The sequence below is a fragment of the Mytilus californianus genome, unplaced genomic scaffold, assembly GCF_021869535.1.
Source record: "Mytilus californianus isolate M0D057914Y unplaced genomic scaffold, xbMytCali1.0.p SCAF_10, whole genome shotgun sequence".
Classification (NCBI taxonomy): Eukaryota; Metazoa; Mollusca; class Bivalvia; order Mytilida; family Mytilidae; genus Mytilus; species Mytilus californianus.
The window spans coordinates 64,441,313-64,513,401 of NW_026262582.1; the positions used below are offsets into that span (position 1 = coordinate 64,441,313).

A 72,089-nucleotide genomic window follows, 5' to 3' on the forward strand; every position below is an offset into this window, starting at 1 on the left:
AAACCTGAAAAATAACAGTTATGCGCGATATTAGTTCTTTTTTTATTTTGTTTTAGGAATTGAAGTCATATGGTGGAATATGATCACCTTCCAAGAAAGCTTGTTTAAGGTATCCATAACAACCGTCATTTTTTTTTATCAAATTAAGGAAAATTTGGAAGCCTTTTCGAATAATTCTCAAGAAAATATTTCCATGTTTTTCAAAATTTATATTGTTTATATAAACACTGCTGCTTTTACTGAGTAATGAATAAATGAAAAAAAAAATATTATATCCTTACATCCAATTACAACTCTCCAAAGATGACTTCTCTTTGCTGCCATTGGCCAACCTAATGCCGGGAAAATTAAATACTGTTTTTTTTTCGTAGCAGACTAATACCAACCAATAAAGTGTGGAGTAAAAAAAACACGTGGTTTGATTTCCGTGCAACCAACATGAATTTTTGAAATAACCTTAAAAAGTTGACAAGATCAAAGTTTGAAATATCGAAACAATTAAACGTTTGTGTGAGAGCGTAAAAGTAACAAAAAAAATGTACGCAATGATAAAATGTAGCTTATTTCAAGTCAATTTTGTTATTTTTCAAAAAACAAAATATTACAACAAAAATTAATTGAGTAAAGTAAACCCTTTTGTCTAGTGTGAGGGTGTAGATGGGGGTTTACATAATAGAGAATAATAGGCAAAAACTATAACAAAATAGAGAAAATGGACCAAAAAAATAAAGAATAGAGAATAATGAGGTGCTAAAATATAAAGAATAGAGAATAATGGACAAAAAGTATAAAGAATAGAGAAAAATGGCAGGAAAATTAAAGAATACAAAAATAGAGGACCCCCATCCAAACCCTCTAGTGTGTTTAATTATTTCCTCTTTACTTTTTAACATCTAAGTATTGGATGCGTTTGTGTTCTTGTCACACCGTATTTGCCTTAAACCGGGGGAGGTAGTGTGTTCGACCCCTGCTCTTGTCAAATGATAGACATTAAAATCACTATTGCTGCTCCTACGATGACTGCGGCAAGGGTTGCATTTAGCAGTAATATTAAAGAGTGACACCATGGTCGACCAAGTCCACGTCGAGTGATAAGTATTCCTGCAACCTATTCCCTCGTGAGCTAACTCATTAAATTTGTTTGTATAAAACAATTCAGGGTTCGTATATTAATTTCACAAATAAAATGTTTTTATTCTGATAATGGTTGAGAGATTCCCCGCTGGACATCGATAAACAATCAGCCTGATAAAGGATACATTGCTATTGAATATTATATTATAGAATGTGATTATTTTGTTTTTTATCTTTCATATCAAGTAGTCATCCAAACAATCAATTCGAAATAACGAACTTCATATCATCCCTGACTAAATAAGCAGTGACAATTTGTCATGTTTTGCTATTAATTTATATTATCACGTTATATATTGTTATCGTTAGAAGATGATTAGAACAAAACTCTCCGGTTTTTGTATCGGTTCAAGCTAGGGAAATTGTATATATATATAGTTATATATATTTTGTTGAAGTAGAGTTATTCTAATTTGAAAAATGAATGTTTCGTCGTGACTTAGCCGAAGTGGTATGACGCGGCAAATAACTACAATTAAGTTCAAGTTCGAAAGCTTTAGTTATAGGTGAATAAACTTATCTTAGATACCAGGTTTGCTATTTTGTACGTCAGACGCGCGTTTCGTCTACATAAGACTCATCACTGACGCTCGATTAAAAAAAACTGTTAAAAAGCCAAATAAAGTAAGAAGTTGAAGAGGATTGCGGACCCAAAATTCCGAAAGGTTTTGCCAAATACAGCTAGGTAATCTAATCCTGAGGATAGAAAATCCTTAGTCTTTCGAAGAATTTAACAGTTAATTTATGATTATGACCATATACCAATGATACATCATGTTATCACAGAAGTGCTGACTACTGGGCTGGTGATCCCCTCCGGGAGGAAACCTCTAATGAATATTAGTATGCAGAAAACATAAGCTCTATTGAGCCTCTATGTTATCTTACCGTACCTAGTCGAGCAAGTAATTTGCTTCCTGTCTTTACATTGAAGGGGTTACAGAACACCGAAGGGAGATAACTCTTTAAAAATCAGCTGAACGTTTTGATCACAAACTTTAAGTGGGGAGAAATCAAGCTTCTCTGTCAATGATCAAAGTTAGTGTTTGTCAAATTTGCTATATATCCAATAAAATTTTTCCTGCAAATTGCGTGGTTCAAATTTCTTGAAATTTTCATATTATTGTCAACAGGTCCAAGTATATATTTTGTCAACATTTTATGAAAATTAAACAAGCCAAATCTTTTTTTAGTCAAAGTGTTGGGTACCCCCTTAATAAATACAAACACAAGATGATTTTACCATAGAACTACATACAAGTAAGTGCACATTCAAAATAGAAATAACACTTCATAGATTTGACCGGTCCGAAGCGGTATTCTGAATTAACATTCGATCATCAGGAACGTTCATTAAACATTTGAAAGTATAAATGATGTATAATTACTTGAATACTTGAAAAGCTATATAACCAAAAGGGACTAAAAGAAATAGCCAAATCTGCCTTAAGGTCGCCATTGTCTGAGGGAGTTGGAACCTTAAGGATGTAGGTAGGTGAAATAAAGAAATCTGGAATTTAAAATCGATAAAAATATTGATAGGTTATGGAACTCATTTTTGCGATATTTAAAAAATGGCAGGAAAAGGCTGAATCGGACTTTTACCTTATATTTAGCATTAGCATTATTTGGGTCTCAAATCGTTAGAAAAAAACTAGAATCTGCTAAAATTTGGTAATGATCTTTTGATGAGCTATTGAAGTCTTCTGTGAAAAGAAAAGTGGGTGTTATGGGGCAAAATATTTTATGCTGTATCGTAGGAAAAAACCCAAGAAGTCCGAACATCTGACAAAAATTCATAGACCTGACCTAAGTACATCCTTAAGTGCTAAATAATTTCTAAAGATGATTTTCTATTACAACAATAAATATCAACAGAATATAGATATAGGAAGATGTGGTATGAGTGCCAATGAGACAACTCTCCATCCAAGTAACAATTTATAAAAGTAAACCATTATAGATCAAGGTACGGCCTTCAACACGGAGCATTGGCTCACACCGAACAGCAAGCTATAGAAGTCCATTACTTTTACTAGAGTAATGGACTTCTGATATCACACATACTGTGGATACATTATAATTTGTGGGATACCAATATTTGTGGATTTCGTGGGTATAGGTGAATAGCATATTTAATTATTCAGCATGAAACACATTTCCTAAGGGCTTGTTTGCAGCGTTTAATCCCGCTGCAAATGTTTGCACCTGTCCTAAGTCAGGAATCTGATGTACAGTAGTTGTCGTCTGTTTATGTAGTTCATACGTGTTTCTTGTTTCTCGTTTTTTATATAGATTAGACCGTTGGTTTTCCCGTTTGAATGGATTTACACTAGTAATTTTTGGGGCCCTTTATAGCTTGCTGTTCGGTGTGAGCCAATGCTCCGTGTTGAAGGCCGTACCTAGACCTATAATGGTTTACTTTTATAAATTGCTACTTGGATGGAGAGTTGTCTCATTGGCAGTCATACCACATCTTCCTATATCTATTTGGTAAAACCACGAAATCAAATATCCACAAAAACAAAATTTTCAGTCAACCTTCAAACATATGTACCAACAAATGAATATAAATGAATCTACAGTATTTCTAGAGGAATTTAAGACTGTTTAGGTTCTCCTTTTCTTTACAACACTGACATTTTACTTAAACAAACAAAAAAGGCAATTGATTGTAGTAACTAAGCAGGGCTGTTTGCTCCTGCATAATATGGTATATTGTGTATATGCGGGAAATAATATTAAAACAAAAAGTACACAAAAGAACGATTAGTTGATATTTACCATAACATTACAAAAAAGAGGCGAAATATATCAAAACTTACGTTTAAAACAAACTGACAGTGCCATGGCTAAAAACTATAAACAGCCAAAAGACAAACAACAGTCCACAAAACACAACATTGATAACAAAAGACTGCAGCAGTGTAGGATTCTTTTTCTCATCAAGAAATTGAGTCGCCTCGGTAGGTCGGACATAGCAAGCCACCTAAAATTATACCGGAAGTTTAACCATTGGTAATTTGCAGATTCAAATTAATTCATTTTAAATCCGAGTGCCTTTCATGGTTTATCTTATCATTCATTCAGGATATTTGATCAAATATTAAAATATCTAAGTATGTCACCTTGACAATTCTAACATTTAACACGACGGGTGCCACATGTGGAGCAGGATCTGCTCACCATTCTGGAGCATTTGAGATCACCCCCTGTTTATGGCGGGGTTCGTGTTGTTCAGTCTTTAGTTTTCGATTGTGTTTTGTACACTGTATAGTTTATTTTTTTGGTCTTTTTTCGCTTTTTGCCTTGGCGTTGTCAGTTTATTTTCGACTTATGAATTTGCATGTCCTTTTGGTAACTTTTGCCTCATTTTTATCGACTATGCGAGTGAATCAAATAACCAAACAGAACACGGTTATTATTTTGTTCTTTATCATATTGCTTGTTTAATTTCTGGACTTAGTATCTCGAAAATGCATATAATACTAGTATGAGGAATGACACCAGGACCGCTGGACTGACCTGATTGATTACATGACAATGATACCTTCAATGGCCACTCAGAAGCGTCCTCAACACGAAGAATTGAAGGACATACCCCCAAATCTAGACATTCTTTTATTGGAGTAGGTGGACAAAGTTTAATTTCTGGACTTAGTATCTCCAAAATGCACATAATACTAGTATAAGAAATGACACCAGGACCAGCTGGTCTGACCTGATTGATTACACGACATTGATACATTTGATGGCCAATCAACAGCGTCCTCAACACGAAGAATCGAAGGACTACCCCGCCCATCCTCCCTTCCCCCCAAATCCAGACCCTCTATTATTGGAGTAGGTAGACAAAGTTTACTCATTATATAATTTTTAACCCAAACTAGCTATATATGAGAGGATTGAATATGTTAATGAGTAAGTCGTGGCTATATATGATTTGTAATATTAATGGTCGATGATTAAATGCTGACCAATGAAACTTTGCTGTGCTTTTTATGAATTTAATATGCCAATCAAATCATGTAAAATAGTGGCGTGCTTAATATCTTATTTTCCGAAAATTAACAAATGCAGCAGATGTCAGTAAGATTTGTATTTCAGATACATGTACACGTAGATTAATTATTGTCGTGGGATTTACATTGAGGTTTACAGATCCAAGAGCGATTTGTGTGTTTTTGAATAGTATATTCCCTCCCCGAAAATTCTCGAGAGGAGATACAAAATTTGATTCGATGGTTATCTGCCTTCAATCCCTCAATAGGACGTGTAGTTTCAGAGGAGTTAAACCTTGTGATAAGAAGGAAACATTTATAAACCAATTGTAAAGGTATTCCTCCATTCCCAACAACAGGGAAAAGATCGGTTTCTTGACTTGTTGTTCATTATATAGCCGGGTATAATGGCGTTCCGGCTAAATGGAAATCAAGAAGGAATATTTCGCTCCTTAAACTTTTATTTTAGCAGTCCGGCAAGACCGAACAACAAACTCCAAACCAAATGTAAAGTAACATACAAACAATAACAATATATATAAGCACAAGCAATTAAAGGATTAAGATGATTAACATATGCCAAATAGAAATAACAATGGTTTAGAAGAGTAATTGATGTCCGACACGTATAAGTAAATTATTGTCTAAACTGTTACAGAGAATAAGTAATTAAATGAATAGAGTAAATGAATTTAAGTCCTTTGTCCAAGATTATGACACATAATCCGTGTAAAACACTTATGCCTAAATTTACGACAAAGTTCAGAATAATAAAATAAATGCAAAACAAGAATATACATTAAAACAACTAAATTCATAAAATGTTGTTTTAAAACTAATTTCATTGCACAGTCCAAATTGTCCGGTCATATATTCCCGCGGCCTCTGAAGACACGACCCGGGTCTTAATGTTCATCTAAAATCATGGTTCCGAAATTTTCTTCTGTGATTGTGGCGTCCTCTGTAACGATAATTTTGGTTTGGATGATTATCTTCTCTTGTATTATTTCGAAAATTGTCCAATTCGTCTTCTAGTTTAGTGATTCGATCCCGCATATGTTCTTTGTCGCGTTGTAATTGGTATTGCTGGTCGATTGCTTCGCATCTTTGATCGTAAATCCGAAAATTAGCTTCTTCAAGATCAGTAATGCGTTCCCGTAATTTTTCCATATCTTTTTTATCATCTGCACCTTGTTTTTTAAGTTTTTCTAGATTGCTAACAACACTGGTATGCTTTTGATTTAACTCTTTAAACTTCTTCTCGTAGTGTACACTTTTGATTTTAAATTTTACTCTCTCTGAATTCACTCGGTCGTGCCTGAGTCTAACGTTATCTATAAATTCCCTATTATAATCTAAGGTTGGAAAGAAGTCCATCAGTTCAATAGTATTGAGTTCCGCACAAGGAAAAATTGACATAGCTTTCTGTTCTTTGAATTTTCTCATTCTTTCTGCGTCACGACGTAACTTGGATTTCGATTTAACCTTAACAACTTTCACGTCCGGTTGTCTGTGAAAATTGCACATTCTGGCGTAATGTCCAAAATTTCTGCACTTATAGCAAAATGACGTTTTTGCTATACATTGTCTAAAATGAAATTGATTGTTCACAGTCTTTCCACAAAACTTACATAGGTAGTTGTCCATATGTTGAAAATTTCTTGTCTGAAAGGTAATTCCATGATCAGACATCTGGTATCTCCAGTCTCGGCCAAAATTTCTGGTTCTCCGCGTATCCATTTTTCTGTTTGCTGGGGGGTCAGCTTCACAGGTAGAGTAAGGTATCCGAAAGATGTGTTGCCCAGAGGTTCTTGCACCAGATATAGCCGGGTAAAATGGCGTTCCGGCTAAATGGAAATCAAGAAGGAATATTTCGCTCCTTAAACTTTTATTTTAGCAGTCCGGCAAGACCGAACAACAAACTCCAAACCAAATGTAAAGTAACATACAAACAATAACAATATATATAAGCACAAGCAATTAAAGGATTAAGATGATTAACATATGCCAAATAGAAATAACAATGGTTTAGAAGAGTAATTGATGTCCGACACGTATAAGTAAATTATTGTCTAAACTGTTACAGAGAATAAGTAATTAAATGAATAGAGTAAATGAATTTAAGTCCTTTGTCCAAGATTATGACACATAATCCGTGTAAAACACTTATGCCTAAATTTACGACAAAGTTCAGAATAATAAAATAAATGCAAAACAAGAATATACATTAAAACAACTAAATTCATAAAATGTTGTTTTAAAACTAATTTCATTGCACAGTCCAAATTGTCCGGTCATAATTACGTAAGGTCTAGCGACGAATATTTGAAGACTGTCCAATTCACGGAGAAAAACCTTTATTGAATGGAGGAAATGACTGAACATCAAGTGATATATTTTTGGAATTACAGGTATCCAATCAAAATAACAGTTTCTTTTTTATATAAGCTTGAAGGGTCGCTAAATAAGGGAGTAAAACGAGGACATGGTCTGAGACTCCCTTAAACAAGATTTTAAGGTTTTTATGCGACCTATTTATCTGCATTAAGGTTTTGGTTTTTCTTCAAAAATGAAATTATTTGATAAAGAAATGTATCTCTATCACCTCTTCGTTTAAACCACGTTGTTTCTTTTTGTATTTCCCCTCGGACATTCGTTTTCTTCTAGTTTAGGGAATTAAGTTATAATTTAGGGTTAGGTTTAGGAGTTTGACTAGTGTTAGGGTAAGGTATGGGTTAGCGTTAGTTTGAAGACCCCCACCCGAATGTTTGTTTTGATAATTTGTTGTGTATGTATTTTATATAAACGTATAAGGAAATTTCATGGTCAAGTTACATTTTGTTTTATTCTTTCGTTATTTACCAGTCCAAGGAGAAGTAGCCATGCAGACAGTCCTCTAACAACTTCTGAGAATGAAGTTAATGCACTGGTTTAAGCTCCTCTCATTCTTTGATTTTCCTATGAGAAGCGGTTAACGACGGGATTAGATAGTGCAATAACTTAAAATATAACCAGTTAATGCACTCCTCTAAAAAATAACAAAATTAACTCACTCAAAGAACAAGGGAAAAATTACCATTCATGTTACAACTTTTTTTTTTAGATTCGGTAGTCAGTTGTTGTTGTGCGTCATATCTTAATGTTTTGATTTTGTTATTTAAAGAATTAGGTATTAATGGCAAATCTCTTATTGTTTCTTCTTTATCTGATATACCTTCATATACATGTTGTTTTAGTTGTTATCGTCTCTCATAAATCTGTACAGATTGGCTTATGTTATGTATAAAAATGTATCTTTTATAATTGTATTGTTAATTGTAAGCATTATATAGGTGAGACGTAAATAAAATATTGAATCGAATTGAACTTTTAAATTTGTTCACCACTTTTATTGATTTAATAAAGACGAGTTAGATTGATTGATTGATTGATTGATTGATTGTTTGGTGTTTAACGCCACTTTCGACACTATTGTGCTATTTCTTGGCGGTCAGTTTTTATTGGTGGAGGAACCAGAGTGCCTTCGGTAGGAAAACTGACAACCCTAGTCAATTAAGATTGGAGTAGAGTACACCTGCCCCGTGCGGGATTCGAACTCACAACCTCAGTGTTGACTGGCTAGTGATACAGTAGTTGGACTACTTAGACCACTTGGCCACCGAGGCCCCGAGACGAGTTACAGCTTAATTATATACACCGGTCTATTTATTATTCATAAATGTATGTTGACCTCTTATACTAGATCTCTTTCAAAGGTTTAAGCTTCAATTAAAAACAAGCGACTTAAAGCGGCACTAGCTACGAGATATATAAAAAATCTGAAATGTGATTGTTTTTTGTTTAATCATTAATGAAAGTCAAAAAGTGAAATAATAATTCGCTTTTAGCAGCCAGCATGGTTCAATTTTGTCAAAATAAGATAAGAAACATTGATGATGAATTATTCACTTGCAAGTGAATAATTCGACCTCATTGAATACGTATATATGTGAACTTCAATTTAACCCCTTAGCTAGAGACGGATTACGCATGATTTGTGCATGTCAAGTTATTTAAAGGATAAGAATGTCAACATTGACAGTGAAACAAAGGTAAATCATTTGATTGACTGATTCGATCCACAAAAAATCATTCTCATACAGGTAAAAACGACGATTAACATATAGTTTTAATCTATAATACGAAATTAAACAGACCTAGAAAAATCCAACTGCACGATTTCGCTTTCCTATTTATATCTATATTTATGTTTATATCCCTTATATGGCCATCGGAGGTCAACTCGATAGTTAATTAGATGGCGTCTAGACTAAAATACACACGAAACGAAGTTACATATTATCGAGTCATGCTCTGTAAATTGTTTATTTTAGACTTTTTATGATTTGGATTAATGTTTAACATAGTCATAAATCAAATATGAGAATTTGAGTCAAATCGGTGAACATGAATTTGACAGCTAGTGACCCTTTAAATTAAATACGATGTGTGAGTGTTTATCTTGGTTGCAGAGTTTTTTTTCATAATTTTACTAAAGATAAAATAATTATCAGTACTACATTTGCCATTGAAGGATGATTAATGTGTATTACTAGTATTAATAATGCACTGTTCATAACCGATATAACATCAGAAAACGAATAACATGATATTAGATAGAATCTTCAATCGCTTATATCATTCCAATCGTTGCATTTACTTTTCCCTATACACTGCACTAATAAATTTTTCTGCTCACAGTCAATACCAGGAGATTGATAAAACCAAGAGTAATTTGATATTAAACTGTTGGTTTTTTAAATAATATATTTGAATGTGTATAATTACCTATATAATCGAAATGTTAAAATGTAGTTTAACAAGACAATATTGATACCTTTTTGATTATTATAGAAAAGCACATACAGAATATTGTAGGGGTGTAATATTACAACATAAGAATCATTGTAAATATCAGTCGAAGAAAAGGGTTCAGGTAGGTTCTAAGCACAAAAAAAATTAACAAAATAACAAAATGACAAAAGACACTGGTGAAGTTGAAATCATCCCTTCGAAAATTGTACAGATGACATCACGAGTTGGTTTATCGTTGTGGAATATCTGTTTCACAGATGACGACGGATATGTTCCAATTGTCGTAACCACAATCCCATCTTTTTTCCGCGAATGTGACCTACCGAATTAGACTTATCACCAGGTTTGTACTTACAAGACCAACACGACGGGTGTCACATGTGGAGCAGGATCTGCTTACCCTTCCGGAGCACCTAAGATCACCCCCGTATTTTGGTAGAGTTCGTGCCGCTTAGTCTTAAGTTTTCTATGTTGTGTTTCGTATACTGTTCTTTGTCTTTTTGTCCTGTTTCGCTTTTTGCCATGGCATTGTCAGTTTGTTTTCGACTTATGAGTTTGAATGTCCCTTTGGTATCTACCGTCTCACAGTACCCGCCGTAACTGAAACCTCAAAGCCGGCCCAATTTCAACTAGCAAATAAACCATGTTCTGTTCAAATGTCTTCATAAAAGTGCAGCTACACATGACGTTCTATTGGTAGTAGTTTTCCATTCATATTTGTTGGTCCTTACAAATGAGTTTGGACAGACTTGACTAAATATTGTTAGTTTTACTAGTATATACTACATGACTGATAATTTTCTTTTAAAAATATAGATTTTTTTTTTCTTGAAAGGAATACCCTTTTCACATTGATTCCATCCGGTGAAAAGATATCCTGAATTTTAATACTTATAAGGTTATATGAAGTTCAAGATTATAAGACTCATACATGTATTACTTCAAAATCCTTCCTTTTTTTACAATCACGGCTAATTAACAAATGACTTTTGTCAGGTTTAATTTTTTTTATAAATTTGTAAGAATTGCAAAATAAAAAATGTACTAAACTTTAACGTGTTATGAAAAAAACCATTACCCATTCATACTTTTGCAGACAAACAGAAATTCACAAGAATTGAATTTTGTTAAACATTCAGCAAGACAGCCTCGAAAAATACCAGGTCAGAAAGACAATCTGCCAGAATAATAATATATTTTTAAAGATAATTTCATTCAGACGTTTATTAGACACCAAACAGAGGTATGTATGAACAAACCGAAAATTGACTGTTAATCTTGAATTTTATACATCATTAAAAAGTAGAATTTTAATTTTTCCGTGAAAGGAATAACCGGTTAGACCCATTTCTAGACAATTGTTTTAGGAGAAATCTCTAAATGATCATCGTTTGAAAATATGGCGATTGAATGTCATATTTCGTACTTTTTTTTGCTAAATACATTGCTCAAAAAAGAAGGAATTTACCAGGTTTTACAGCACGTCAAACCTTACCCTTATCTAGTTATTTGAAGTTCAAGATTATTTTTACCCATTCGGCTACATAAGCTTACAGCACTTATAATCTTGAATCTTATACAACATTAAATCATAAAATTTTCGTTTAACCAAATGGAATCAATCTGAAAAGTGTATTCCTTTCAAAAAACAAATTCTACATTTTTAACAGAAAATTATCAGTCATACATGTTGTAAATTACTGCACATAAATAAAGTAGATTCTGTTCTTAGGTCAATAATTTTCTATCAGGTTACTTTGTACTTGTGAATCCTTATTTCTCATATATATATATATATATCAGTCAGCAGGGTTTAAGAACATCCGTTGTTCGACCTGCTACCAAGAAAAAAATGCGGTTTTTATCCAACGCAATCATAGGTTTGAACGTTGTTTTCAATTTAGACTTGTTTATATATATATATATTATTGAGCAGGTGTTGTTGAATTGTGGGTCTTATGAAGTATACCCCACATCTCCTTTATTTACACTAGGGAAAAACATGAAAAGAATTTTCAGTTATTTTTTTTCAAAAACAAGACAACACTATAAGTAACTGAGAATACAGATTATTATGATTTCAAAGCTTAGATTAAAAACCAAAAACAGTTTTACACAGCGTTTATTTCTTAATCCTAAATCAATGCATTTAGAAACGAATAAATTTCCATCAAATGTTTTTTAAATTTAGAGTCAAAACTGGAATATAGAAACGGATTAGCTACATTGTTAATCATATAAAGTCTTAATCCTATTAAGTAAACAGCATGTTCTACGGTAGTCATACTTTTCTCATAAGATTCATCCGCACTATATAATATAAGTATTACAATGTAAGGTAAAAAACTAACAATAAACAAAACTGTAATTGTAAAAAGCACTATTGTGATGCGTTTTTCTCGGTCAGGAACATTCTTTTCCGGTTTAGATAATAATGGATTCGCCCCAGCCGGGCGCCCGGTTACGTTTTTGAAAGCTTTTTTTAATCCTTTCATGTCACAGGTTTGTAAATTTTTCTGTCTTTTCCAGTTAGGACTTGGTTTTGGTATATGGTTTGGTGATGTGTTCCCGGACGATGTTGTTGCATCCAAGTTTTGTTTAATATTTTTAATAGGTAACTCAAGTTTTCTTGCTTTTTTGTTACATTTATTGTGTTTCATTTCATCTTTATTCGCCGCCGTACCATTCTCATTACTTTGCTTAATGGAACGGAAAGAGTCGCGTGCCCTTCGGATCTGGTCGGCAGTTTCCTCTTCAATTACGTCAAGTTTTATGGGTTCCTTCATTTGATATTTTGTTCGCATGTTTTTTGACATTTTGTGAGCATGGTCCCACAAATATTTCCCAACTATGCTATAGATTACAACAAGAGCTATCATACACCCAATAACCGTCATCAGTGTTTCACCATAGAAAATATATCCTACATACACTTCAATATGATCGCCCCATGTACATTCTGTTCCAAAAGAATCAAATCCCGGTATCTGGGTAGTTTTTATTCCGTATACGTATAACGCCGGAAGTGAAGCACCGGAAGCACATATGATGATTCCTATCAATGCATAAATTGATTGTTTTTCTGTTAACTGACTTCCGAATGGTCTGCAGATTCGTCGATATCTTTCGGATGATATTACCACCAGCATTAATCCTGTAGCAATAGCTAGTGTAAAATTTATAAAACGGAAAACCTTACAAGCAACGTCTGCTTGAAATAAATAAGGATATAGTTCATCGTATATTTCAAAGGGCATAGAAATTGCACAACTGACGATATCAATGGCCGCTAGCGTTAAAACGAAATTCCTGTAAGTTGATCGATTAAACTTCCGGTAGTATATATAAAGCACGTGTAAATTTCCAATAGTTCCAACCAGTATCAAAATGGAAATAAAAACAATAACCGGCAATCGTTTGAATACTTCCTGTGAATTAAGTTCTGAAAGGGAAAGCCTTTCTGTTAAATTACTGTCCACCCGCGATACATTTCTTGATGAATTCAAATATAAAATCGAATAATTCATTTTCTCCAAATGAAATTAAATTAGACTTTGGTACATCATTTCATACAAATCAACATCACACTGGCACTTTCATTGAACTGTCACTTAAAATTGTCACTTATAGTTGTTTTTGTTATATCCCACAGATAATAATTAGATCCACTGATGAGTTCTATCAATATAACATTATGCAACATAAACAATATAGTTCATATGTCAATGTCATTAGTAGAAATTGTTTAGACTTTTCAATTGGAGAACAGATTGCATTGTCTGAATCAGATATTGTATTTCCGGTAGTCTATAATCTATAATCAGATGCAAAATGTATTTGACGAACCAATCGCGATTGAACGTTCAATTTGAATGTATACGTGATGTCCAATAACTTATCTGGCAAACACAACAACAATTACTTTAGCTGATGTACACGTTTGAAGGACACATGTTTTGTTGCTAATGTTATTGTCCTTGGTACTTCTTTAGTTATTTTTGGAACTCTTCATCACATAAACCAACAAAACATTACATAGAGAATATCGTCAGACGTTTTTGATGTATTAGAAATGATGAAAACAGTTGTAAGAATATTTAAACACATTCCAAAGTAGAAAATAAAGAGTTTGTGATTGCAGCTGCTATATATTCATTTTGTGTACGTCGAGTTTACGTAAGTTGTCGGTTAATGAATGACCATTTTGTACTTTAAGAGTTCAAACTGACTAAAATCTTCCTGATTACTAATGTTTGAATAACTGTTGTCCGGGTATGTTGTGTACATTTTATGTAATTTGGTAACATCATAATTCCGGTTCACACTGTGTTAAACTGTAAACAAAAAAACATATACTTTCATCTGAATTTAATTTATTGATTGTAGTTTGCTTAAGGCTCGTTGGCAAAGATCATGTGCATTCACTTCTGCATACCTGTCTTTACCGAATAACAATTCAATTCAATTCAAATATTTATTTTCATAACAACACAAACCAATTTTCATAAATGATTGTTTGTTTGTTGTAAAAGGTTTTAAATGATTAACGATAGAATGAACTCAGACGTAACACGGAAAATAAAAATTTTAAAATTTATTTTGTGTGAAACCCCCAATGGGTGTTTTTTTTTTTTTTTTTTTTTTTTGCTTTTCCAAAAATTATCTTACTGGCCATGGGGAATCTTCAACACATGCTCTGAGCGCTCATATAAACAACGAGGAGCAAGTGCGGAGATTTAATTTTAATTAGATTGATCGTACTGAGACTCAAAAATTAACTAATCAAATTATTGGATTTGGTGTTTCGAGCACAAATTTTGTACTCCGAGTACTGAGTAAAGTTTTATGACCGAAGGCATCGGGCGTTCATGTTGAAGGTGACGTATATTTTCTACGCTCTGAGCACTCCTGTTGCAGGTTTTGTTTATTGTCTATGCTATGAGCGTTCCTGTTGATGGTGATATAGAAAAACAAATGATATAGGGTGTCAATCCATGACACAAAATCAGTACATGCACAGCAAAAAACATACAAAAATGCAAAGAAACAGCGCTTGTTTATGGTTTATTTTCTATGTTGTGAGCATTCTTATATAGGTTATATTCATTTTTATGCCCTGAGCGTTTCTGGTGTAAATAATTCAATTTTTTGTGCTCTTGACACACCTGTTGTAGGTAAAGTTTAATTATCTATGCTCTTACCGTTCCTGTTTTATGCAAAGTTTATTATCTATTCTCGTATCGCTCCTGTCGTAGGTAAAATTTGATTATCTATCCTCTAACCGTTCCTGTTTTATGAAACGTTTATTTTCTATCCTCTTACGTTTCCTGTTTAATGAAACTTTTATTATCTATGCTCTTATCGTTCTTGTTTTATGAAACGTTTATTATCTATCCTCTTACCTTTCCTGTTTTATGACACGTTTATTATCTATGCTCTTACCGTTTCTGTTTTATGCTAAGTTTATTATCTATTCTCGTACCGCTCCTGTTGTAGGTAAAATTTGAGTATCTATCCTCTTACCGTTCCTGTTTTATGAAACGTTTATTATCTATGCTCTTACCGTTCTTGTTGTATGAAACGTTTATTATCTATTCTCTGAACTTCCCTTTTAATGTAATTTTATTTTCTATACTCTTAGCGTTCCTGTTGTGGGGAATGTTAATTGTCTATGTTCCGAATGTAGGTAATGCTTTTTTTTTATGCTCTGAGCGTTCCTAATGTAATTGAATGTACTGTGCTCTTAGCATTCCTGTTGTTGATAAAGTTTATTTATCTATACCCTTGAGAGTTGTCTCATTGGCACTCATACCACATCTTCTTATATCTTCTTACCGTTCCTGTTGTATGAAACATTTATTATCTATGCTCTGAACGTTCCCTTTTTAGGTAATGTTTATTATCTATGTTAATTCTGAACGTTCCCTTTCAATATCATGTTTATATTCTATGCTTTCTGTTGTAGATAATGCTTTTTTTCTATATATGCCCTGGATGCTTCTGTTGTAGATGATGTTTATTTTCTATGCTCTGTGCGTTCCTGGTGTAGGTTACCTTTATGTTCTATGCTCTGGGCGTTCCTGGTGTAGGTTACCTTTATTTTCTATGCTCTGAGCGTTCCTTGTGTAGGTTACCTTTATTTTCTATGCTCTGAGCGTTCCTAGTGTAGGTTACCTTTATTTTCTATGCTCTGAGCGTTCCTGGTGTAGGTTACCTATATTTTCTATGCTCTGAGCGTTCCTGGTGTAGGTTACCTTTATTTTCTATGCTCTGATCGTTCCTGGTGTCGGTTACCTTTATTTTCTATGCTCTGAGCGTTCCTGGTGTAGGTTACCTTCATTTTCTATGCTCTGGGCGTTCCTGGTGCAGGTTACCTTTATTTTTTATGCTCTGATCGTTTCTCTTGTATATAGTTTCTTTTTTGTATTTTCTGTTCCTTTTATAATTAACTTTATGTTCTTTGCGCTTAGCGTTCCTATTGCATGTAATGTAAATTATCTATGCTTTGAGTATGACTGTTGGAATTTAAGCTTATTTTCTGTTATCTGAGCGTTCCTGTTGTATGTAGTATCTATTTGTATGTTATGACCATTCTTTGTGTGTGTTATGTTTATTTTAAATGCTCTGAGTGTTCTTGTTGGAAGTAATTGTACTCTGATTGTTCCTGTTTTATGTTAGTATGCTCTAAGTGTACCTGTTGAAGGTAATTATGCTCCGAGCATAATTACCTTCAACAGGGACACTTATAGCATTATTGTTTGTACGATATTAGCATTTCTGTTGTAGATAATGTTTATTTTCTAATAGAAGGTCTACTGGTGACTTTGAGATGAAGAACAGTAATAAAAGCGTTGCTCCTTTGATTTAGGGTTTACACGTTCTTGTAGTGATTTTGTGTCATGAATTTATTATAATAGATGACATTATCTTTTTGTTTCCGCTTTATCTGACAAACTGTTTGTGAGGGTGTCATTGAACCTCATATTTCGGATATGATACTCAACATGATTGTATATATTGTACGGAAATTATTTCAAGTACGCAACATAATTTATACCCTACGAAAGTTGATTTAAGGTTAAAAATTTGGACAAATTGGATCTTATCGTGTCAAATTTTGGTATTGAAAAGATAAAAAACACCAATTACATTGTACTTGTTGAATTTTAGTTATTTGTTAAACGACCAGTGGCCAGTATTACATACAGATTCATATAATTACCATTTACTGAATAAAAACAATATCAAACTCTTGAAGGGTTTTAATATCCGAGTGCAAATTTTGTATACCACATCTAAACACACCATCTTCCATAGATTTAATGTATCGACAGTTAAAATGGTGAAGTATAATATCATTTTTGAAAATTCATGGCAACATTCCGCATTTAATCTACCATAAAAAAATGCAAAAAAGGGGCATGAAAATGTCACATGTTCCCCAAAATAGGGTTCAAAGTAGAATTTCAACCCCTTTCAGTGATTCCATATCTGAAACTATTGACATTATTTATCAAGTATCAAATAAAAAATGCGTGTCTTTTGCCTCGTTTTTTTCGTTAAATTGAATCATAAAGTTCGTGAGGCAAGAAGCTGGGAAAAAACATCACACTTCTGTCTAGAACACACCTAACTGTGGAGTGCTACCTCAATCAACAAGTAAGAAATTATCAACTGATATATAGTTGATATATATGTTAATTTGTGTGAGTACTGCGTTCAGATAAAATACCAGCCACTGGATTTTACAACAGTTTTAAAATAATAAGAGAAAAAAAACAGTTTGGATATTGATACTTGCTTGCTTGTACGCTTTAGCTGCGAACAAACTATGAACTATGCAATAGTTCAATATTTTTGCATATTTGATTTGGGAGAAATAAGGAGGGGGTATTGCTTTTGGTTTTTTTTTTACATACAATCCCAAAAAGTATCAAGTTTTCCAAAATATAATTTTTTTGTTCTAATTGGCTGACTGTGCGGTATGGGCTTTGCTCATTGTTGAAGGCCGTACGGTGACCTATAGTTAATTTCTGTGTCATTTGGTCTCTTGTGGAGAGTTGTCTCATTGGCAATCATACCACATCTTCTTTTTTATATTAACTTAAATCATCTAGTCCGTGACGGTTCTGCCTGTTTTGGTTTTTATGTTTTATTTATGCTCCAAATGATTTTTGTGTATTTGGCATTTCAAACATTAGACATTAAGTGTGCCAGATAAAAGTTATTCTTGCAACACACACTGTGCTCATCAAAATTACTATCGTTTACTAATCATGTAGATGTATATTTGTACTAGTAAGTATGTTATTTTAGTTTATTGTTGTAAGATGCGATATCATCCTTGTAGCTGTTCTTTAATTTGTTTCATTTTCCAGTTTAAGCACACCTGTTTATCATGCTGTCAATGATTTGTTTAATATATGAGGAGAGTGACACCGGGTAGCTCATTTGCCAAATCCCGCTTTTTTTTGCATTTTTTTATCACTTCCTACTTTTTTTCATTCATTTTCCCAGATCCCATTAATATACCCTATATCCCACATCCCTACCTTGTTTACCCCCAAAGTCCCACACCCCCTTAGCGTGTCATCCCCTGTTATTAAGTCTCTCAGGGTTTTTACATTTAGCTTACATAATAAGGGAGCTACCATTTGATTTTTATGGGGGGGGGGGGGGGGCTAGGATGAAATTTGAAAAAAAAGGCAGGACAGGAGTTTTGAGTAAAAAAAAGGCAGGATGAGACACTTGCAAAAAAAAAAAGTCAGGATAAACTTTAAAAAAAATGCAGGACAAAATTTTTCATCCTAGCCCCCCCCCCCCCCCCCCCCCTAAAAATTAAATGGTAGCTCCCTTTCATAATGATTAATTTTCCAGAAACAACCGTTGTGCTCATCAACTTGAGAATCCTATCATATTTATGGTAACGATCGAGTTTCAGTTTGCAATTCAGGAATTTCATTTAGTCTTGCTGTCAAAACATGACATTAATCATTCCCATGCTACTAAGTTTTTGTCCAATAATTGTAAGTTTTACAGTTTTCAAAAAACAGAAAGGAATGAATAAAACAAACCACGGAACTTGAAATCCCAACTTTTCCGAGAAACCGTCTATATGTATTGTAAATAAAATTGAGAATGGAAATGGGGAATATGTCAAAGAGACAACAACCCGACCAAAGAGCAGAAAACAGCCGAAGACCACCAATGGGTCTTCAATGCAGAGGAGGTGGTCCTCAGCTGGCCCCTAAATAAAATTGTGTGCTAGTTCAGTGAAAATGGACGTCACACTAAACTCCAAATCATATAAATTCCATTTCGAAATTTCATGATTTGTGTTTGTTGTCCGTTTTTTTTTTCTTGCGATTTTTATTTCGTTTAAAACTTAGTGAGGATTGGAACACCAATGTGGAACGCTTTTATATCACAATAGGTACATGAGGTACTGCAAAAATAATAGGTGGAATTGACTAATATTGCCAATTTTACCCTTAGAAGCTCACAGTACGGCTATATTTTTATTTTACTACAAACAGACCTTTTTATCGACAACAACAATTTTCGTATTAATAACAAGAAAATAAACAAATAGATTAATTATTAAAAATATATTTCGGTCAACATTTTTACACCCCAATGAAATTATAAAAAAACTGGCAAAGCCTGTCAGGCCCGTAGCCAGGAATTTTCAAGTGGGAGGAGGGGGGTTACTGACTTGCGTCAAACAAAACCTCAACTGTAATAGTTACAGTTCAAACAGAACATTGACTTTAATAGTGCTTATATACTTTCAAATACGGGTACCTCGACCCCGCCCCCCTTGGTTACGGGCCTGCCATTCAATTCTTAAGTAAAAAATATTCTTTTTTCGCTCACGAGAAACACAAATTCTCTGTCCTCTCTGGTTTAGTGATAGAAATTGTCTAAAATGTGTATATATTGCAGTTCTTTAAAATTTGCTGATAAGTAAAAATACTTAGTTTTACGTACCTGTGTATATATATATATATATATATCTGACACATTACATTCCCTTGTTCATGTTTATTATGATTCCTCACATCACATATATCTTCATACATATATCTCTTCGTGCAAAATCTACACCCTTAGACTTAAATTTCACACGATCCTAATAATTAGCAGCTACATTCATGTAAAATGTGAAAATATAGATTTTTATCTCTAGATTTTCTTTGATGAAGATAGATTTAAGTGGAGTTAACATTCCATAATTATATTTTCACCGCATATTTCACTGCTCTCTATGAAAATGATGAAAGATATTTCAGCGCCTATAACTATTAAAAGATTTTTATGAATTAACACATAAATTGCTTTATCGCTTTTATCTCATCAATTTGAACACTTATTGTACCATGTGTACGATGGTAGACAAAATAATGTTTATTCACTCAATATTTGAAGTTTTAATCAAATTTCCATTTGTTGAATCAATTAATAATGGTTCTTGTTGTCTGCTGCAAAAAGCTCTCTCTAAAATGATAAATTGTATGCAGAACTTTGATCTGTAAACAAAGTTTGTAGTGGATCAATAGTTTTGTTTACATTGTTTGGCATCTTATGCAAATAACTTGGAAATTTTGGAAGAGCTATTATTGTCTGCTCATCTTTAATATCGTCTGCTAATTTTCAAACTCGTCTGCTTATATTTAATGGAAGGTAGCCGACGGGGTGTTCTCAAGATACAGCAATTCAAACTACCTTTGTTCGTCCTCTTTTTACACTATTCTGACAATAATTTTGAACGCAAAGTTCCCTGAATCATATTAAAACGAAAATATGCCATTATAAATATTCATTCCAAATTCCAAGAATAAAAAATGAATTCAAAGAAAAAGCCGGTATTCACTTTAAAATTAAGTCAACTCTTCAGCAACATCTGCAATAATAAGAATCTATTGAAGTAAGTATAAATTAGGTAATTTTATAGAACAGAGAGTCGACTCGACTTCTCACCTGCTAATGAGAAGTGAAGCAATTAATGCTGCTCATGTCAGGCAGAATGTGTGGTTTACCGTTTCAGGTTTGCGTGACAGACGAGAACTAAAAATAGCTAAACTACAATAATTTCACCTTGTGTATGTTAAACTTGTAGAATATATTTTGATGAATGGATGGATGGTTGGGTGGCTGTTTATCATCCAGTGGTAAAAACGAGAACATGTTATGGATATAAACCCTGCTTTGTAATAGACCGATACGCTGAGCCGGATTTTTCAAGTGTTAGTTCACAAAGCAACAGTCCCGCAGGACTACCCGGACACATTATTCTGGCTCCGGGCAGACCAGTCTTTGATGTAACTCCTAAATGCCGCGTAGTAATTAAGTGGATAAGCAGCAATGCAATGCCAATTTTCAAGTCTTTGGTTTGACCCAGTCGAACCCAAGACCTCTTGCACTAGAGGCGAACACGTTACCACAATACCACCGTTGATTTTTTTTTTTAGTAAAATGTAAAGTCGATGATTAAATACAAATGTAACTTATCACGCCATCTTTGTTATGGACGTTCCTTTGTGTAAATCACCATATGCAAAAATTTGAAATGTATGACTGAATAAAAACTTTTAATCAAAAAGTACATATATATAAAAAGACAATACTACGCTCAAATCAAGGTTGAAACTCCTCTAGGCAAAGTTGACATATACCATTTTGGCTGTTTGAATTCGGCTTTTTCCGTGCTTTTGTTTTCGCAAACGTTTTATAGATCTAAACTCACCTGCGTCATGTTTGCGCGGTCTTTAGATACTAGAAAAGTCGTCTGATTTGTAATCCTATTCCCGATTATGGCATTTTGATGGAGTGTACGTGGTTCGCATGGCGGGTGATGCATGCAAAGCAGGAGCTTCAAACTTACTCTCTTTACAAACACGGTCTCCCTCCTTGTGGAGTTCATGGGATTATTTCAGTTTTGTTTGTTACCCTTGAGTTGTCTCTCTTTTAAACTACTTTTGCTTTAATTTATATGTTCGGATTTCCAATCTTTTTGTAAACGTGCGGACGTTATGAATGTATTTCTAGAAACACGTATTGTCACGCATAGATTGATTGATTGATTGATTGATGTTTAACGCAACTTTCAGCACTATTGTGCTATTTCGTGGCGGTCAGTTTTTACTGGTGGAGGAAGCCGGATTGCCCGAAGAGAACCACCGACCTTCGGTAGGAAAACTGACAATCCTAGTTAATTAAGGTTGAAGTCGAGTGCACATGCAGCGTGCCTGATTCGAATTCACAATCTCAGTGTTTACAGGCTAGTGATACAGTAGTTCGACTACTTAGACCATTTGGCCATGGAGGCCCCTGTTGTGCATCGGAAAATAATATCATTTGGTTCCGCTGCTCACGTAGTATTAGTCCTCAGGGTGTCATCTGCCAAAATGTAGGCATTGCTTCCAAACTGGTATGATTAAAATCCTACATTTTGTATGTTAATTTCCATTTCATAACATAAGATTAAAATTCTATGTCCCCATTGATATCTTCCGGCTTTTTTATATATATTATTTTGGTTGTTTGTTGAAAAATTGAAAAAAAAGGATATGCCAATTATTTTTTTGAAAACAATGCACTATTATACAATGGGGTTGATGTCATACATGAAAACTAAATAACACATTACATAATACATCACAAAAATAATAAAGAAAGACACGAATTTATATATTAATCAACAATCCACCATCTGTACAAAAAAAAAGGATGAAATGGTCTTTTGTTTGGATAATTGCACTTTAAAAAAAATTATTCTTTTCCATGTTATTTTTTTTGTTTAATTTAGACTTCCCCTTTTTACCCTCGAATGACATACCTTAGCCTTTTCACTGCAAGCAACAAATTACATAATAACACATCATAGCAAACATATTGAAAGGTAATTAAAGGCATCTGCTCGCTATTAATGTAAATATAACAAACAGTCGATTATACAGAGAATAAACGAAAGATTTTACCTATTAACGTTTTAAAGCGTGACACTTTGCCATTAATTTTAACACGGATGATGATGATGATATGATGGATGGCTGATTAACAATTGTTAACGTCCAGCGGCAAATTAATATGCATATTCAATACGAGAACATGTTAATGTAATATGAAAATTAACCTTGCTTTGTACTAGACCGACAGGCTGATCCGGATTTTTTACGTGCTAGTTCACAAGGTAAAAATCTGCAGAAAGACATATGTCACCTGAACCGGACACATTATTTTGACTCCGAGCCGACCAGTCTTTGCTCTTACTCCTTAATACCGCGTGCTTAGCGGAGGAACAGCAAATACCAATTTTAAAGTCTTTGGTTTGATCCGGCCGTTCGAACCTACGATCTCCCGCACTCGAGGCGAACGCGCTACCACGAGACCACCGAAGCGATCCCAGCTTCGCGGAAGTTCCCTTTCTCCCCCCCCCCCCCCCCCCCCCCCCCCCAAAAAAAAAAAAAAAACAAAAAACAAAAACAAAAAACACGGACATTATCGAATAGGAGACATTTAGGTGGCAAAAGATATGATGATTCTGCATGGTTTGCCTCGTTTTCACATTTTTACGATATGACAGTATGTGTACATTTTATATTTTCAAACTGATAAGTTTTATATTAACTCTTTGAAATGCCAACTTCCTTGAGATTAATCAAATCATTTCCTACTTTTAGAAGCCGTTTTTTTTTGTGTAAAATAATAACATCTGCAATGTACTGTTATTGTATGCTAAAAAATGATACTTTATGGAAATAAGCTAGAAGATGTGGTATGGTTGACAATGAAACAACCATCCATAACGACCGAAGAACAAACATGTAAACAATTACAGGTAAGGGAGCAACCATTTAACTTCAAGGTGGGTGGGGGGGGGGGGGGGGGGGGGGGGGGGGGGGGGTATGGTTTTTTGTCTGAGTCAGACATTTTTTATAATTTTTCAACGCTATCAATCAAATTATTTTGTTCAAAATTTAACGCTATAATGTATGGGTAAAATCTTGATTCAGAATATTTTTTTTGTCCTCTGCTTGAACAGAATATTTTTTTTCATCAAATTGGGGATCAGAATATTTTTTTTAGGAAAAAACCATAACCCCCCCCCCCCCCCCCCCCCCCCCCCTTGAAATTAAATGGTCGTTCCCTAACCGTACGGTCGTCAACAATGAGCAAAACCCATATCGTATAAGCTATAATAAAGGCCCCTGTTTGACAAAATTAATCAGAAAAAACAACGTCCTGTTTTATAGTACAACGATAAACAAAATCAAACAACAACAAAAAAAAAAAAAATATGACAGACAGCAGCAAACGTCAACCATTGAATTATAGGTTCATGGCTTCAGACAGGCACATCAAGAAAGTAGCGGGGTTTAACATGAATGTGAGCACTCAACTCTCCATCTAACCAGGAACAGTGGTGTTACAGCACACCATAAGAACTGACTCTATAAAACGGTTGGGAAGGGCTTGACTCTTAAAATTCAGTAGGAGAGGGCTTGACTCATCAGATCGGTACAAAATACATAATAAAACAACGAAAGGAGAAAGCAACATTATTTATGATATGAAAACACTGTTCAGCCTTTAGTCACACAAAATCCCACTTATCTGTGAACTTATAAATCACGTTTCGTTTTGTTTTGTCATTTACCTTTCTTGACAATGCTCGCGAGCATGAACTGTCGTAACACTGTACTACATCGGTTCATAAATGTCAGTAACTACCAATGACTGTAGCTGTCACATAGCCGTTCTGATGTTCATGAATTCGTGCATTTACTTCCTAATGTTTTATATATTTCACTTTTATGATATACACAAAATGCTGAAGTAATGTCGTAAATGTATACATCTATTATGTTGTTACTGATAACCATTTTTTTTATCCTACTTATATTCCCGAATAAATTAAATGCAGTACCAGTAGTGCCGTAAATGCATATCATTAATACATATAGACTGGTTTTCGTGTCTGTTGGTTCTACTTATATCCCTGAATAGATTTAAATACAGTAACAGTAGTGCCGTAAATGCATATCATGGATACAAATAGACTGGTTTATGTGTCTGTTGGTTCTACTTATATCCTTGAATAGATTTAAATACAGTAACAGTAGTGCCGTAAATGCATATCATGGATACAAATAGACTGGTTTCCGTATCTGTTGGTTCTACTTATATCCCCTAAGATATTAAAGTCTTTTTCATTCTGGTGTTCTACGGTTGCTTCAAAAACACCATCACTTGGACTGAGTTGTAAGACTAATAAATAACGCTCCCGAGTATCGTCTTTCGGTTTGTAGAAAAAGTATAATAAGGGTTTCTTGTTCTGGGTCTGTTGATCGTAAGTCAGGTGTGTGTGTACTCTCTTTGCCGCGAGAATTTTCTTCAGTTTTAGATCTGCACATATATCTTTAGGAAGTTGCTCGTTTATGTGGGATACAACGAACGATGTAAGTTTTTGAATAACTGGCATTTTTGTTTCGACTTTTTCTGATGAATAACAAACACAGTTATGTTCGTCGATTCCTGCGTTTGCGCAAGATCGGTCTTCCGGTATTGGTCTAAAAAGGCTTATTCCCCTTGGATACGGGTATTCCACTTCTTTTGGTTGAAAATTTTCGTTAAGAATATCAATCATTGTTTCATGAATGTCAAAGGGGGAAGTTAATCGATCTATACTAGACATTAAATTTTCATGCAAACTCGGATATGTTTGTTTTAGATGTTCGGGAATAACAACAGACATCAATGGTAGTCGTTCTTCTAGCCTACCTATTGGTGTGTTTCTGATTTTATCGACACGTGACCCATGATCGCTCATGAAGAACAGGAAAGAATTATCTAAAAATCCCTCGGTTTTCATAAAAATAAGAAGATCCAATAGGTCATTATCTGCAAGTTTTATAAAATTAACGTAATTATGACTTAGTTTGTTATTCCAAACTTGCGCAAATTTAAAGTCATGTCGATATGCGATTAAAAATCGTTTTAAATATTCAATAGCTAATACATGCATTGGATTATCACCGTAACACAAATACGGTTGTCACGAAGCTTAAAATTCTTATCTTCGAAAAACTGAAGCACGTCTGCTAACGGAGCTTCAAATAGTTTCATTTCGTTAATAGCTAGATAAAATGGTCTCATGTAATGAGTTGTAGGAGGCTTAGAAAAGCCACCAGCACCACTTGTCTCTAAATTATATGTACACAATCGGGGCCAGTCTTCTGAAAAGAATGTAGCGCCACCTAGTGCTGTAAAATTTCGCCAAATAAATGGATGGTTGTCATATGGCAAATTTGGTATAACTGGAAATTCCTTAGTAAAAGCATAATGTCCGGTCATGACAGGAGCAAGATTCGGTAACGTTGTATCAGCAACCTTCGTATAACCTTTTAAAACATATCCGCTTAAATTTGTTTCGATATATTTAAGGGTTTTCGGAAGCTCTCGAATTGCTGCTAACCTTGACACAGAATCTAATCCAAACATGAGAATATTATAACTTTTCCCGCCATTTTTCTTTGTTCTAATTGTTTTGTCAGATCGGTAAATTTGTAAATGTAAGCGACTGTATATTTGCTTTTTATTAATAAAACAGTTCACATTTACAAAATCAGTTTTAACTATCACCGAGTTATTAAACCAAACTTCATTTCCAAGTTCTAATGTTTTGTCATCTTTATGCCTTTTAATTTCTTGGTAATTGCACGTGACAATCTTACCACGTGTTCGTGTTTTGTTTATATGCAACGTTGCATTATAGTCGAAATAAACTAAGTCAGTTTCCTTAGAACACACAATCGGATCTGGTTTCCAGTAAAATTTCATAATTTCCTTATCGAATGGGTTTGTTTGAGGTATCATGCACTTTGCCCAAATATTTCCGTGTACGTAAGACATATATCCGGGTCCCCAGTACAAATGGTAAATTGAATAACTACTTAACATAAATATTCCACCAATCAAAACTAACCGTTTTAAAAAATTATAGTTTCTTATTAACTGTGCTAGTCGACGTCGTACGACTCTCAAAGGAAACATGTTTGACGATCCTTGGTACCAGTATGCAGATGAAGAATATTCTCGCCTTTCACAGCCGTGTTGTTTTAGCAGCGCAGATTTTTTCCTCGACTTCGCCTCTTTGTATTTTCTTCACTTTAATTTGTTACTGGAAAATTAAATTGTCAAATTAAAAGCATAAAATAACGAGAGAAATATGAATGAAAAGTCGTGAATAAAAAAAGATAGCCTGCAGCTGCTTCAATATCAAAGTCTTTAATTTAACGTACAGACGGCGTGGCACTCTCCCTCAATGAGGCATCATACTTGATGTCTACATTCAGAAAGGATGCGAGTTTATACACCCTGAACTGCTAAACGGATTCCCCCTCACGCACGCATTTTACTGCTAGATGGGAGAATTTCACAATATCCAAGTCAGACATTTGGAAGGAAAAGATGTAAAAAAAAAATAAAAATAACAGATCACCGCACAAGGAGTTGTGATGCAAAGATAGGATTATCTTTATCTTCACCGCTCAGTATTTTTTGTTTTTGATTTTATAAAAAAAATCATTGACCAGTTCAGTGTTTGTGAGAATTCAATTTGTCTTTCTTGACTTACATGTACACAAAATGATGTATGTATATAGATTGGTTTAATATATAAACATCGATTGTTATACTATTCATCTGGTATGGGAAAGGATTTATAAAGACTGAGCCTTATATATACTTGATTTAAACAATAAAATCTTTGAATTAAATTAAAATGAATTGTGAGAAGTGTAAATTATCAAGAAGAATGAATTTTCAAATGTTTAAACTTTGACATTCAGCAATTATCATTGAATAAACTGCTCTTTTCAATGGTTCCATTGCCTCAGCTTCAAATTTACTAGGCATTTTATAAAATGAAAGAAAAACTGTCCAATACAGGGATTTCCTGAATCTCTCAGGCATTTTAAAAAATGCATAAAATTGCCAGGCGTTTCACAAAATGCCTTCTTGTATTTTAACTGGACTTTATTACTTGTATATAAACATCCGACAATCAATTGATTCATTGATTTGTGTTTGCTTTACGGCGTACCAGCATAAAAAGACCTCCATCAGATGACCAGGGATCTTTTTTTTTTGTTTAATTTTATCAAAGTTGTAACTTTAAATGGCGTTTTGAACATCACCACATTCAATGAATTTATGTGCGGTATGCGGTATGAATTTGAAAGATTGCGCAATAATTTTATAATGGGGATTTGATATAGGTTGTGTAACTATTGCCGTTAACCGGTTTGGCGGTCAGTATAAAAGCTGTGTTGTGTTTATTTTGTAGATTATTTTATTACAGAACATTTTGTTGCATGACTGTGCGGGATAAATAAATGCACAGCCATACCCGGTCGGAATGAGGACGTTAAATCCGATGCCCCGCGTAAAGTGCGTGCCACGCTCTCTGCACATTTAAGAATCATATCAACTACTCTCTGAGTGGCCATTAGCTGGTCTATCACTAGGCAAAGAGTCTGTTCCTATCCTATATACCGTAATTTTCCAGTGCAATTTCATAATCCCCCCCCCCCCCTTTCCTCTCCGTTGACTGACCTTGCAGATCCTACACGTACCTGTTTTATCAGTTATAAAGTTCATTCCCTGAATATGAATGACATATTTATCACTGGACGTTAAAGATATATGTAACGAATTTCTTGAAATTTTAATGTTACGAAATTATTGAACCAATGCATGCAGATATACATAACTAAGCTTGCTGTTCGGTGTGGGCCAAGGCTCCGTGTTAAAGGCCATAATTATAGGTCTTTCCACTTTTCTGTGGAAAGACCTATTGTATTTGTGTTCAGATTATTATTTTTTTCTTCCGCCAAATTTTGTTATCGCGTAAAATTTTTGTTTCGCAATATGTCGCTAAGATATTTCTTATATAGTATTATACAATTTATGCGCTTTTTATTTTCACCCATTCTAAGCCGAACAATTTTTTTTGTAAGAGTTATCTCCCTATTCACTGTTTATCAAGTGTGTGCATCTCCTTCGTAACAAAAAAAGATGTCGACGAAATTCTTTTTCTGAATTGTTCGTTACATCCTCAGAAATGTTTGGATAATTTGGATCAAAGCGATTCGATGAAATTTTTAAGGAGTTATCCACCTTTACCAAATAAATTTGTCGGTATGTTTTTTTAACTCATAAACCGTTAATAGTTATCAAAGGTACCAGGATTATAATTTAATACGCCAGACGCGCGTTTCGTCTACATAAGACTCATCAGTGACGCTCAGATCAAACTAGTTATAAAGCCAAACAAGTACAAAGTTGAAGAGCATTGGGGACCCAAAATTCCAAACAGTAGTGCCAAATACGGCTAAGGTAATCTATTCCTGGGATAAGAAAATCCTTAGTTTTTCGAAAAATTCAAAGTTTTGTAACAGGAAATTTATAAAAATGACCATATAATTGATATTCATGTCAACACCGAAGTGTTGACTACTAGGATGGTGATAACCGTATAACCTTGGAATCTTTTTATTTGAGGTCCCTAGGTCCTAACTTAGAAAATGAGGTCAAGGTCAAAGGTCAAGGTCAAGTTCTCAATTATGACTTTTCCTTGTTTTTGCATTTTCTCAAACACTTTTAAAGATATATATGAAACAACAAGTGCAAAATGTTTGCTTTATTGTAATAAAGGTATGGAACATTTGGTCTGAAACAATCTAATGGCATCTTATAGGAGTAAGTGCCCCTGAAATGTCGAATTATAAGGTTAATTGATTATTACTTCAACTTGGTCCGTTATAAAGCCATATGACCTTTTACAAAAGGTTGGATGACATATGACCTTGAAAAATGACAACCGGAAGTGACCTTGAGAAAACCGGAAGTAGCTATTTTTGCACTGGACTAGAAATGACTTTCGATAAACCGGAAGTGGCCAATTATCTCCTGGTTTACAAGCAAAAGTATATAGAAACTATATATTTTTGGAATCAGTGTGAAAGAAACTATTATATGAGACCGGAAGTAGCTAATTATCTCCCTTATTTCACTCAGAAGTATATAGAAACTACCTATCTATCGCATAAGTATGAAGAAACTGATGATAAGATGCCAATTGTAACTTTGAGTCAAATCAAATCAAATCAAATCAAACTTTTATTGCCATATAAACCAACTTATACGATTTGTGACAAAAACAACATTAACTTAATGACAAGAAAAAAGCATGTATAATCATATTAAACAAACTAATGAAAATAGTTCAAAATTCAATTTGAGTAAACATGAACTAGCTTCTTTTCAATAAATTTAAAAATTGCTGTGGAAAGACCTTCAATTGTTCTCTGAACAATTGTTTTTCAATTTGACTTATAATTGTTTACTTTTTACACATTGTGAATTTGATGGATAGTTGTCTCATTGGCACTCATACCACATATTCTTATTTATAAGTCTTGTTTGCACGTTTTTTTTTTATATTTATTACGAATCCATAACGTTTTATCGACAAATAATATTTCATTCAGTGATTGTTGATCGCAAGCTAATCAACTTTCGAGTTTCTTGCCGAAGTTTACCGGATCGTGCATGACATTGATAAACAATCAGCACAAAGCACGTGGGAAGCGTGACAGATAAGTGAATTGAAATAGACACGACATTTGTTTTTTATATTTTCCATGTGTTCCCATTTGTTAATTAAACTATTCCTTAACAGTTGTTAAATGATTTGTTGTATTAAATTTGTTCTTTGAGAATCTGTTATTACTATTATACCTTCCAGAGCACGTTTGTTTACATTCTTTCATCACGGCTTACCCTTCGCAATTGCGCTGTGCGGTGGCCGAAGTTAGAACGAGAGGTCTCTGCATACGGGAAAAAGATCGTCGAATTAGTGCACAGGAAGAAAATAATTCAATATCGGTACATTTATGAAGATTTTGATAATATGAAGGATTTTCTTTTAAAAGAAAGTTCACGTTCACTTGTTTTATAGTAAAACTTAGCCATTCAAGTACATGTATATAAAACATATTGAACTTTTTTTTTACATTTGAAGTTTCATATGACTTTAAACAATAAGGAACGATTAATTAAACATTCATAGAAACGTTTAGAATTTACATACGCTATTCAAAAGACTAACGATTTGGATGCATACACACTTTATCGATATATGCATATTCAGGACATTTAACTTGCTACTGGACGTTAAACAGTCATCAACCATCGAATATTGATCACAGATTCATATAGAAATATACAAAACTCAGTTGCCTTGTGTACATATTTGTAACTTGAAATCAACTTTGATATTGTTGTCTTTTTTTAATTTCATTTTAATATTCTATCGATAACGTGTGTATGCATCCAAATTGTTAGTCTTTTGAATACAAAGCAGGATTTATATTTCATATCACATAAACAAGTGATTAGAGAATCAGGAATAACAAATGCACTTATTTTTTTATAGATAAACGTCAATGAGACAGTAATCAAACGACAAAAATATACCAAAGACATCTATAGAGCAACATACAGTCTTCAGCAATATAGAAACGTATCTATACAATATTTCGAGCTCAAAATAATCATTCCAAAAAGTATAAACATCCTGGTATATCTGGCAACTTTAGAGAAATATTTTTTTCTTCTGAAAATCGAAAAAAAAAATAAATAAAAATAAAACAAAAACAAACTAGTATCTCAATTGTTTGTAAAACAATTGAAAGGTCTTTCCCTTAAGAGTCTGATATTTGTAATGCACTCTTTACGACCTTTTATATGATATGAGACTAGCATACCTTCTTAAAGTTTTCACTTTTCGCACTTAATGACCCTATTCACCTAAATTATCGAGATCGGCAGTATGATATTTGTAATGTAGACTTGATGACCTTTTATTTGATATGCGACAACACCATCTTCTAGAAAGTTTGATTTTTTGCACTTTTTTAACAGGAATTTGATATTTGAAATGTACATTTAATGACCTTTCATTTGATATACGACAACTTTACCTTATAAGATAGTTTATGTTTGCAATCAATGACCCCACCCAACCCATTTTTGAAGGAGATGATGAAATCCTACACAGCCTCATATGGTCATACTTCATGATGAGGTCTATCGATGGTCCAAATTTGGTCATGATAACTTCAATAGAAATGGGGGGGGGGGGGGGGGGGGAGGGGGGAGGCCTTGTCAAAAAAATATTGGAAGAAAAAAAAGATCATAGAAAAACAATAAGGGTTTCCTCACGTAGGTGAAAGACCTTAAAAAACATACTTGCAATGTATGTCTTTGTTTTGTCTGGGTTCGCCACTCAATTTAGCTGCCCCACTTCCGCGCCTATATTCATTTTATGTTTTCTGCACTTCAGTATAAAAGATTTAAAGTGTCCGTAAAATGGGGTTAAAAGTTAATATTGGATTATCCTTCATTTCTCTTTGTTGTTGAGTTTACACAATAACAGGTTTGAATATTTAAATCTAGCTTTACTTTCACAATGTTTTAAACCAAAATCAAATAAATAATCTTATTCATACACCGAATAGTTGTCCTATTGTATACTTAAGTGATTAGTGTACCTTTAAAAAATGTGTGTGAATTCAAGGGTCAGACTTAACGTTTTTAAAAAATTAATCAAACGACTGTTATTGTATTGTTAAAAGTACATACGGGTATTTTGCGACAGTTTACACAAACGTGTAGGGGTTTTTGTATAGGGGAAGGCATTTGATAAAAAAGGGGGGGGGGGGGTTGAAATCTCTAAAAAAAAACTCATTTTTATAAACAAGTTCATTTTATTATTAAAAGCACATCGTATATTTTACAACAGTTTACACAAACATGTAAAGGTTTTGTATAGGAAAAGGCATTTGATTAAAAAAGGGGGGTTGAAATCTATAAAAAGATATATTTATAGTTAAAAAGTCAGAAACAACGTCAGTGGTTATCTTTTAGATATTTTAATGTTTTGGGGTTTTTTTGTCATTCGGATCATTTGCTAATTATGAGAGTCTGGATGGGGTTTACAGAAAAGAGAACAATGTGCAAAACGTGCAGAATAAAGGCAAAAAGTGCAGAATAAAGGCAAAAAACCTTAAGAATAGAGAAAAATAGGCAATTCAGTTTGATCTTTAACAGTTAACATTCATGAAAACTTAATGTACTTTTTCTAAGTTTTAACAGTTCAACATATTCCATTAATTTTACTTTTAGTGCTATTGCCTACATAAATGTGTAAAGTATTTTAGTTTCCATAAGAATGCAAGTATTATTAAGAGAATATGTTTGTAAATTAAAAAAGAAGATGTATTTCGTCGTGTGAGTGTTATAATTATGTATATCCCATGTTTTTCTAAATGTTAGGAAATTGAATATTTGACTGAGGTATAGAAATATATGTATAGCAATCGAAGTTATGGACTTGAAGAGCAATTCTTTGTTCAATTGCTTTTTTAAAATAAAAAATTTACACCTAAAACAAATACAGCATCTCCTTTTATGGAGAAGGAATACTACAATACAAAAAAAAATTCTTTTATAAATCATTTCCTTCGTTTGTATTGGAGACAGACCATATATTTTTTTAATTCTGTAATATCCCCAATTCTATAATGCTTGATTTGCTGAGAATTACTCATAGATTGAGTTGAACTGATATTAATGAAACTTAAGATGAAGTATATTTTATATAGGTAGTCTCATAGATTGAGTTGAAATTATGCACAAAAAAGTAAGCATAGTATTTAGAACTATTAGATAATATCTGAAAAATAGTGACGATACAACACTATACAAAAATGTTTTTCTCTGAATTTCCGAAGTCCAACTAGTACAGTTCTGACAAAAACTCATACGATATAGAAATCATCTTTTATAGTTGTATACGGAGATAGATTTAAGCCCTCAAAAAGCTTTTAACATGTTTATCAAAAGTGGAATTAGAAAATTATAAGGCTCACATATGACGACTTTTCTATGCTAGGTCCAATCAATAAAAGAAAGTCGACGTGAAGATATGTGATGTATTATTAGGAGTCAAAATCCTCAAAATATCCATATATATAAGTAAACAGAAAGATCAGAAACAATATTAGACATTTATCATCTAGAAGTCCAAAGAAGTCGTTGATATGTTAGCATATTAGTTTTAATATATAATTTACTTCTAGCTACTTTTTAGTTGAAGTTGGGTAAAAATAATATATAAACTGGAAATAAATCTAATACTTACAAAAAGACTAATTTCTGATTTTCTCTTAAGTTGAATGATATTTAATTGTCGTTTGTGGAGAAGGTATACAAGAGGATCTGGATGGGGTCCTTCATTTATGTATTCTTTGATTTTTTTAGGTCATTTTTTCTTTATTCTTTATACTTTTTGCCCATTATTCTCTATTCTTTATATTTTAGCACCTCATTATTCTCCATTCTTTATTTATTTTGGTCCATTTTTCTTTATTTTTTTTATAATTTTAGCCCAATATTCTCTATTCTTTAAATCCCCATCTACACCCTCATACAACTTACTTTGGTTACAATTTGCTTGCAAGTACATACATTCTAATTAAAGAAGTTTTACGTTTTTTGTTTGAATTTAAAAATACTTTATCCTGCATAAATCTAACTTTGATTTGACTTTAAAGTCCAAGACATGTCAGAAGATGTTTATAAGATAGACCCAATAATCGTCCTAGAATTTGCCCTTGCAATATTTTAGAATACTTTCGAAAAACCAGACCCCAGAACATCACTGTTGGAAAAAGATATGTCCAACTTTAATACGTCATCAAACCGGTATACATTTACTCTAATATAAGAGGGTATGGATAGTAGGGTCCTTGATTCCTACGTCCCTCCCCCCTAAAAAAAGACAATAAAAAAACAAACAAACAAATCCCTGATACTTCCCCTACTCCCAGACTGATATCCATATTTTACCCCCCTCTTTCCGTGATTCCCGCTTCCCTCCACCCCTCATATGAATAAGTAATATTCTAATTCTTTTATCGTTAAATAATATTACATGTTAATATCATGTCGTCATAACAGTAGATTGATATAATCAATTGCAGTATTTCGATTTATATTTCGTTGTGAAATTTACCGACAAAAGTAGACAGAACAGTGCCATACTCACTAATTTTTAAAGCTTCTCGTTATTCAGAATTTCCATGTAACGCAATATTTTCATCATCAGTTTCTTGTCAAAGCTGTGATTTGGAAATAATATCAATTCTATTATTCTAAATATAAATATACTAATTTACCTGTCTCAACTACGGTTCACTCAATAAAAATGGCGTATAATTAGTACCGACACTTAAAGATTTAAATTTCTAAACCGAACGACCAATATAATGAAATCAATTTAAACACAGGGTCAAGAAAATCGTGTTCACTTTTCTATGTAAAGGGAGCAACCATTTGTATGTAAAGGGAGAAATTATTTGTGGATATACATGGATCGATATAATGATTTTATAATCACTATAGTTGGAGAAATTTCTTCAATGCGAAGCTTAAAAAAAAATTACAATACATTTTGGAATAAAGAGGTCTTTTAAATGATGAGAATTCGATGAAAATTTAAAGTAAAGTATGAACTTGGAAAATATTTTTTATTAAATTAAGATAAAATGTTTTCAAAAACTATGCTAAAATAAGAATAAGTAAAACTATGCTAAAATAAGAATAAGTAACAGCACGCTAGCTTTGAACGTGTTGTATAACAAAACCGTTTTAGAAAAAAAATGTGCCCCCTATGTAATATAGAGGTGGACGATGCATTCCATTTTGTAATAATGTGTGCTCAACTCAATAACTCTAGCATGAAAATGTTTAATAAAATTTCTGATATTGTGCCTAGTTTTATTTCAATGAGTATAATGGGAAAAAAATAATTTCATTTTCTCTTGTGAAGAATATGACTTTTTGATGATTATTGTTAATGGCATTAGTGAGATGTATAATTACTGAAAAAATATTAACAATTGTGTATGAAATGTTGATTTTACATGTATATCTTATCTTTGATATAACATAATATATGTATAAAATAGAGTCAAGCGGCATTTCTTCTAAATATAATGATTTTATGCTAATTTAAAGGGGAGGTATGGCGTCTAACATTTTAATATTTTTTTTGTAAATGTAACATATGTGTATTGTTTATTGTTTATTTGTGTTTGTATTTAGTAGCAAACCGACTGTTTGGATTTTATACTAATAAAATATCTTATCTTATGTTATCAATACTGCCGACAATGATCAGGCGTGAGTTAAGGCACAGAAAAAAAATATACATTAAGAATATGGAAAATGTAGTGAGGGGAATGATATGCTTTTGGTATGAGGGATATTACTGAGGGGTACAAAAAGTGGGGATGTGGGTTATAGGGTGTAAAAATGGAAATGTAGGAATGTAGGATATAAGGGATTTGGGGAAAAGAAGGAAAAAATGGGAAGAGGAAAAAAACAGAAAAAAAACGAGATTTGGGAAATGAGAACCCCCGTGCCACTCCCCTCAGCAATGTAACAGATGTCACAGCAGCACAAAAACATCCAGAGATCATATCCGTTCCGTTCAATACTACGTAACACTACACTCAATATGACATTTTATCTTACCTCCTATATATTTCTAGGAATATGATTGGTTAAAAGCAACCACATGGAGACCGTGTATATTCCGTATTGGGTTAGTAGGCGGGGCTTATTTCAATACACGGTTAGTAGTGGTGTTACGTCCCTTCATGAAAACAACACGGTGTTGAGGAAAAATCTTAAAGGTTTCAACAGATGAAGAAATTAATGATGAACGATTGAAATAAATTCATAAAACACATTTAAAGCTAACAAATTGTTATTGTTGGTATTTGTTTTTGTATAGACCAATGGAAGTAGGTTCTTAATACTAACGGTATTGAAGACTTAATCACTTTCATAGGCCACTAGTCTAAACACCACATGTTAAGATAGTCGGTAATAAAAATTCGGTACATAGTGTGCTAGTGACCTAATACGATATATATGGGGTCTCACCCCATATGTCATTTACTGACCCCATATATATCGTATTAGGTCACTAGCACACTATGTATTGTAACTAATAATATTAAGTGTAGTATTGCAGAGCATGCAAGGAACGGATATGAACTCTGCACCGGAGATTGAAAAATATCGACTGTATCAAAGGAATATGAAGATGATACAAGACAAGACAAACTAGTTTAAACCCGCCACATTCTGTATAAGCCAAGTCAGCAGCCTGTAATTCAGTGGTTGTAGTTTGTTGCTGTATATCATATTTGTTTTTTGTTTATTGTTTTGTACATAAATCTGGCCGTTAGTTTTCTCGTGTGAATTGGTTTACATTTTGCATTTCAGGGCATTATAGCTGATTATGTGGTATGGGTTTTGCTCATTGTTGAAGGCCGTATGGTGACATATAGTTGTCAATTTCTATGTCATTTGGTTCCTGGTGGAGAGTTGTCTCATTGGCGATCATACCACATCCTCTTATTTTTATAAGACAACGCAACAAACCCTCCCATTTTTTTCCATTCAAGCGTAAGGACTAAGTCTAGTTAAAGTGAAAGAAAAGAGGACGTAGGTTATTGGTCAATCAAATATTCATTTGGAGTGCTCGCTAGCGAAGTCGAGCGCTCATCAGCGATTGCGATCAAAATTAAAGTTGTTTCTTTGCTTTTGAGAGTTTAAGGAAAAAACTTGAGAAATTTTCTGTAAAGATTTGTATCTTTTTGGCATACTTCAGGCGCCATTCCAGAATTTGATGTTAAGAAGGCGCTCCTGAGAATTAGGAATTAGAGGACCTTATTTTGATGCAAAATTGGCTTTAAATTAGTTTCATTACGTTTTGCGTCGGGTGTGCCCCTGCCTGAATCCGCATCTATAGTTGAGGGTGTTCAACTCCTTGTCAGCGAGTGAGAAATAAAATATTTGTTTTAATATAAAAATTAGAAGATATACAAGTAGTATGATTGCCAATGTGACAACTTTCCATCAGAGAAATAATGGCGAAGAAGTCAGTAAGCATTCATTTAACTGTATGTGATGTTATACTAATGTCCCATGTTAGAGGAATTGTTCATATTGGGCACACCACATACATTTCTGTGTACGTTAGCCGGTAGCCTGTACTACAGGAGTTGTCTACACTGTAAAAGTCGTGCTTAGAAATTAAACACATGTTTAGATCTAAACGTGTTTAGGATTGTGTTTAATTTCTAAACTCATTTCTCAGTAAGCACATAATATCTAAACATGTCTTGAATTTAAACACTTTTAATGTGTTTAAAAATGAAAGTGTTTAGAAATTAAACACTTATTTCTAAGCTAAACACGATTCTAAACACAATCCTAAACACATTGTACTGAGACACATTTAGATCTGAACATGTAAAAAAAAAGTGCACACAAGATGTGCTTAGAAATGTGTTTAGGATCTAAACACCATTTTTACAGTGTATATAATATACATGTATACATGTATACAAAACCACTCACTAGTTCTGTATCAAGATATTGTTTATAGCAAGATGCAAAATTCATTGATATTGTGTGTGAAAGAAGACACTTTACCACACACCGTCCAATAAGTTTGTGAGCTTAGTTACATAGGTACTTTATTTAGGTGGTGACAGAAATTTTGCTCTTGACCTCCGGCAGTATTTCGGCCTCATACTATTTGTTAGAATTTGCAACCCTTAATATTGTTTAGTTTGAAATCTGACATTGATCATGAGCCGTCCCAAATTTTTTTCAACTAAGCTAAATTATGTTGACCAGTTTTCAAATTTTGAACTTGATCACATATCATTCATCACCCTTTTGTTTTCACTAGCAATCCTTTTGATGTCCTCGTTGAAACTTACTTTTGACCGCATAATCCACTTATGATTTATATGTTATATACATTAAATTTAGCTTTTCCTAATTAATACATGTACTGTGTACCTGTTTATATCTCTTTCATTTGGAGACATTTGAAATGCCATGTCCCTTATGTCTTAGTTTTAAGCGGTGATTGGAAACTATGCCCTTAATTAGGTCTTTCCACTTTTCTGTGGAAAGACCTATTGGTTTTCTTCTAATTAGGTCTTCTGATTATTATTATTATTTTTTTCTTCTTCCGCCACTTTTTTCTGACGGTGCTTTTTTGTTTCGCAAGATGTTGCTTAGATTTTTTGCATATGATATCAAACAGTTATTACGATTTTGAAACTGACCCTGTTAAGCCGAACACTTTTTATTGTAAGAGTTATCTCCCCAAACACTGTTTTTCTTGTGTACAAATCTCCTTCGCAACCGTTAAAGATTACGACAAAATTATTTCACCAATTTGCTTGTTATATCTTCAGGATCTTAAAAATAATTTTGACCGAAGCGGTCCGGAGACTACATATGGGAGTTATTTCCCCTTTTGTATTTTTAATAAGAAAAATGTAGTTGTAGCTTGTAAACCACAAGTGATAAAGACCTAGCGTCTTTTGATTTGAGATCCTTGGTCCAAAAAAAAGATAATAGGGTCAAGGTCAAAGGTCAAGGTCATTTCTTAATTTGGATTTTGGCTTATTTTCACCACTTTTCAAACACGATATAAGATATCGACAACATATTTTTACTTAATTGCAAGTTGCGACATGTCGTAACACATACATATTGGTTAAAAGGGTGCGCTTACATCAAATTAGAGTTTTCTCCCCTCTTTATTCAAAAATATGCATATGGTGATATAACTCATGAACCAAATATAATTAAGATCTAGGTTCTTTTGATTTGAGGTCCTTGGTTGATGACCTTGAAATTAAGCCCAAGGTCATAGATAAAATTGACGTTCTAGATTTTGACCTTTGCTTTTACCTCATTTGTATACATGATAAAGCCATGGGACTTTTTGCATTTAGTTGCAAGCCAAAAAAAGGAACCGGAAGTGACCCTGTGTAAACCGGAAGTAGCTATTTTTTTGTACTTTTTGAATGTAAAAGTATATAGAACCATATATTTTTGGAATCAGTGTCAATTAAACAGTTAGTTAATACCGGAAGTAACCTTTTTCAAACCGGAAGTAATAAATTATTTCCCTTATTTAAAAAATATTGTATAGAAACCATATATTTTTGGAATCAGCGTACTGTAAGCTATCATTTGACGCTGTTAATGACATTTTAAACCGAATTTTTACTATTTTCATATCAAAATACTTGTTTTTTTGTGGAAAGACCTTCAATTGTTCTCTGAACAATTGGTTTTTAATTTCAATTTGTTTTTCTTATCTTAGGAAAGTTCAATATTTCACTTCCAGCATGTTTAGGATGTCAGACGCCCAAATAGAGATTCAAATTCATGATCAGAACAAATTATAACAGGAAAAGGGAAATAAGGGATTGGATTTTATCGTGAAATAAGAAGATGGTAGAATCCTTTGATTTTCAAGCGGTGGAGGAACAGAATGGAACAATATTGATTTAAATTTGGTTAGTTTTTAATAAAGATATATCATTACACATTATTACACATTACAAAATAACCTTGTTTTTTATAGCACTGCAAAATCATGCAGTGGCGGATCCAGAAATTTTCATAAGTAGGGGCCCACTGACTGCCTAAGAGGGGGCCCGCTCCAGTCATGCTACAGTGATTCCCTATATAATCAACCAAATTTTTTCCACAAAAGGGGGGGCCCGGGCCCCCTGCCCCCCCTCCTAAATTCGCCTCTGTCATGGTTGTCATACTTATACTGAAAGAAATACTTAATCGACTACACTGTTTTCTAAGCTAAACACGGTTCTAAACACAATCCTAAACACATTGTACTGAGACACATTTAGATCTAAACATGTAAAAAAAAGTTCACAAAAGATGTGCTTAGAAATGTGTTTAGGATCTAAACACCATTTTTACAGTGTAATGATGTTAGATTAAATTCGGTAGTAAGTTTTCTCTATTGATCTGTTTGACATTTTATTATTCCGGGGCCGTTTATAGGTATATATATGGTATGGGTTTTGCTCATTTTTGAAGGTGATCTGTAGTTGTTAGGAGGTTTGCACATTGTTGAAGGGCATACGGTGATCTGTAAATGTATGCGTTTTGCTCATTGTTGAAGGGCGTACGGTGATCTGCAATTGAATACTTTCTTGCCATTTGCAATTGGTCTTTTGTTGATAGTTGTCTCAATTGCACTCATACGTCATCTCTTGATTTGAATATCGAAAACTGCGTATTCACAGTTGTGTATTCCTAATATGACGATTATAAGTAAGGGAACGACCATTCGATTTTCTAGAGGGGGTGGAAGGGGAGGGGCTGGAGGATTTTTGAAATAAATATCCTGGCCTTGTAAAAGCTGAAAGTATTTAACCTTGCATACAGGAAAAAGATGTGTACAAAAGTGAAAATAAATTTTTGCGCGGAAAACAAATAAGCATGCGAACCAACAGATGAAAATGAATAGCCAATCCGTAAAGAATCCTCCTGTTCCCCCCTAAAATCAAATGGTCGTCCCCTAATATTTATATCGACAAGAGATATTTTGTATATATCTGATATTAGGTGGGGAAAAACATTCATTTATTTGAGATATTGAAAATTACACAGATATTCTTATGCGACATCTGTCAGGAGCTTACTGTTCAGTAGTTGTCGTTGGTTCATGTCTGCCATATTTGTTTTTTTAAATTGTTTTTGTTCTGAATTAGAGGCCGTTAGTTTTTTCGTTTGAATTGTTCCACATTTTTCATGTCAGAACCTTTTATAATCGACTAAATGTTATGGGTTTCTCGTGGTTGAAGACAGTACGGTGGCCTAATGTTCCTTATATCCACTTTTGAACTCTGGTTGATAGTTGTTTCATTTAAAATCATACTATATCTCCTGATTTTTACATTCCATTTTTATCATTAGAACTCCGAGTCTTCTTGGCCTTTGCTAGTCTTGTATGCTTTTTTAATTTTAGTTCATTTATATGTTTTGGAGTTTAGTGTGACGTCACGTCCATTTTCATTAAACTAGTACACAATTTTGTTTAGGGGCCATCTGAAGCCCGCCTCCGGGTGCGGGATTTTCTCGCTGTGTTGACGACCCATTGGTAGCCGTCGGCTCTTTTCTCGCTGTGTTGACGACCCATTGGTGGCCGTCGGATCTTTTCTGTTCTTTGGTCGGGTTGTTGTCTCTTTGACACATTCCCCATTTCGATTCTCAATTTTATTCTTGTCCCTTCATCCTTATCGAGCATTGTTAGAACCTACCTAATTATTTTGTTATTGACCTGGAAACGTAGGCATATTTCGAAATGGGCGTAACTTTGATTTCAATACTTGTATTTGTATTTGTAAGTACTCCACTTGTCAAAAATCCGCTGCTCATCCTGGTAGAAAGTCGAAAAAATAATGATCGTTCTGAATAGGCATGTAATATTTGCCTGTTGGGAATCATTTAAAACTAAATGAAGGTTTGCAATCTTGATAGTTTCCTTATTTGTCACATCATAGTAACAATACGGTAAGGCTTGAAGATATTCCAAGATTGCAATTTCTGCTTCAAAGAAAAGATATTTAAGTACAAAAATGTAGTATAGAAACATCGATTTTGCATTTGTATTAAACTGTTCAATTTCATAATAAACATGTAGCTTGTTTTAACAGGTTGGGAACCCCCAACCATCCACATGAAAGATATATTACTTAAATAAGGGACTGTCCCTCAGACAAGGGATTATTTGGTTGTTGTAGAAAAGAAAAAAGAAAAAAAAAACAGTAGCCTTTCTTATATACTTAAAGGGGGACAATTCATTTTATTTCGACAACTTAGCTAAAAGAGAGGCCCTCTTATTTTCAATAATATAGAAGATTGATGTCCACGAATATCATGAATTTCATGGATATGTTTTGTCAATTCAATACCAAATCAAATCAAATATTTTATTATTCCAATCAGGGTCCCACAGGGGGCATTTACAATTAACAAGTATGAAAATATAAGCAACAAACATGAGACATTGTACAGTATATAACGTGACAGATATTATAATAGACAAATGAAAATAGCATTGATGGAAAAAATACATTAAAAGAACTCTTGAGTATTTTTTTTAATTCTTTTTTAATACCAGATAGACGTAAAAAATAAAGAAACGAGGAACCGTGTATATTTAATATTCGGTCAGTGGGCGTGTTTTATTTTAATACACGGTTATAAGTGGTGTTATGTTTTTTTTTATTAAAAGAAGAGTAAGTATATTTCTTTTCGTTTGACTTTAAGGATTTTCTTTAATACGATTATACTACCTATGTGTTCAAAACTGGTTAGAGCATTTGTAAAACGGGTTCTTGTTATTGATTTAGATATATTGATAATATATGCACGTGCAATTCTTTTGCGATGTAAAGGGTGGGTTCCATCATATTATATAAAGAAATTGTTGAGCTGTCAGTTCATCGAAGAAGCTCACAATAACTACAACGTACAGTTTGCCGTTTATTTTCATATTTATGATAATGGATCATATAGAGTTTATGTTCATTTACTAGGCATAAAATGATGTGTTGGACAATTTGTTGTATGAAAATGTCAATTTGAATATTGTTATTAATTATATAAGATTGATATGTTATAAATCATTATATGCAAGACAAAAATTGTTTATTTTAATTTATATTTAGGAATTTAGTAAAGACATAATTTAAATTCGGACGAGCATGGCGAGGGAGAATTTAAGGTTCCTTTAAAAAAACGGTGTTGCTTCTCAAAGTTTCGTACATACATTATAAACAGACATAACTATAATAAAAGTTCCATGCTTTTAGCAAAACATGTCTTATTTACGCTGATTTTCTCAATGTAAATAATTGACTGTTCTATTTAATGTGGTGATAAAATTGGGATATCAAGATCTACAACTACGTCTAGATCCCCCATATTAAGTAGTCGGTAAGATAAATTCGTTACACAGCTCGCTCTCGCCCAAGATGGAATTTACCGACCCTTTACGTTTAATGTAGTAAAGCAACCGAAATTAATTGATTTTTTTTTACACAATTTCATAGAAATAACCGTCAAATACCAAACAAAATCTTGAAATGGTTATATATATGCCCATTTCAGTCTTCCCATGTCTTTGGGTCTTTTTTATTCACTTTCTGATTTTGGATGTTAATCAAATTTCGCGCACTAAGGTAAAACTTAATAGGGTTTCGTTCAAGTAAATTTATGTTTGACCAACACTTAAGTTTAAATAATTCTATCGACCCGCGTAAGTAGTCAAGGTAGTTCAACAATCTGTAATAGTATACAACTTAGACTGTAGTTATTTTCACAAATTTCACATATCTGGCAAAAAATGAAAACTGCACTTCGCCTGGGCGGGAAATTTCAACCATTTCGGAAATTTTCCAAACCAAGCAAATGTTATTAATTAAGTATCGCATTATGTTATGATACTTTATGAATAAAAGGGGGTGAGTGGTAAACGTTAACGAGACAGCAAACACACAACAAAATATTCAAATCACTTTTATAGGTATTTGGCCCAATGTGATCATTTGAATGAAAACCTATTGAAGTTTCAGAACGGAAAAGAGTCGATGCGACACCAAATTGATCTAGTAATGTATAGCCAAATATTCAAGGAATGGCTCAAGATAAGTATGTTTTATTGTAACTCACACAGGGACCAAAGGTGAAATACGTAATTGATGTGTTTCGTTTTTATTGGTACTTAGTATGTATACATCATGTGACATTCATCTAGACGATATCATGTGACGTATTTATTCCTTGTTATGACGGTTGATACTTATTTTAAGATTTGGTTCAGGTAAGATTACGATTTTAAATTAATATTACGTATACATTTTAGATATATTGCTTTTGAAAGAAAATATAAATATTTCATAAAAGCTTTCATCGAGTTCTAAATATATGATTTAAATTGATTTCAAAATATTTATAACAACGGGTTTATTTAACATCATATTTATAAAAACCTGTATAGTCATGTCTCTGAGGGTCATGTATTGACTACTAGTATTGTACGTATTGAAATAAAAATAAAACGAAATAAAATCAATTGCTGATTTGATAATTATTTTAAAGTCAGTAATTGATTTTATTTGAGCCGATATATATGATATCATTAGATTTTTGTTTATAGTACAACTGTTTCAATTTCTAATTCTAAACCATATCGATGTATATATATATATATATATATATAAAAAACATTCATTTATTTGAGATATTGAAAATTACACAGATATTCTTATGCGACATCTGTCAGGGGCATATTCTTCAGTAGTTGTCGTTGGTTCATGTCTGCCATATTTGTTTTTCGTAAATTGTTTTTGTTCTGAATTAGAGGCCGTTAGTTTTTTCGTTTGAATTGTTTCACATTTTTCTTTCATGTCAGAACCTTTTATAATCGACTAAACGTTATGGGTTTCTCGTGGTTGAAGACAGTACGGGGACCTATAATTCCTTTTATCCACTTATTTGAACTCTGGTGGATAGTTGTTGCATTTAAAATCATACTATATCTCCTTATTTTTACATTCCATTTTTTATCATTAGAACTCCGAATCTTCTTGGTCTTTGCTAGTCTTGTATGCTTTTTAATTTTAGTTCATTTATATGTTTTGGAGTTTAGTGTGACGTCACGTCCAGTTTCATTTAACTAGTATAGTCGGTTAAAGAGCTCACCAGAGCTCATGTTTTTTGTCTGTTACATTGTATAATGTATATATATGCCGACTCTAAATAAAATTTACTTACTTACTAACTTACTTAGTACACATTTTTGTTTAGGGGCCAGCTGAAGCCCGCCTCCGGGTGCGGGATTTTCTCGCTGTGTTGAAGACCCTTTGGTGGCCGTCGGCTTATTTCTGCTCTTTGGTCGAGTAGTTGTTTCTTTGACACATTCCCCATTTCGATTCTCGATTTTATTCTTGTCCCTTCATCCTAATCGAGCATTGTTAGAACTTATCTAATTATTTTATTATTGACCTGGAAACGTAGGCATATTTCGAAATGGGCGTAACTTTGATTTCAATACTTGTATTTGTAAGTACTCCACTTGTCAAAAATCAGCTGCTCATCCTGGTGGAAAGTCGAAAAAATAATGATCGTGCTGAATAGGCATGTAATATTTGCCTGTTGGGAATCATTTAAAACTAAATGAAGGTTTGCAATCTTAATATTTTCCTCATTTGTCACATCTAAGTAACAATAAGGCTTGAAAAATATTCCAAGATTGTGTTTTCTGTTTCAAAGAAAAGATATTTAAGTACAAAAATGTAGTATAGAAACATTGATTTTGCATTTGTATTAAACTGTTCAATTTCATAATAAACATGTGTAGCTTGTTTTAACAGGTTGGGAACCCCCAACCATTCAAATGAAAGATATCCCTTAAATAAGGGACTGCCCCTCAGACAAGGGATTATTTCGCTGTTGTAGAAAAAAAAACACCAAAAAAACATAGTCTTTCTTACTTAAAGGGAGACAATTCATTTTATTTCGACAACTTATCTAAAAGAGAGGTCCTCTTATTTTCAATAATATAGAAGATTGATGTCCACGCATATCATAAATTTCATGGATATGTTTTGTCAATTCAATACTAAATCAAATCAAATCAAATCAAATATTTTATTATTCCAATCATGGTCCCACAGGGGGCATTTACAATTAACAATTATGATAGTATAAGCAACAAACATGAGACATTGTACAGTATATAACGTGACAGATATTATAATAGACCAATGAAAATAGCATTAATAACAAAAATACATTATTAAAGTACTCTTGAGTATTTTTAAAAAAAAATCTTTTAATACCAGATAGACGCAAAAAATAAAGAAACGAGGAACCGTGTATATTTAATATTCGGTCAGTGGGCGTGTTTTATTTTAATACAAGGTTATAAGTGGTGTTATGTTTTTTTTTATTAGAAGTAGAGTAAGTATATTTCTTTTCGCTTGACTTTAGGGATTTTCTTTAATACGATTATACTACCTATGTGTTCAAAACTGGTTAGAGCATTTGTAAAACGGGTTCTTGTTATTGATTTAGATATATTGATAATATATGCACGTGCAATTCTTTTGCGATGTAAAGGGTGGGTTCCATTATATTATATAAAGAAATTGTTGAGCTGTCAGTTCATCGAAGAAGCTCACAATAACTACAACGTACAGTTTGCCGGTTATTTTCATATTTATGATAATGGATCATATAGAGTTTATGTTCATTTACTAGGCATAAAATGATGTGTTGTACAATTTGTTGTATGAAAATGTCAATTTGAATATTGTTATTAATTATATAAGATTGATATGTTATAAATCATTATTTGCAGGAAAAAAGAGTTTATTTTTATTTATATTTATGAATTTAGTAAAGACATAATCTAAATTCGGACGAGCATGGCGAGGGAGAATTTAAGGTTCCTTTAAAAAAAACGGTGTTGGTTCTAAAAGTTTCGTCATACATTATAAACAGACATACATGTAGCTATAATAAAAGTTCCATGCTTTTAGCAAAACATGTCTTAGAGACGCTGATTTTCCCAATGTAAATAATTGACTGTTCTATTTAATGTGGTGATAAAATTGTGATATCAAGATCTACAACTACGTCTAGATCCCCCATATTAAGTAGTCGGTAAGATAAATTCGTTACACAGCTCGCTCTCGACTAATATGGAATTTACCGACCCTTTATATATCATAATTGCATGATCATCAGCACACTCTATCTTATATTTTATATACATGTTTATACGGCTCTGTATACAAAAGTTTGGTTGAACGAATCAATCTAAGAACGTGCAGCTTTACATAGACTTAGTCATAGTATTGTTTTCATGCAAAACCAATGTTGGTTTATTGAAGTAACTTTACCACAGATGGCGAAATACAGAGAGTGACAAGAAGTGTTTTAGTAGTGCGTTTTAGTATTCCTTTAATGAGGGTCTGGATGGGGTTTGCAGAATAGAGAATAATGGGCAAAAAGTGCAGATTAAAGGGCAAAAAAAAATAAAGAATAGAGAACAATAGACCAAAAAAATAAAGAATAGAGAATAATGGGCATAATTTATAAAGAATAGAGAATAATGGGCATAATTTATAAAGAATAGAGAATAATGGGCATAATTTATAAAGAATAGAGAAATACGACTTGAAAATTACAGAATTGAAGGACCCCCCCCCCTCCCCCCATCCAGACCCTCCTTAATCCCAAAAACAAAAGAGTCATGATAATTATTTACATTATGAATAAGACATCCAAAGGTCTGTTAGGTATTATCTGTCCAGTTCATACCGGACCAGATATATTTCTTATAAGAAATCGTTAATAATAAGTTGACCTATAGTTGTTAACTACTATGTCAATTGGTCTCTGGTGGAGAGTTGTACCATTGGCAATTATACCACTTCTTCTCATTTTTATATTCTTTCGTTTCGTTGATAATATGTCTTTATACATATTTTGTTCACTGATCAAAGTTCTGGGTTCTTTACGTTTAATGTAGTAAAGCCACCGAAATTAATGGATTTTTTTATGCGCAGTTTAGAGAAATTCTATAGTTACACAATTTCATACAAATAACCGTCAAATACCAAAAAAATCTTGAAATGGTTATATATATGCCCATTTCAGTCTTCCCATGTCTTTGGGTTTTTTTTATTCACTTTCTGATTTTGGATGTTAATCAAATTTCGCGCACTAAGGAAAGAAGTTAATGTGGGTTTGGTAAAACTTAATAGGGTTTCGTTCAAGTAAATTTATGTTTGACCAACACTTAAGTTTAAATAATTCTATCGACCCGCGTAAGTAGTCAAGGTAGTTCAACAATCTGTAATAGTATACAACCTAGACTGTAGTTATTTTCACAAATTTCACATATCTGGCAAAAAATGAAAACTGCACTTCGCCTGGCCGGGAAATTTCAACCATTTCGGAAATTTTCCAAACCAAGCAAATTTTATTAATTAAGTATCGCATTATGTTATGATACTTTATGAATAAAAGGGGATGAGTGGTAAACGTTAACGAGACAGCAAACACACAACAAAATATTCAAATCACTTTTATAGGTATTTGGCCCAATGTGATCATTGACAAAGAACTGGAATGCTACCCAAGTTGAATATATGGTGACCCACGAGAACAGCATTATCACTATTGAAATTCTGTTTAATACCATGATTGTTCAATGTCATTAACTTAAATGGAGACAGACATTTGACCTGAAAGACATGAAAGGTGGTGTTGGAGTGCAAAATCAAAAACTAACTGACTATGATATATGGTTAAAGAATGAATACCAATTACATGGGTCAACATGGTCAAGGACGAGTTGTTATAAAATAACAATATGGCAGAGAAGTGGTTTCAAGTTTCATATAAAGCGACCTGACTGACATGAAATAAAAAATCGAAGGAGTATCCCTATTTGTCTAATCTTCAAGGTGAAATAAAACTAGTAAAACAATATTATACTATTGTCTAAATGTACAGAAATATAATTTGCTTCAAGTAACAGAAATAACTAGGTCACTAGTAACTTATTTAATGAGTATGTGGGGTATAAGAGCTTGCTAACAACAGGCTCTTCATAATCATTTGGTTTGAAAAGGATACTAGTAGTCTATATTCTTGATTTAGAAAAATGTAATTGCAAGAAAAAAATCACATTACTTGGAATACTTTAGATCATTCAGGTAGTCTTTATTTATATGTACAAAAGAACAGCCAGTAGTCATTGGATATTGTAGATCATTCAAATAGTCTTGACCTTTTTATTAGTACAAAAGAACAGCCAGTAGTCATTGGATATTGTAGATCATTCCGGTAGTCTTGACCTATTTATTTATACAAAAAAAACAGCCAGTAGTAATTGGATACTGTAGATCATTCAGGTAGTCTTGACCTATTCATTTGTACTGAAAAAAACAGACACATATACGAATATCAATTATATGCTTACGAGACATGTTGCAATGTTAAACTTATTACGGTATGTGAAAATCAAGACTTGCATAAAAAATATCACAATATTAGAGACAGTGGCGTCATTTTTCCTCAGAGCTTTCAGCTCTTTGATTTCTTTAGTGGCAGTATTCCACAAAACAAGTAATACGCATCCTGTAGAAACAAGTATATTGTATTCCGTTTAGTAAGTCATTTGACAGCTCTAATGTTCTTTTTCTATATACTGGTCATCCTGTTTGAACCTGAATAATGAATGTTCGGTGAATCTATGTCTATCTGGACTTTGCATTACTCGTTTTTGGTTGTGTATGCTTCTAATTTTTCGGAGGAGTCGGGTGTTGGAAGTTAGTGTGGTCCAATACTTTGGAAGAGTCGGGTGTTGGTTGCAATGGTTGTCGCAGGAGTCGGGTGTTGGTGGTTAGTTTTGTCGGAGGAGTCGGGTTTGGATGGTTAATGTTGTCGGAGGTGTCGCGTGTTGGTTACCCCCGTAGTTAGTATAATCTAATATTTTAGAGGAGTCGGGTGTTGGTTGTTAGTGTTGTCGCAGGAGTTCGGTGTTAGTGGTTAGTAATTTCTGAGGGTGGGGTGTTGGTGGTTAGTGTTGTCGGAGGAGTTGGGTGTTGGTGGTTAGTGTTGTCGGAGGAGTCGGGTGTTGGTGGTTATTGTTGTCGGAGGAGTCGGGTGTTGGTGGTTATTGTTGTCGGAGGAGTTGGATGTTGGTGTTTAGTGTTGTCGGAGGAGTCGGATGTTGGTGGTTAGTGTTGTCGCAGGAGTCGGGTGTTGGTGGTCAGTGTTGTCGGAGGAGTCGGATGTTGGTGGTCAGTGTTGTCGGAGGAGTCGGATGTTGGTGGTCAGTGTTGTCGGAGGAGTCGGATGTTGGTGGTCAGTGTTGTCGGGGGAGTCGGATGTTGGTGGTCAGTGTTGTCGGGGGAGTCGGATGTTGGTGGTCAGTGTTGTCGGGGGAGTCGGATGTTGGTGGTCAGTGTTGTCGGAGGAGTCGGATGTTGGTGGTCAGTGTTGTCGGAGGAGTCGGATGTTGGTGGTCAGTGTTGTCGGAGGAGTCGGATGTTGGTGGTCAGTGTTGTCGGAGGAGTCGGATGTTGGTGGTCAGTGTTGTCGGAGGAGTCGGGTGTTGGTGGTTAGTGTTGTCGGAGGAGTCGGGTGTTAGTGGTTAGTGTTGTCGAAGGAGTCGGATGTTGGTGGTTAGTGTTGTCGGAGGAGTCGAGAGTTGGTGGTTAGTGTTGTCGGAGGAGTCGAGAGTTGGTGGTTAGTGTTGTCGGAGGAGTCGGGTGTTAGTGGTTACTGTTGTTAGAGGAGTTGGGTGTTGTTGGTTATTGTTGTCGGAGGAATCAGATGTTGGTGGTTAGTGTTGTCGGAGGAGTCGGGAGTTGATGGTTAGTGTTGTCAGAGGAGTTTGATTTTGGTGGTCAGTGTTGTCGGAGGAGACGGGTGTTGATTAGTGTTGTCTAATATTTCAGAGGAGCCCGATGATCTCAACGAAACATTCTTATAATGATGTTATGAGTACAAGTATATTTTAAGACATATTTCAGGTATCACCATGGCTACTAGTACAACTCTTTGTGGTCGATGTTCAGTGCGACATTTAACTAAACCATCAACATACTGGTGCTTGGAGTGTGAAGAAGCCATTTGTGATGACTGCCAAGAACATCATAAAGTACTCAAAGCCACACGAAGTCACGAACTCATTCCAGTTGACAAGTACAAATCTCTTCCGTCCTTCATTACTGATATACAGCAGTCATGTACCTTTTCACAATGAAAAGTATCAACAATACTGTGTTTCGCATGCGTTACCTATTTGTTTCAAATGCATTAAAGTACATCAGAAATGCAACGTCATTCCTTTTGATGAAGTCACGAATAACGCTAAAACATCCGGGCACTTTAAAGATTTAGAAACAAGACTGATAGACTTATTACACAACATTGATATAATTAAGAAGGACCGAAAGGCTAATTTGGTCAGTATTGAAGAAAGGAAGGAGTTGCATCTTGCAGAAATTCAACAAATAAGAAATCAAATAAACAATCATTTAGACAAACTTGAAAAAGAAAAAAAACAAGATCTTGAGAAAAAAGAGTGTCAATGCAAGAAGGGTATTCAGAATATTCTATCATCAGTTGAAGCAAAGAAAAACTTGATAACAGAATATCAGAATACTCTCCAAAAAATCAAAACACATGCCTCAAATCTTCAAACATTTCTTGTAATGAGAGATATTGAAGTGAAGATTTCTGAAAATGAACAATATTTACAAGCGTTGGTTGAAACTAACGAATTGGACCAAGTAGAACTGACTTGTAAAGTAGACCCAGGGGTGCTTAGTATCTTAGACAGTTTGAAAATGTTTGGATCAATTGAAATACAAACGACGTCGAGTAGTATTCGTTTAATCAGAGGGAAAGACAAACACGTACAGTTGCAAGTAACACCAACGAAGACCATTAACGACTTGAAGTTGATTCGGCAAAAGAAAATAACAACAGATGGTGTGCATGTTAGTGGTTGTTGCGTGTCAGTTAATGGCGAATATTTGTTTATCGATGAGTTCTCAAAAAAGCTAAATGTTATTGCGCCAGATGGTACATTTAAATATAATATGATTCTTAGTCCTAGTGACGGGTTTGATATAACATTTATCGATGAGAAAACGATCGCTATCACATCAGGATATTCCTATGAACATTTCGGTTTTGACATAATAGATACCGAGAGCCGAGAGAAAATGAAGTTCATCAATCTGCCTGGTCGTCCATTTGGAATCACACGAGATCACAACTCATTGTTTGTCTGTGTTGAAGGATGTGGTATATATGAAGTAAACACTTTTGATTATAGGAAGTCTCACGTGATCAGATTTAACTTATTGTCAGGTTCCTACGTATCTGTATACAACGACGAGATATACTGCACTGACATAGATGATGACAGTGTAGTTTGTTATGACCGTAATGGATCACGTGTTTGGACTTTTGAAGATGATTCAGTTTTGAATCGTCCGAGAGGCATCACTGTAGATAATGACGGTAACGTGTTTGTTATCGGAGAGAATTCGTCGAATGTGGTCATTATATCAAATGATGGAGAATTCCACAGACAAGTTCTGACCAAAGAAGATGGTCTCTGTGAGCCGTCTACCATTTACTTTAATGAGCAAACCAGGAAACTCCTTGTTGCGAACAATAAAGAAACTGCTTTCCTTTACAGTGTTAATTAAGGTGATTGGAATTAAAATGACTAATTCGTCTGCTTTTTTCTTTGAGTCACAGAAAGTTTTGCTATAAATATAAGAAACATATTATTTCTTTACACGTTTTGGAAAATGTAGATACCAGAATTTGCAGATATTTGAATAAAGATCAACATAAAGTTATGAATGTCACTGGTTTTTAAACGAATATAACGACGGAATATAAATTATATGAATAGGAATGAACATGTGTGTGCAGTTTCGAAAAGTTGATCATGATTTTGTTAGAACAACACTGGAAATTCTTGACACAAAAGTCAGTTATTTTATTTTTGTATTGTTTTGCAATGAAAATTAAAATCACAAAAATACTGAACTCCGAGGAAAATTCAAATAGGAAAGTCCCTAATCAAATGGCAAAATAAAAAGCTCAAACACATCAAATGAATGGATAACAACTATCATATTCCTGACTTGGTACAGGCATTTTCTAATGTAGTGAACCGTAAAAAAAACCACAGGGGTGAGGATTAGAACTTACTGATGCTTTTAATCATTTTCTGAGTGTCGACACAGGGTGCAACAAATTTGTTCTTAGATTATTGTCTGTTTACTTAATTGGTACAATTAACAAATGAGCTAATAATTCCTTGAACTATTATCTGAATGAATGCATGAATAAATGAATCGTTTATTCTCATAAACTTAATACAAAGTTACAGAGCATGGTATATATATATATATATTTCGATCCCTAACATCACTGAAGAGACATTAATTGTCGAAATCCGGATATGGTGTACAAATTTTTGCACCTCATGGTTGTGGTATACCATCTTTTCCACAAGTTTATTTTTTTCTGTTTTGTATTAAATTACTATTAAGATCATTTTGTTACATCTGTGATCAATTTATTTGGCAATCGCCAATGGCAGTCAGCAGGGTTTAAGAACATCTGTTGTTCGACCTGTTAGTCAAATGCGTTTTGTTAAAATATACTTTTTCACTTTTTTGGTCTTTTGGAAAATGTTGTTTGTGCTGTATTTAGAACCCTCTATCAAGAAATTTGTTTTGCATGCACACGTATAAAAATTGCGGTTTTTATCTAACGCAATCATAGGTTTGAACGTTGTTTTCAATTTAGACTTGTTTATAATTTTTCGTTTGGGCTTGTATTTTATTTTCCTTCGGGTTTATATGATCCGTTCATCCTATTTCTAATATTTCGACTCTTCAAAATTCAGAGTCTATCCTAAATTGAGGTAAATTATATGGCCTTCCAAATACCGTTTCGATCCCTAACATCACTGAAGAGACATTAATTGTCGAAATCCGGATATGGTGCACACGTATAAAAAATGCGGTTTTTATCCAACGCAATCATAGGTTTGAACGCTGTTTTCAATTTAGACTTGTATATATATATATACATAAATAGACTAACTACATCATGTACATGCATGTGTGAAATACCACATGTAAGTTTTAACTTGGAGGACATATGTTCACATAAATAATTGTAATAAATTTACACAGTTTTTCTTAGTGTACAGTATTTGAAGAATGGAAAAAAACATAAAATCGAGTCCTAGGTAATAATGTTGAGAGTTTTACGTCAATACATAAATGTGTATAATTTTGTGTTTCAATTTTGCAGATGTTTTTTTTGAGCGAGTACTCGAGTATCGATCGTTAAGTCCAACGAGTACTCGATTAGTAAATCTTTACCTAGTTGACATCCCTAATAAATATGTATGAACAATTACATGTTTTAATGAAAATAATTAAAACTTTCTTAAGCGTATATAGAAATTTAAAAAAACATAGACATGCTTATCGCTATGCTGGTCATGCATAATTACAGATAAATTTTGAAAATACTTATATATTTCTTAATCTTAGTACAATTCAACGTCTATATATATATATATATAGTTACCGCGAAACTTATCGAACACCGAATAAAGGAAACGTATTGAAAACTGTGTGAGAGAAACTTCTAGAACACTATAGATTTAAATTATATATTGTATATTAAGAACGTTTTGAAATTATTATGCAAGTCAAATAGAAAGTTCTAATCATTCCATCAGTATCTATGATTGTTACAGTAATTTCTAAACTATACAAACACATTATATGGTAAATAACCATTAACAGGTCAGAGGCCAATTATGTAAACATATTAGAAAGGCACACAAAATAGATTAGTCCAAGATATATAATCATAAAAATGACAATCTCATAACATATCCCCCTTACACTATCTTTACCTTTAATATGTTTTATAATAACATCTTATTCCTGTTACAATAAATTCCATATAGACAACCTATGGTTCTTTATCTCATTTTTTGTATGAAGGTAATAGGATTAAGATTAGTATACACAAAAAAGATGCAAAGTGCAAAACACAATAGTGGGAAAAAAATCTGATATTTATCTTATTTCTAAGAAAAAATTGAAATGTGCTTCTCCACATCATGATCAGCTGTCTCTATATACAAAACGGCTTCAATTTAAAAGACAAATTGAAAGAGTTGGTACTATGTCATAAAAAAGAATGGCCTACGTATATACAAGTATCTTGTCTCAAGGAGGGTTTAACCATATTTTGTAAAAACAAATATCAGAGGAATTCAAACAAATAATTCTCTAAAACTGACATTATCATGATTATCAAGATGCATGATTTTTGGATCGACATTTTTTTTACCCTTTACATAAACCAACCGGCATTCCGATGGGAACCAATTAGGCTCCTTATTTTGCTGAATTGTTACTTTATTTATTTGTGGCTGTCCTCATACAGGAACTTCTTAGGAAAAGAAAAGATGTAAACATAATCCTTTAACTTTACTTTCCGCTATATAGATGATGTTCTTTCACTAATTCAAAATTTGGTATCTATGTTGACCGCATCTATCTTATCGAATATGAGATACAGGATATAACTGATACAACTAAGTCTGCCTCATACTTTGACTTACATCTAGAAATTGACAATGAGGGTAGGTTGAAAACAAAAGGGATAATTTTAGCCTCCCAATTGTGAACTTGCAATCCTTATTTATACTGCACTCGTTCTATTTGAACAGTCAAAACGCGTTGACCGTATATTTCTATGTCATATACTGTCACTGACCTGATATCACTTTTCCTCATCAATATTTAAATAGAAATTGCCGAAATTATAATTATTATTCATACGACCTAATCAACCTGTTCTTGTTTCCAATGTATACAACGACTCAAACTTATTTCTTTTGCAATTTTTAGAAAAAAAACATATTTCACTTGTTATTTTTTTTTGGTTTGCAAACTATAAATTATTATGTTTTATGCTTATTGTTGATAATTTTAGTTCATTCTCAAACAAGTTCGTTCACCATCGATTGCGGGTTTCAACAGGTAATGTACATTTCATTGTGTTTTATATTTCTCCGCCTGCATGATATGAGGCCTTTTTATAAAAGGGGGAAGTTTCCCAATATTTAAATCAAATAATAACATTAACACATTAAACAACAATTGAAAATGTTTTTTTTTTAGATTGCAGTATAAAGACAATAATAGTGCATTGACTTGACATATCAACGATATAAGGATTCGGCCCGAAACGGGGAAAAAGCTCGGCAGAGCCTCGCATTCCCCCGTTTCTAAGCCTCATCCTTATATCGTTGATATGTCAAGTCAATGCACTATTATTGTCTATGTAGCAACATTCCAGCAGCGCCTTCATACGGAGTACATATCTACCAATTAATTTAATATTCAAGGGTTTATATAACCAATTATGATTTCCTTGGCAGAGGCTTGCGGATAGCAGCTCACAAGGAAGCTATTACAAATGTAAACCAAAAGTTCCAAGTGGTGAAGGTGAAATCATCCTTTCGTAACATTTACGGACGCCATCACGAGTTTGTTATTGAATATATCTAATAATACCAATCCTATCCCCTTTTACCCGAAAGTCACCGGCTTAATAAGACTTATCACAGAGTTTGTACTTTCAGACGCAACACGACGTAGCAGGATCTGGTTACCCCTCCGAAGCACCTACGATTCGCAAGTTTTTGTTGAGATTAGTGTTGCTCAATTTTAAAAAATTGTAAACTACTGTTGCCTTAATATGTCTAATATCTTCTGCTCTAAATAAAAAAAACATTCTTTTGTAAATGTAATGGTTTTGAGTATGATATGATGTGTTTCGTTTTTAATGGTACTTAGTATACATCATGGGACATACACTTAGAAGATATCATGTGACGTTTTGCTGCCTTGTTATGAATGTTGATACTTATTTGAAGATTTGTTATGGTAAGATTACGATTCATTTGACATGTTTGATATTGTATATACATTTTTGACATATTGCTTTTGAAAGAAAATTTGTCATTACAGCTATCATCATGTTTTAGAAATATAACTAAAATTGATTTTGAAGCGAAATTTCAAAACAGTTCAAACAAGTGGTTTGTTTAACATCTCAAGCATGTAATGAAAAAAGCAAATGATGATTTGATAATTATTTTCAAAATTACTGATTTAATTTGAGCAGATAGATATACTAGTAATTATACATTTATGTTCGTAAAGCAACAGTTCTCATTGTGTATATACAATGAGGGCAAGGTCATCAAACGCTATTTGATGTTATACTGTACTAGATAAGTACTGCACCATTTTTTCGACTGTATAATTGTATTTACCTTACTCATGTAACTTTGAATTAAAAGAATTTAAATTACTTATAAGTATTCCTGTTAACGGTATGTATTTTCTCTAAAAGTAGGAAAACCATTATCGGTAGATATATCAAAAAAATTATTCGATAGCCGAGGGACTCCATGGGGTATACAGAATAGAGAATAATGTCTAAAAAGTGCAAAATAAAGGCCAACATTTATAAAAAATAGAGATAAAAAAGTCAAAAAAAAAAGAAAAAAGAATAATAAGGCGCTTAACTATAAAGGATAGAGTAAATAGATAAAAAGAAAAAAAGAAAACGAGAAAAATGGTCTAAAAAATTGAGAAAAATAGTAATAAAGGACCCACATTCCGACCCTCATAGACTGACTGACGGAAAGCGTGGAAAACCTTTAATTATCGACTCAAAGTTGCTGCCAGCTTGATTATTGTCATTACAGTTCAGGTTCTGTTGGAAGTTAAGGGGCCGACCATTTGATATTCGGTGGAGTTAGTTTGTGTAAGGATTTTGCAATGAGTATCATGAATATTCTAGCCTGGTAAAAATTTGAAGAAGAAGAAAATTACAGAAAGGTTGTTAATCAATATTTTGTCCAACAAAAAGTTTAACAATATGGAAATAGTTTTGTACATGAGAGAAAACAATTATTCGCGAAATAGATAATACATACTAGCAACAATTAAAACAAGTGAACAAAAATGAATAATTTACAACCAAATTGTCCTGCCCCCATGTCCCCAAACAACATCAAATGATCGTCCCATATGTTCGAATAATAATTTTACTTAGAAATTGAGTTCAAAACTTCAATTCTAGTAAGAGTCTTATTGATTTTTTAGTTGACGCCCAGTCAAGTTGAACTCATCCTGTAGTGGCGAATAGACTTTACCCCGTTTTACAAATCATTTGCTATCTCTAATGTTCATCTTCTATGTAGTGGTCATCCCGTTTCAACCTGGGTTTTGTGCATATGTGTTTGACCGGACTGTGAATGTCTCGTTGTTTGTTTTTCTAATTTTTTGGAAGAGTCGGAGGTCGAATGTTAGTGATTAATGTTGTCTAATTAATCGGAGGAGTGGGGCGTTGGTGGTTAGTGTTTTCTTTAATTTTTCGAAGGAGTCGGGTGTTGTTAGTAAGTGTTGTCCAATATTTCAGAGGAGTCGGGTGTTAGTGGTTACTGTTGCCCAATATTTTAGAGGAGTCGGTTAATTGGGGTTAGTGTTGTCCAATATTTCAGATGAGTCGGATGATGGTGGTAAGTGTTGTCCATTATATTCGAGGAATCGGTTGTTGATGTTGTCTAATATTTAAAATTGAGAATGGAAATGGGGAATGTGTCAAAGAGAAAACAACCCGACCATAGAGCAGACAACAGCTGAAGGCCACCAATGGGTCTTCAATGCAGCGAGAAACTCCCGCACCCGGAGGCGTCCTTCAGCTGGCCCCTAAACAAATATGTATACTAGTTCAGTGATAATGGACGTCATACTAAACTCCAAATTATACACAGGAAACTAAAATTAAAAATGATACAAGACTAACAAAGGCCAGAGGCTCCTGACTGGGGACAGGCGCAAAGATCCTATAAGTGAATCAATATTAAAGCCAAAATATGCAATCTTTAATGACCTGACAACAGTATCGTAACTATATCCCTTCTTAAGTCTGTTTAAAGGTTTTGTTAGCTTTTGAAGTGAATACTGACATTTTTGTGCTTTGTAAAGAATATTATCATAAAAGATTGGATGTGAAATACCCGAACGTATAAGATGTCTGCATGTTGAGTTATATTTACGAATGATGTCCTTATACCGATGATAAAATTTAGTAAATGTTTTGACTAGTTTATGATATCGAAAACCCTGGTGTAATAATTTTTCAGAAATACATAAATTTCTTTCGCTAAAATATAATACGTTGTTACATACACGAGCGAATCGTACAAATTGAGATATATAAACACCATAAGATGGTGACAAGGGAACATCACCATCTAAAAATGGATAATTAACAATAGGAAATGAAAAATCATCTCTTTTATCATAATTTTTTGTATTAAGCTTCCCGTTAATGATATAGATATCAAGATCGAGGAAAGGACAGTGGTCATTGTTAGTATTAGCTTTATTTAAAGTAAGTTCAACAGGATAAATTTCTTTAGTATACATACTGAATTCGTCATTATTGAGAGCCAATATATCATCCAAATATCTAAAAGTATTGTTAAATTTTTGTATCAGATGTTGTTTCGATGGGTCTTTGCTGATTTTAGTCATAAATTGTAACTCATAACAATACAAAAACAGGTTCGCAATAAGTGGTGCACAGTTAGTCCCAATTGGAATTCCGATAACTTGACGATATACGGAATCTCCAAAGCGAACAAAAATGTTATCAAGTAAAAATTCAAGGGCAGATATAGTATCAAAGCATGTCCAATTGACATAGTTCTTTTGTTTGTTGCTACTAAAAAATGACCTAAAAGAGTTTGAACATATGTATTCGCATTCCGACTTTTTAAATGCCCATTTAATTAGGTGTGTGAATTTTTTCTTAATAAGAATATGAGGCAAAGTAGTATATAGGGTAGAAAAATCATAACTTTGAACAGATTCAAAATCACCAATATATGCATGCAATTTATCAAGTACTTCCAACGAGTTTTTGACACTCCAAAAGTAATTAATTCCACTATTTTCAAAGGCCTTATTTGAACAATTGCATGAGTCGGGTGTTGGTGGTTAATGTTGTCCAATTTTTAGAAGGAGTCGGATGTTGGTTGTTAATGTTGTCGGAGGAGTCGGGTATTGGTGGTTACTGCTGACGCGTGAGTCGGGTGTTGGTGATTAGCTGTCCATTATTTCAGAAGAGTCCGGTGTTTATGGTTAATGATGACTAATATTTCGGTGGAGTCGGTTATTAGTGATTATTGCTGTCGGAGAAGTTGGGCGTTGATGGTTATTGTCCAATATACTGTCCAATATTTCCTGTAATTCTTGTTATAGTAGTTTGTACTAATAAACTATTGAATTTCATATCGAAACTTTGTAACCATGTTAACGATTAAACTCGTGAAAGAATGACAAATACTGATGGAAACTGTCAAACTAGTTCTGTAAGATAAAGTTAACAGAATACGGACGACAACGAGTGACAGACGATGAAGGACGCAAAGGTATGAGAAAAGCTCATATTTTCCCTACAGCTGGTTTGAGACATGAACAAGTCGTAAAAAACATGCATATTGGTGTATGACTCTTCTTCATTTGTATGTTCAGCTATGTCGTTGTCTGAGTTTTTTGTTATCATTATCACGATTTTTGATTGAACTTGGTATCGTCTTCCTTTTTTGTGCAGATCGAAGAAAAAACCATAAAAGAATAACACCGAGTACCAACCAATGAACGTCCTTTTTCGCATATTAAAATGTTGCTGAAATGTCCATGACTTAAAAAGAGTATTTTTCCTAATAAGATTTTTTGTGAAATTAATCGCAGAAAAGCATTCTTACATATACTGTTATGAATACAAATATTTATTAATACATATTTCAGGTATCACCATGGCTACTAGTACAATTCTTTGTGATCCATGTTCAGTACGACACATAACTAAACCATCAACACCCTGGTGCTCAAAATGTGAAGAAGCTATTTGTGATGAATGCCAAGAACATCACAAAGTACTCAAAGCCACACGAAGTCACGAACTCATACCAATTGCCAAGTACAAATCTCGTCCGTCCTTCATTACTGATATACAGCAGTCATGTACCTATCACAATGAAAGGTATCAACAATAATGTGTTGCGCATGCGTTACCTTTTTGTTTCAAATGCATTAAAGAACAACAGAAATTGAAGAAGAAGTCACTAATAACCCGAAGACATCTGTGCACTTTCAAGATTTAGAAACTAGACTGATGGACTTATTACAGAACATTGATAGAATTAGGAAGGACTGAAAGGCTAATTTGGAAAGTATTGAAGAAAGGAAGGATCTACATCTTGCAGAAATTCAACAAATAAGAAACCAAATACAAAAAACATTTAGACAAACTTGAAAAAGAAATGATACAAGATTTTGAGAAAAAAAAGTGTCAATTTAAGAAAAATATTCAGAAGATTTTTTCATCAGTTCAAGAAAAGGAAAACTTGATAACAGAATATCAGAAAAATCTCCAAAGCACCAAACAACATGCTTCAAATCTTCAAACAGTTCTAGTAATGTGAGATATTGAGATGGAGGTTTTTGAAAATGAACAATATTTGGAATCGTTGATAGAAACCAAACAATTGGAACAAGTCGACCTGGATTTTAGGGTAGACCCAGGGATGATGAACATCTTGAATAGTTTAAAGAATTTTGGATCAGTTGAAATAAAAACGACGTCGAGAAACATTTGTTTTACAAAAGTGAACGATAAACAAGCACAGTTTCAACGAAAGCCTTTAACGATTTGAATTTAGTTCTACAGAAGTAAACTACGACAGATGGTGAAGTTGTTAGAGGTTGTTGCATGTCAGTTAATGGCGAGTATGTTTTCACAGATCACCACTCGAGAAAAAAGTTTAATGTTATTGCGTCAGATGGTACATTTAAATATGAGATAATGCTTAGTCCTAGTGAAGGGTTTGACATATCATTTATCGATGAGAAAACTATCGCTATCACATCTGGAAGTTCCTTTAAGAAGATTGGAATTGACATAATAGACACCGTGAGCCGAAAGAAATAATTTCATCAACCTTCCTGCTCGTTCATGGGGAATCACACGTGATCACGACTCTTTGTTTATTTGTGTTAAACGACGTGATATATATAAATTAAATACTGTTGATTAAACTACCTCTCACGTGATTAGTTGTTACTTACTGTGAGGTTCCGACGTATCTGTATTCCCCGACAAGCTTTACTACACTGAATGGAATAATCAAAGTGTAGTTTGTTGTGATCCTTATATATCACGTGTTTGGACTTTTAGGGATACTTCAGTTTTGAAATATCCAAAAGACATCACTGAAGATAATGATGAAAACGTGTTTGTTGTCGGGGAGACTTCTTCGAATGTTGTCATTATATCAAACGATAAAAAACACCACAGACAAATTCTCAACACAAATGATGGTCTCTGTCTACCGTGTGCTATCTTCTTTGATAAGCAGACCAGTAAACTTCTTTTTGCGAACACAAAAACAAACTGCGTTCCTTTACAGTGTTACTCAGAATGATTGAAATAAAATCACTTACATCACAATTTACAAGTTTTTTTTTTTTCATTGAACCAGTAATTTTCCCCAGTCGTTATACCGTTAAAAATTGATACCACTCTAGCCCACTTGTTGATCTGATAATAATAGATGGTCTATTAGTCCAGCAGTGGTTTCTGTAAAGTTAAATTGCACCCCTGTCCAGTCGTTGTTACGGTAAATTCGATTGCACTCTTGCCCAGACGTTGTTATGGTAAAAATGTATTCCACTCTTGCCAAGTCGTTGTTTTAGTAAAATAGATCTAATAACATAAACGATTCCAATTTTAATGCACCAGATGCGCATTTCGACCATTAATGTCTCTTCAGTGATACCCGAGGTCAAAATACTTGAATATCCAAAAACTTATACAGGAGGCCAACATATTTGATTATCCAAAAACTTGTACCAATCTAACTCTTGTCTAGCCGTTGTTCTGGTAAACATATAATGTACCTCTGCCCAGTCGTTGATACGGTAGAATCGTTTATACTCTTTGTCCAGTCGTTGTTCTATTAAATATATATTGTGCTCTTGTCCATTCGTTGTTCTCTTAAAATATATTGAACTCTTCACGAGTCGATGTTCCGTTAAACATCGATTGCCTGCTTGCATAGTCCTTGATCCGGTAACCATGAATTGTAATCTGGTAGTCGTTGTTCTGGTAAAAGTCAATTGTACTGTTGTCCAGTTGTTGTTGGTCCGATAAACATAAATTGCACTCCTGTCAAGTATTTTTACAAAAATCTATTATACTCCTGACTAGTCATTGTTCCGGTAAAAATAGATCGTACTCCTGCATGTCCAGTGGTTGTTCCGATAAAAATAGATTGTTATCTTGTCCAGTCGTTTGTTTTTGGGTAGATAGATGCACTATTGTCCAGTCCATGTTCCAGTAACATATATTGTACTCTTGTTCAGTTGATGTTCTGGGAAAACTAGATTGTTCTCCTGTCCTTACGCTGTTACGATCAAATCGATTGTACTCTTGTCCAATCGTTGTTATGGTAATATCGGTTGCATTATTGTTAATTTGTTGATCTGGTAAAATATTGTACTCTTGCTCGTCGTTGTTCTAGTAAAATATATTGAACTTCATCAGTCGATGTTTTGATCAGCATAGATTGCATGCTTGCCTAGTCCTTGTTCCTGTAAACATAAATTGTACTCTTGTCTAGTCTTAGTTCTGGAGAAAATTAGATTGTAACCATGTCCTGTCTTTGTTACGGTATAATATATTGTTCTCTTGTCCAGCCATTTGTTTCGGTGAACATACAATGTACTCTTGCTCAGTCGGTGTTCCAGTTAAAATGGAAGCACTCTTTTCCAGTCGTTGTTACGGTAAACCTAGATAATATTCTTGTCAAGTGTTTCCGGTAAAAAAAGATTGTATTTTTATCAAGCTGTTTTGTTTTGGTCAAAAATAAACAAGCTTCTATCTTTAATACGGTATTGGCTGATGTTGAAGATGAATTCGATTAAGAATTGATATTGCGATAAGTGCATTTTTTTTTCTTACAAAGCTGTGTTAAGTACCTCAGTATAACGTTTCAGAATAATGTCATACAAAATATGATTTATGTTTAACGTGTACATACTGTAAAGTTAAAGCGCAATACTTATTAGCATTTTTTGTAAAAATATATCATAATTATACAGATACGTCGTCGTTCAAATTTTACCAATACAAATATGACTTTTTGAGATCTTCAGAAACCACCGTTTATGTCATTTACTGCAACACATTTGAAATACTACTAACACTAGGAAGTTTGTTTCATATCTTTTCTTGAAATTGATGTTTGTTTGACTTAATAGCTTATCAAGCATACCAGATTTATCATTTAGTACGAGTGACTCAAGTTTGGTCTTCACAAAACTCATCAAAGATATTAGACGTATAATTAAGTAAGTCCGACTCAGGTTTCGCCGTCTCAAGACTCATTAGTGGCGCTACAATCAAACAATAAGAAAACTTAATCAATGGCGAAGTAGAGGAGCATTGAAACAAAAAATCCCAAAATGAAACCCGTCAATGAATAGGGGTAGAAACATTTTAGTGTTTTCAATGAATATAAATATTTACACAGGGATTTTATCTCGACAGGTGAATATGCATATGTATGTACAGAAGAAATTTAGGTCAAGTCTGTATAGAGATTAGATTTAACCACAAAAATGATAACTTTAATATCATTCTTCATGATATTTGATGTAAAAGAATTTTCGACATATATAACAATGAGTTTTTAGGTCTGTTTGCATAATTATATTGCAATGATTTGTACGTTGTGCGGGATCAGAAAATCCTGATTGTTGACATCTAAATCAGCTATATTACAAATACTTTTAACCCTAGTGTTGACGCATGTAGAAATCTGATCTCTTTATTTCTCCCGCCCGATGTTAATCCCCGAGTTGGGGAAGTATCAGCTGCTTGTGATGTATGAATACACAGGAACGTATTTGCATGTAGTATACAATTCATCAAGGCACTATTTATGTAAGGGGACAATTGCAATGACTCTTTCAAGGGTCCCTAAGTGACATTTCGCGATGCAAAATTTCTTTCAATACCTTACATTTCCTCTTTTGTTATGGGCAATCCGAATTGTATCTTGCCGTTTGTCCCCAACAGTAGACACTTTTACGCTGGACGAAAGTCAGCATGATAACGTTGTGACTTTGATGATAACTTCTTCTCACATGGTGTGATGACGTCAATAAGCTGTGCGTACGTCCTAAGGGTGTGACACCAAAAAAATGCACTGACTGAGTATAAAAAAAAAGCCGCAGGGAAGCACGATTACATAGTATATAAGACCTCAAAAATGTAATCGGGCTCACCCATTTTCAATCATTTGTGTCGAATGTATACTACAATTGCTGCTCAAACTAATTAATTTAGGAAACAACTAGTTAACTCTGAGGAAATAGGACGATGATGTTTTTTTTTCTGAGGATGGTTATAGGAAAATAAATTCTGGTTAAGATAAGTTGCCATGTAATTTAATGTTAAGTCCTTAGAAATTAATACTTTAATTTTCCATGTTTGGAAAAAATTCCAACTGCACAAAACACCCGCCCCCCTATTTTTTTAGTTAAATGATCGTTTCTTAGCATATATGCAACTTTCCAATTGTGTTCTTTTATCTTTCTGTCACTTCAGAGGTTGGGGTTTTTTTTTGCGCTTTTATTTCACAGATGGTGTAACAGAGAGAGAGAGAGAGAGAGAGAGAGAGAGAGAGAGAGAGAGAAGGGGGGAAACGTATAACAATCTTTTACAAACATATATGATTACCAATGGCATGTTATATATTTAGAAAACGACTATTTCACTGTTATGAAACTGGGAAGGTAATGGTTTTTTTTTAAACAAAAATTCCAAACATTGTAGAAAAATTTTTTTTGATTATGTAGTGTATACTTTATTTGCTGCTCGATCGAATCAATTTAGGAAACAACTTTTTTTACCAGAGAAAGATGGGAAGATAATGCTGTTTTTTTTTTGTAAAAAACAATTCTGATTCCAAAGTCAGAGAAAGGGAAAATACATTTTAATTTACAGTAGATGCCAAGTTATTTAAAGTTAAGGTCTTAAAAACTAATACTTTGAGTTTTCCGTGATTGAAAAAAATACCACACACACTAAAAAAAATTACCCTCCCCACCCAAAATTTTTGAATACGTGCGGCTTTCTAATGTTGTACTTTTGTCTTTCTGTCAATTCAAATGATGGTTTGTTTGAGCTTCTATTTCATAGACGATGTAATAGAGAGAGATAGAGAGAGTGAAGGACACGATGACATGCTTTATTACATCTAAAATAAAAAGTTAAAATTCGAAAAAAATGTGTTGCAAGAGAAATATGATATCCAATGCGTGTTAGATATTTTCTGTATAGTTCATGTCCAGATATCATTCGTTATCGATTTATACAGTCTTTTTTAGGTTGACATTGTGAGGGCAACATTTTGGATAATTGTGTTATATTCAAAATTCATTTATTCAATACATTGCTTCCTAGGTTTCGTTGAAATTTGAATATTTGCATGGCAAATGACCCCTTCTGGTAAAGGTAATAAAAGATTGTCGTCGTTCAATAATTATCCTTGGTATGTGGTCCCATATGAACATTTGAAACGAAATCTTTTGTTATCATTTCAGATAAATATGAAACATTATAAGATCCGGAAAGGAAAACAGTCGATGCGATAAAAATCTGTTCACGAAATTTGGATTCATTTGGTCAAGGAATGTCTATACAGAAGCATTTTGAGGGAGGCCTCGTATATGAAGTGTTGTGTTTTGTAGGCACTTAGTGTATATATCACGTGACGTTTTTCTTCCTTCTTGTAAAGAACATTTATTTACCTGTTGTCAGGTAGGTTAACAATATCTTAATAGTTATTATATATGAATTGTCGACATACAGCCTTTAAAAACAAACTATTAAGAAATATTTACAAAGCATTTTCTATGGGTATTGATAAAATTAATCTCAACAGACCCTTCAAATGGGTTGTATGACAAGCGATATTGAATAGCTCGAAATCGACGCAACTAACGATTCGATAGTTTTTACTAATTTAGATAGATAAGATTATCTTTAATTTTCTGAAAAAAAAAGCATTTGATGTTTCATCTGCAAGATATTCATATTTTTTAGGACGTCGAGGCCAAAATGATATTTATAGATATATGTATACTGAACTAAACAAATATTTCACCACTTTTCAGCCAATTGATTTTCACATGCGACTGTATTAGCCCAACTACTCATTTTTAGCAATTACTTAGTTTTTTGGGGTGTTTTATTTTGTTTTTTTTGTCTGTATCTTTTTTCTGTTTTGCTTGTTCAAACTTTTTCAGATTATATACTTTGAATCAATAATGAAGCACTGACACCCGCACAGCGTGACAAATTATGATTTTACAGTTCAAGTCTTATTTTAAAGTTCGAACATCAATTAACTTGAAAATCGATTTCAAATTAAAATAAAGGCAGGAGTCTACACCGATTTTCGATTTTATATTTAATTGCAATTTAAATTAAATAAAATGATATCATTACTTAAAACCATTGTTCAAGGTTTACTGCAATTCAATTGATCCCCAAAACACTGTATCATCAAGCTTATTAGTATCAACATGTACATCTATCATCAATTGATATCATAGTTATGCTCTCTTAGTTTTGATACCCCGCTCCGCCCGGAAAGGGGTATACTAGTTACAGTTCGTCCATCCCTTGAAATTTTCTGAAATTGGTCACACGTTATACGTATAAATTTCAATTTTAAGATTCATTGCTCAAAAACTTCCTGTTGTATGCAAACTTATATTCTTTCACATTATGGCCATATATGAAAGTTTAGTCGTATTTTTGTCGTTACCCATATATTTGGGCTTTCTGAAATTTAGAATCAAACCTCATATGCTTTGCCGTGTGATACTTTTTCCAATCCAATGCTCATCGAATTCCTGGTAGGCGAAGTATCTTGTTTGACATCTTTTACTTTGGTGATTTATAATTGTATCTAGACTTACAGCCATTTAGAGCTTACATGTAAGCTTTGACAGTTTTGTATTTATTATTCCGCACTTCAGATGTCTGTATTATTATTGTTTTGTGATCTTTTTGTTCATTTATAATACAAGATACCCTTAGAATCATATTGACGTGATTAGGGTGGGGCGGGGGGTGGGGTTTAGAAAAAAATTGCTTCCGGTCCAGTAAGAACCCTACAGAAGAATGTACATGTTTGAGCCTGCTTTACCTGGACTTTGTAGTGTTCGTTTTTGTTTGTCATAGTGTCTACGTCGGATTGGTTGGAGGAATCGACTGTAGGTTGTCGATGTGGTCTGTTATATTGTCTAATATGTTTGGTGGAGGAGTCACATGTAGGTGGTTGTTATTGTCTTTTGTATTGTCCAATATTTCAGTGGGGGAATCGGCTGAAAGTGGTTTGTGTGGCCTGTTGGGTTGTTCAATTTTGTTGGCGGAGGAGTTGGCTGTTGGTGGTTGGTATGGTCTATTATGTTATCCAATTTTGTTGGCGGAAGATTTGGCTTAGATGATGGTGTTGTTTGTTGTATTGACCATTTTTTGTTGCGGGAGAGTCGGCTATAGGTGGTTGTTGTTGTCTGTTGTATTGTTTGATATTTTTGCTAATTTCAGTTATCATTTTATGTTTTATGAAATAATTGAATCATACAGTTAGACTTTATTACGAGTAATCTTCAACAGACACAAAAATATAGATCGTCGTACAAATCATCCAAAGACAAATTAACGGTTAATCTTATATATATAGTTACATCAAATTCAGTAAACTAAATCTTTTTTCTATCTTCCTACCGATTGCATACATCAGGAATATAGATATTTAAAATAAAATCAGAGTTTTATTTCGAATAAAGATCACTTTTTGAGCCACCAGTTTTACCACTTAACATAGACCCCCATTTTTAGAAATAATCTTGAAAAAACAAATAAACAAAAGAAAAATTATAACGAAGTTTAAAAGGAACGCCTCATTACTAAGGATTCATGAGAAAGATTCCCCCTCTTAAAATAGTTGGACCATTTGTTTGCCGTTTTGGTTTGACTTTGTGTCCAGCACGTATTTGTCGGAGTGGTCGGCGCATGTAATTCGATACCTCTTGTTGTTTACTTTCAGTAACCGAGAGATTTATCCGCCAGGTAGTCAATAAATGATTTATAACATACTTTTATGTTGACCTTAGATTTGGCTATTTTCTAGGTTCTTGTTGGTCATATAGCTCTTCGACTGTTTCGGTTCCTTTACATCCTTGGCTTTCCAATATTCGGCCTTGAGCGTTCATCATGAAGGTTAATCCAGAAAAGCGCTTCGGACGCATGTAATTTATAACGTTTTCAGGAGCATTGAGGACCAAAATTTCTGAACAATTTTGCCAATTATAGCTAAGGATACTGATCCCGGGGTAGAACATTTTTGGCATGTCGATGCACATTCAAGTTTTGTTACCATTTCAATGATAGTTCAAATGTCAACATGAGAATCGTGTCTCTAGACAAATGATATATTAGTAACATTTCTCATATTACATTCCCTACTGCTTTGATTCATAAACTCATCTAGACTGACAGTTTTTTTTATCGTAAGATTTGACGTTTTTTTCCCATTCTTGATATATCATTTAGGTGACTGTTTTCGTATCTTGTGATGTATCTGTACTGTATCGGATTACGGAACAGTGTAGCCTAGGATGTGGATTAGTGTGGTGTGATTGTTTTCTCTATTTGTTTTCTTTATCGGCAGTTAGGTATTCAACCAAATAAGTAGTAATCATTCTGAAGTGCCTTTTAGTTTGCCATACATTTGCTTTATCTAATATTCATTTTCTATATAGCGGTTTTCCCGTTTGAACCTGGATAACGAAGGTAAAGAGAGGATATTTCTATCTGGACTATGCAGTCCTCGTTTTTGCTTGTTAATACCTTAATTTAACATTTAATTTAGTCAGGTATTGGTGGTAAATGTTGTTCGGTATTTTGGAGGAGGCGGGTGTTGGTGGTAAATGTTGTTCGGTATTTCAGAGGAGGTGGGTGTTGGTGGTAAATGTTGTTCGGTATTTTAAAGGAGGCGGATGTTGGTGGTAAATGTTGTTCGGTATTTTGGAGGAGGTGGATGTTGGGGGTAAATGTTGTTCGGTATTTTGGAGGAGGCGGGTGTTGGTGGTAAATGTTATTCGGTATTTTGGAGGAGGCGGGTGTTGGTGGTAAATTGTGTTCGGTATTTTGATGGAGGCGGATGTTGGTGGTAAATGTTGTTCGGTATTTCAGAGGAGGCGGGTGTTGGTGGTAAATGTTGTCCGGTATTTTGGAGGAGGCGGGTGTTGGTGGTAAATGTTGTTCGGTATTTCAGAGGAGTCTGGTGTTGGTGGTAAATGTTGCTCGGTATTTTGGTGTAGACGGGTGTTGGTGGTAAATGTTGTTCGGTATTTTGGAGGAGGCGGATGTTGGTGGTAAATGTTGTTCGAATTTTCGAGGAGGCGGGTGTTGGTGGTAAATGTTGTTCGGTATTTTGGGGGAGGTGGGTGTTGGTGGTAAATGTTGTTCAGTATTTTGGAGGAGGCATTTTGGAGAAGGCAGGTGTTGGTTGTAAATGTTGTTCGGTATTTCAGAGGAGTCTGGTGTTGTTGGTAAATGTTGTTCAGTATTTCAGAGGAGTCGGGTGTTGGTGGTAAATGTTTGGTATTTCAGAGGAGGTGGGTGTTGGTGGTAAATGTTGTTCGGTATTTTGAAGGAGGAGGGTGTTGTTGATAAATGTTGTTCGGTATTTTGGAGGAGGCGGGTGTTGGTGGTAAATGTTGTTCGGTATTTTAGAGGAGACGGGTGTTGGAGATAAATGTTGTTCAGTATTTTGGAGGAGGCATTTGGGAGAAGGCGGATGTTGGTGGTAAGTGTTGTTCGGTATTTAATAAGAGTCTGGTGTTGGTGGTAAATGTTGTTCGGTATTTTGAAGGAGGCGGGTGTTGTTGGTAAATGTTGTTCGGTAGTTCAGAGGAGTCTGGTGTTGGTGAGAAATGTTGTTCGGTATTTCAGAGGAGTCGGGTGTTGGTGGTAAATGTTGTTCGGTATTTTGGAGGAGGCGGGTGTTGTTGGTAAATGTTGTTCTGTATTTCAGAGGAGTCGGTTGTTGGTGGTAAATGTTGTTCTGTATTTCAGAGGAGTCGTTTGGTGGTGGTAAAGGTTGTTCGGTATTTCGGTGGAGGCGGGTGTTGGTGGTAAATGCTGTTCGGTATTTCAGAGGAGTCGGGTGTTGTTGGTAAATGTTGTTCGGTATTTTGAAGGAGGCGGGTGTTGGTCGTTAATGTT

At 33.7% G+C, this 72,089-nt stretch overlaps 2 protein-coding genes and 1 long non-coding RNA gene across 3 annotated transcripts; 1 reads left to right on the forward strand and 2 right to left on the reverse strand.

Moving 5' to 3' along the window:
• Positions 1-12,095: 12,095 nt before the first annotated feature.
• LOC127718391 (muscarinic acetylcholine receptor M2-like) lies at positions 12,096-20,984 on the reverse strand. The gene is made up of 2 exons (XM_052224380.1): positions 19,980-20,984; positions 12,096-14,323 (listed from the first exon to the last, which is right to left on the reverse strand). Exon 2 carries the CDS (start codon positions 13,514-13,516, stop codon positions 12,125-12,127), a length of 1,392 nt encoding a protein of 463 aa, XP_052080340.1. The 5' UTR covers positions 13,517-14,323; positions 19,980-20,984; the 3' UTR covers positions 12,096-12,124.
• A 3,556-nt stretch (positions 20,985-24,540) lies between these two features.
• On the reverse strand, positions 24,541-26,152 carry LOC127718392 (uncharacterized). Its single transcript, XM_052224381.1, has one exon. The coding sequence runs from the start codon at positions 26,014-26,016 to the stop codon at positions 25,096-25,098; it is 921 nt and encodes a 306-aa protein (XP_052080341.1). The 5' UTR covers positions 26,017-26,152; the 3' UTR covers positions 24,541-25,095.
• A 31,261-nt stretch (positions 26,153-57,413) lies between these two features.
• LOC127718402 (uncharacterized) lies at positions 57,414-63,230 on the forward strand. The gene is made up of 2 exons (XR_007989809.1): positions 57,414-57,583; positions 61,529-63,230. It is a non-coding gene; the product is annotated as an uncharacterized LOC127718402 (long non-coding RNA).
• The last annotated feature ends 8,859 nt before the right edge of the window (positions 63,231-72,089 follow it).

Bases quoted from the DNA above. Each gene is read 5' to 3' on its own strand.
- LOC127718391 (XM_052224380.1), bottom strand. From the start codon at position 13,516: ATGAATTATTCGATTTTATATTTGAATTCATCAAGAAATGTATCGCGG.
- LOC127718392 (XM_052224381.1), bottom strand. From the start codon at position 26,016: ATGCATGTATTAGCTATTGAATATTTAAAACGATTTTTAATCGCATAT.